The sequence below is a fragment of the Panthera onca genome, chromosome B4 (assembly GCF_046562875.1).
Source record: "Panthera onca isolate mPanOnc1 chromosome B4, mPanOnc1 haplotype 2, whole genome shotgun sequence".
Classification (NCBI taxonomy): Eukaryota; Metazoa; Chordata; class Mammalia; order Carnivora; family Felidae; genus Panthera; species Panthera onca.
The window spans coordinates 128,069,012-128,141,100 of record NC_138345.1 but is presented as its reverse complement, the minus strand read 5'-3'; the positions used below and the strand labels follow the sequence as shown (position 1 = coordinate 128,141,100).

General features: G+C 42.4%; 1 long non-coding RNA gene across 2 annotated transcripts; it reads right to left on the bottom strand.

The window, feature by feature from the left end:
- Positions 1-32,949: 32,949 nt before the first annotated feature.
- Positions 32,950-58,319, bottom strand: LOC132695451 (uncharacterized). Of its 2 annotated transcripts, none has more exons than XR_009617819.1 (3): positions 58,190-58,319; positions 56,648-56,733; positions 32,950-33,029 (listed from the first exon to the last, which is right to left on the bottom strand). It is a non-coding gene; the product is annotated as an uncharacterized LOC132695451 (long non-coding RNA). The 2 variants fall into 2 exon arrangements; XR_009617820.2 differs by lacking the exon at positions 32,950-33,029 and adding an exon at positions 56,065-56,136.
- Positions 58,320-72,089: the final 13,770 nt, after the last annotated feature.

Below are 72,089 nucleotides of genomic sequence, written 5' to 3'. Positions count from 1 at the left end.
TTTTAACTTCTGTTTGAGGGAAAAAATAAGGAAAAGGTTTAACAAGACTTTCTCGAAGAGACACAACACTTCTTTGGAAAGACCTTGTTCATTAAAGTTTTGGTTCATTAGAACCAAGGTGGCAGCATTTCTGGAAGGAAAGAACCATATCCGTCAACCCAACTACCACGACTCCAGGCAAGCATTCACTGGGAGCCTCGGGTGACCTAGACCTCCTGTCGTTCAAAACTAATAATCTGAGGTTTTCTTGGTTGATGGAGAGAATTCTTTATTTTTAACTCTTGCTGGCTAGCTATGTGTGTTCGCAAAGTGAGTTCCTGAGGACATTTCTCCAACCAAAAACTTCAAGACACAATCCCAAAGTAAAGGAAGTCAATGCCTGGATTTTTCTTTTAGCTTTATTGAGGTATAATTGGTAGACAAAAATCTGCATGTATGTAATGTGTACAGTTTGATGAGTTTGCACATAGCACCTGGATCTCGATGGCATTTTTCAATGACTTCTCTTTCTTTTATGTGCAATTCTTTCTGCCTTGTGTGCTCCCCCCACTTCCAGGTCAGTTCATTCCACTTGTTTTTTTAAAACTAACTTCAAATGTCACCTACTCTGGCAAGTTGTAGTAGGCAGAATTTTAATATGGCCCCCAAGATTCCCACCCCCTGGTGTATATAATATGTAGTCTCCTCCCACTGAGTGTGGGTGATATGTATGTACACATGGAATTTCTCTCCTGGGATTAGACTAATCAAAAGGGAGTTTATTCTGAGTGATCCTGGCATAATCAGGTGCACTCTTTAAAAAAGTCGATATGGGGGGTGTATGGGGGGGTGCCTGGGTGGCTAAGTTGATTAAGTATCTGACTTGATTTTGGCTCAAGTCATGATCTCATGGTTTGTAAGATTGAGCCTTGTGTCAGGATCTGCACTGATAGCACAAGCTGCCTGGGGTTCTCTCCTTCTCTCTCTGCCCACCCCTCCAAATAAATAAATAAACATTTTTTAAAGTCAATACAGGACTGTCAGTTTCAACTTGGACATGTAAAGAGCTTGGAAATTTTTATTCCCATCCTTACACCAAGAAAAAATTGGACGACGTGAAAAATCAATGAAGTTTTTTGACTCATGAGATGGCCGTAGATGTAAGAGAAACTGCCACCCTAAAATCCAGAGAGACACAGGTGAGATCTGCTTACCCAGAAGAGAAATTTTGGGGGTCATAAGCTGGTAGGAAGACTCAGAAAGCAATTTTGACAAATTGCTGGAGGCTCAGTGTGGATGACCATGAGAGTGAGAAACTCCTGGGGGCCACAGTCTTAGAAGGACCCACGCTTTTGTGAGTTTTACCTCCAGGAACCCTACCAGGTTCATATGCTGAAGATCCAAGAAAGATCCCTTCTTGGCTCTGCCAGCAGGAGGGAAATACACCAGGAGCCTTCTCCATTACAAAGGCCTGACCTTCAGAAGAGCTTTGCCAGAGCTATCCACCTGGAAGGATCGTCCCACTCCAGCCTGCTTCAACATTCCCAGATCACCTACAGGGAGGAAAAACATAGTCAATAAGGATAAGGCCTTCCAAGAAACAGATAAAAAAAACACTATAGCCAGGGAAGGAGGGAGGAGACAGGGAAAGGGGAAAAAACAGCTGTATCACTGGAGAAATAGTTATGAAGGTCACAGCCCCAAGACACAAATCCAGGGAAAGACTGTGATTTTTAATTAATTAATTAATTTTTTTAGAGAGAGAAGAGCATGCATGTGCACATGCAAGTTGGGGAGGGGCAGAGGGAGAGGGAAGGAGAGAATCCCAAGCAGGCTCCACATTTAGCACCAAGCCCACTGCAGGGCTTAATCTCACAACCATGAGATCATGACTTGAGCCCAAATCAAGAGCTGGATGCTCAATGGACTGAGCCACCCTGACACCCCTAAAAGACTTGAGATTTAACTGGAAGGTGTAGACTGTTCCCCATTCCTCATACCTTTCCACCACACCAATAGGGCTCCCATATAACGATAGTGGATTTGGGCCGAAACAGCAGCAAGGGACAGACTGTCTCTGGGGAGGGTACTGAAGGAAGCCCAGAGTCAAAAAGAGAGATACAAATAAGGGCATTGAGGAATGGGAAGCCTCTGGCACCTGCAGTTACAAAAAACATTAATACAGCACATTGTGTAGACAGAGAAACATAAATTCTCATGTTAAAGGCCTATTTACCTGATCCCCTATTACCTAATACAGCATGTCTGGCTTTTAACAAAAAATTACAAGGTTGGTCAAAAGGCAAGAAAAGCAGTCTGAAGAGACAAAATAATCATCAGAACCAGACTCAGATATGACACAGATGTCAGAATTATCTGACAGAATTTAAAATAGTTACAATTAATATATTAAGAGATCTAATGGAAAAAGTAGACAACCTTCAAGAACAGATGGGTGATGTAAGTGGAAAAGTGGAAACTCCAGGAAACCATCAAGTGAATGCTAAAAGTCAAAGCACAGTGGGGCGCCTGGGTGGCTCAGTTGGTTAAGCCTCTGACTTCAGCTCAGGTCATGACCGTTCATGGGTTCAAGCCTGCATCGGGCTCTGTGCTGACAGCTCAGAGCCTGGAGCCTGCTTCCAATTCTGTGTCTCCCTCTCTCTCTGCCCCTCTCCTCTCATGCTCTGTCTCTCTCTGTCTCTCAAAAATAAACATTGAAAAAAAATTTTTTTAATAAATAAAAAGTTCAAAAAAAAATCAAAACACAGCAACAGATATGAAGGACACCTTCAGTGGGCTTGACAACAGACTTGGCATAGCCAAGAAAAAGTCCAGTGAGCTTGAAGATAGGTCAACAGAAATACCCCAAAAAGAAAATTCAAAGGGAAAAAAAACAAAATAGAGCATCCAAAAATTGTGGGTCAACATCAGAAGAAATTACACATATAACTGAAACACTGTCAGAAGACAGAGTGAAGCAAAAGAAATATTTGAAGTGATAATGGCTGTGAATTTTCCAAAATCAATGACAACACCAAACCACAGATGTTCCAGAGAACACCAATGAGGATAAGTAAAAACAAAACCAAATGTATCAGGGCATTCATATTCAACCTGCAGAAAACCAAAGACAAAGAGAAAATCATAAAAGAAGCTACAAGAAAAAAAAACCTTAGCGATAGAAGAACAACGGTAAGAATCATGCGGAACTTTGTATCAGAAGCCATGCGAGAGAGAAGAGAGTAAAGTAAAATCTTTAAAGTTTTGAAAGAATAAAACCCTACCAACTTGGAAATCCATATCTAGCAAAATTCTCCAAAAGTGAAGGAAAAGTAAAGACTTCACAGACGAACAAAATTGGAGGGATTTTACTGCCAACAGACCAGCCCCGCGATAAATGTTCAAAGTTCTTCAGGATGAAGGAAAATTATATGGGACTGAAACTTGGAGGTGCGTAAAGAAAGGGAGGATGTTGTAGAAGGAATAAATGAAGGTAAAATAAAATAGTTTATTGTTGTCATTCTTTTTTTTTTATTTTAATTTTAATTTTTTTAATGTTTATTTTTTTTATTTTATTATTATTTTTTTTAATGTTTATTTATTTTTGAGACAGAGAGAGACAGAGCATGAACGGGGGAGGGTCAGAGAGAGAGGGAGACACAGAATCCGAAACAGGCTCCAGGCTCTGAGCCATCAGCACAGAGCCCGACACGGGGCTCGAACCCACGGACCGTGAGAACATGACCTGAGCCGAAGTCGGACGCTCAACCGACTGAGCCACCCAGGCGCCCCAATGTTTATTTATTTTTGAAAGAGAGAAAGATAGAGCATGAGTGATGGAGGGGCAGAGAGAGACGGAGACACAGAAATCCAAAGCAGGCTTCAGGCTCTGAGCTGTCAGCACAGAGCCCAATGCGGGGTTCAAACTCATGGACCATGGTATCGTGACTTGAGCCAAAGTCTGACGCTCAACCAACTGAGCTACCCAGGTGCCCCTGTTGCCTTTCTTAATTGACCTAAAATATGACATATTGTTTGAAGCAATAATGGTTACAGTGTGCCAGATGAGTGTACTTAGAGATAAGTAAATAACAGTGATATCCCTGTGGGCAGGAGGAAGAAGAGTGAGAAATACTCTTGAGGCACCTGTACAACCTCTGAAGTGACGTAGTTTTTTTTGAAACCAGACATAGATTGTTCGTAAATGGAGATTGCAAACTATAAATGGGATGTGGGATCCTGAGCGGGATCTTGGAATGGAAAACAATACTGGGAAAAACAAGAGGAAATCTGAATAAAATCAGAATTTGAGTTAATAATAATAATGGTTCATCACTGGTTCATTCATTGTGATAAATATACCACACTCACATGTGCTGTTAATGGTAGGACAAGGTGTGTGTGGGACCTATGGGAACTCTCTGTCCTATCTTGCGACTTTTTCATAAATCTGAAATTTTTCTCAAGTTAAAGGGAAACAAAGTGAGACTCACAGAGATGATCCTGCTGACATCAAGAAGGAAGCAAAACTGTCTTGGAGAAGGGCTGTTTCCTAGCTGCAAGGGCCTCAGCCCTACAACCACAAGTCAACCACAATGAGCTTGGAAGAGGACCCCAAGGTCCAGCCGAAAACCACAGAGTGGCCAAAGCCTTGACTGCAGTCTGGTGAGTCAGAGGATCTGTCTGAGCCGTGCCTGGAGCTGCTCTTTGGGGGGAAAATGATACTTCAAAACTCTATTTCCAACTGGAACGTGTTTGGCACACAGTCATGGTTTGCTGCACGAGCAAATGGAGTAAAGATGTAGGAGGGATTCAACGTTAACCACCGCCCCTCAGCACACAGCCCAAATGTGAAGAATAAACGGAAGTCCTCTGAAACATGAAAGTAAATGGCTTTACAGGCGGGAAGTGAAGTTCATGTTCTGTCCTCCAGGGCGGGACACCCTTGACCAAACCGAGAGCCAGTTCACAATTTTAAGGAATTGGAGTGATCTTGTTTCTTAGTCCAGAAGAGATTAAATGAAATTTATGGGAGTTGCCACCCTAACAATGAACCCAGAGTAGGAAAATAAAATGCATCTGACTGTTGAAATTGGAAAATGCACCTGACTGTTGAAATTGGGGTGTTTTGCTGCAAAAAAAAAATGCAGCAAGTGGGTGTCTAACCTCCAGTCTGTAGCCACATAATGATTTTGCAGATTTAAAAACAAGGCAGTTGTAATAATGGGCATCTGCATTGCGCTGTCCACAGACAAGGTTCACTCAATCTTCTTAGCAAATGTGTGAGAAGTTAAGATGCTTGCTTACAAGGAATAAAAAATGTAAAATCGAGGAAGTAATGGGTTTGGGGAGTGGTAGACAGTACAGAAGGGAGGAATATGAGACGAAAGAGGATTCGCTGGAGACTTCAGAGGTATTGGTGATGGTCTGGGTGTGGCAGGGATATCCAGGGAGAAGACAGAGCATCTTTCTTGGTTAGCACCACAAAGTTTAATAATATTAATGTCATTGTTATGATTATGCTTTAATCCTTGTGATGCATGCAATGTGCACTGGTCTACGCTGTGTCTGATTTTATATACAGAAAAACCACTCAAGTGCATCAGAACTGCCTGCAAGGCAAGTCGTAGTGTTCCCTGAAACAGCAAAAGAGATTCAGGTTAAGTAACTCATAACGGGAGCTGAATCCACTTTTGCCTGACTCAAAAAAAATTTTTTTAATGTTTTATTTATTTATTTTTTGGGAGACAGAGTGAGCACAGGGGGAGGGGCAAAGAGAGAGAGGGAGACAGAGGATCTGAAGCGGGCTCTGCGCTGACAGCAGAGAGCCCAGTGCGGGGCTTGAGCTCCCGAGCCTTGAGATCATGACCTGAGCTGAAGTCGGATGCTCACCCAGCTGAGCTCCCTAGGCGCCCCTCTGTCTGATTCGAAAATGTCATTCCAGCCACTAGCCTCTTCTTGTAAGTAGGCCCCCACTCTCCAACTCTTTTTCACGTTTCTTAGAAGTAAAGGATGAAGCAGGCAGGATCGCTGAGACCCTGACTCTCAAACCACCCTTCATGCTTAGACAAGGTGGTGGCCAAGGCTTCACTTCAGCCAGAGTTTCCCACAAGCCCACTTCTTCACCACAGAGTTCGGGTCAGATGCTGAGTGTGTGGTTCAGGCGTGAGGTATAAATGCCTTACTGCTTTCTGATGCTAGGGATGCACATGTTCAAGTAGGCACGCAGCAAGAATGACAGACAGACAGACAGACAGACAGAGACCTGGCTTCTCAAGAAGGCCCCAAGCCCACCTGCTCACACAGCCACCTAGATAAGAGATGGGATGTTAGAGTTTGTGTCTTTGTAATCAAATGACCTTGATTTTCTTTAAAAGCAAAGCCCAGTGGATGTCCTGGATCTTCAATGACTAGGTCAGTAAGTCCAAAGTGTTTTTCTTTCCTTATGGCAAGTTGGTGCCTAAAATGTGCTGCTTGGAAATAAGGTATTTATTCGAGACCCAAATGGTGCTTTCTGTCTGGCTTCCAGCACCAGCCTAAATAAGTCTGGTCCATTTGTAAACTCTTCTTAGCCATAGGGGAGCCTGGGTGGATCAGTCAGATAAGTAGCCAACTCTTGATCTTGGCTCTAGTCATGATCTCATGGCTCATGAGGTTGAGCCCTACATCAGGCTCTGTGCTGGCAGTGCAGAGCCTGCTTGGGATCCTCTCTCTCCCTCTCTCTGCCCCTTCCCTTTGTGTGCACACACACTCTCTCTCTCTCTCTCAAAATAAATTTAAAAAAAAAACATTAAAAACTAAGTAAACTATTCTTAACTATAAAATCCTCTTTTTGAATGAAATCTGTCATATACACATGATACAGCAGAGGGATACGTGTGAGAGAGTTGTGTTTTTGCTGAATTCAAATCCATATCATTGGACACAATTCTTACATAATTTATGGAACCCATAATAGCTCCTTTCTAGGCATGAAGTTTAAAAATCATGATCTAGATCTGTCTCCAAACCTCTAGACCAAAAAAGGGTCAAAATGATCCATAGGAATGTTGGAAAAAATTCTATACTTTTATTTTCTGTACCTTTTTATACCTTTATTTTCAGTTCATTTTAAATTTCTAGTTTGGGTGTCCTCTGATGAAAAATATCTATTAGAATGGTAGTACATTTAAATATTTTCTAAATAAACAAATACACCTATGTAGTTCAAAGGATGTGGGGGTGTGTGTGTCGTTTTACTAATAGGAGCACACGATCAAAATAGCTTGAAGGTCTCAGGTCTCTGAACTAGATGGGGGTCAGTAAACTTTTCCTGTAAAGAGCCAAACAGTAAAATATTTTAGGCTTTGGAGGCCATATGGTCTCTGTCAAAACTACTCAACTCAGCTTTTGTAGCACAGAAGCAGTCATAGACTATATGTAAATAAGTGAACATGAACGTGTTCCAACAGAATTTTATTTGCAAAAACAGGTGGTGGCTGGGTTTGGCCTACAAGCTGTAGTTCTCTGACCTAGGTGATCATGGCCTAGGTGATTTCTGGAGACAGTTTCAGCAGGAGCATCTTTTGGCTCAATTCCAATATTGACAAACTGTAGTGGGCCAGAGTGGAGGGTCTCCAATATCACCCATACCCACTCGATCCTAACTTTCCACATACGCAACCCCTTCTTTAACAGCATTGAAATATATAACAAAATCTCTTCAGAAATTACAAAGTGGTTAAATCTGAGGCACTGGAGTTGAACAGAAGTTAGAATGCAAATTCCACTGTGTAGAGCTGGGCTCAGTTTAATTACTTCTCCATCCCTGTCACGTGTAAAACCAGGACTCTAACAGCCACCCGGCAAGCATGCTGCACTGAGCGAGAGGGATAGTGGACCCAGAAGCATCCAGTGCGGAACCTGTCACGTAGCCTGCTATCCCGTAAGTGCTAGATTCCAACCCTGTCTTTGTTCTGGGCCTTTTTTTGCCTTCCAAAGCAAAAAGTAGAAAAAAAAAAAAACCAAAAAACTGAGTGAGAGCAAAAGGAAGAAGAGAGACAATGAGAGAGCAGAAAGAAGGTTTTGTCTTCCTATGCTCTTTCTCCCAAAGGTTTTGTTTCTTGTGTTGGGAAATCTGCAGCTCCTACTTGCTTTTGTCCCACACCCAGGAGCCTCCCTGAGGACAGGAGACAGGGATAGGAAGATGGGTGTGGCCAGCAGGATCTGTAATGCATCCTTTTGGTTATTGGTCCCCCAAAGGAGGGGTCTACACCAGGGGTCTTACAACATGATCCACTGGGGGCACAGGGAGGAAATGGTAGAACTTCTGTTCATATTTATTTATTTTTCTTTTTCAATGTTTATTTATTTACTCACAAATGGTGAGATCATGACCTGAGCCCAAACCAAGAATTGGACACTTAACTCGCTTCGCCCACTCAGGTGCCCATATTTATTTTTTATCTCATCTTTTTTTAAATTTCTATTTTTGAAATTGAGATGTTTTCTTAGGGATTTAATATATTACACTGTAGTTCATGCATCTAATTTATCAATAATTATACACACATTAAAGAATCAGCTCAAACAAATGTCCTCATTGTAGTACACGATCAAGGAGGTAAAAAGTCGGGGATGGGGTGCCTGGGTGGCTCGGTCACTTAAGTGTCCAACTTTGACTTACGTCACGATTTCACAGTTCATGAATTCGAGCCCCGTGTCAGGCTCTGTGCTGACAGTTCAGAGCCTGGAGCATGTTTCAGATTCTGCGTCTCCCTTTCTCTCTAACCCTCCCCGATTCATGATCTGTCTCAAAAATAAATAAACATTTAAAAAAATTGTTTAAAGTTGGGGAGACCTCTCCTTTAGGGTTTGACAGACACATTGATGTGTCAGGGGACTCCAGAGGCGGCAGGGTAAATTTGGTATGCCTTCTTGAAGTATCCGTGTTGTTTGCAGATGTTTCCATGATCGTTAAAGCAAATACAGATTTTGGAGTTAAATCCGAATCCTCATGATTTTTTTTTTTTTTAGTTTAAAGTTCAACATAAGACTTCTAAGAAATTTTTCAGTGCTTGGTTCCTTCAGGTATACTCCAGACCATTCAAGAATGTGTGTCTACATTCTTCCATCTGGAAGGGGAAAGTCTGAGAAACAGTGCTATTGACAAAGGATCTGCTTGAATGAAGTTGCTCTTGGCTGTCTGAATCTAACTTTTTCCCATGTACAGAGGTAGGGGATATTCTGGAGGCATGCCCTGGAGACTCACATGAGACGCCTATATCAATATAAATAATAGTTTATAATTTATTAAGCACTTATTCCATGACAGGCATTTCATCTATGTCATGTTGTACAATCCTCATAACAATATTACAGACTAGATGCTATTATTATTCTCCTTCTACAACTAAAGAACTGTGGTGGGTGGACTTCCAAAATGACCCTCCGTGACCCATGCTTTTGTATAACCCCTTGTCCTGGACTGTGGGCAAGACCAGTGGCTATGATAGGACGTCACTCCTGCGATGTCCTGTGGTTGTGTTACGTTATATGGCAAAACAGATTTTTGTAGATGTGATTGAGGTTGTTCATCAGCTGAGTCCATCAAAAGGGAGCTCATCCTGGGTGGGCCTGGCCTTATCAGGTGTGCTCTTAGAGGGTCCGGCAGTTACAAACAACAAAGATGAGAGAGATGTGTTTCTGCCGGCCTGGAAGAAAGCAGAGTTATGTCGTGAGCCACCTAGGGCAGTTATGTGTTAAGAAACTGCAGGCAGCATTTGGGATCTGAGAATGTTCCATGGCCAACAGCCAGGGGCAGAACAGGGACCTCGGTCCTACTACCACAGGGAAAGGAATTCTGCCAAAGATCTGTCATCTTGGAAGAGGAGCTCAAACCTCAGCTGAGAATTGCAGCCCCACCCAGAACTCTGATTTCAGCCCAGTGAGACCCTAAGTAGATTCCCAGGCCACAGAAACTGTGAGGTAATACATTTGTATTCTTTTAAGCCACTAAGTTTGTAGCAATTTGTCACACAGCATGGCAAACAAATACAGGAAAACTGATCCTGCTAACCAGAGGTGGTACCGGAATGCAAACCCAGGCACTCCTGGTACATTCATTTGCCCATTCATTCATTCATTCACTCATTCAACTCTGTTCCTGGCTCTGGAAGTACAACAGTGAATAACATGTGTTCCTGCTGTGATAGAGATACCATTCTAGAATCTCCAGAACCCTTGCTTTTAGTACCGGGCCACACTGCTCCCTTGTAAGCCAAAGTGGCCGTAATACAAAGGCTAGTCCCCAAGTTGGAAAGGGATTTCAGATCCCTGTTTTCAACTTCTCAGGAGAAGGTGCTTTTTCCCAAATACAAGAATGGGAACGCACAAGCCAAGATGAGATCACCACTTTGCTCTGGCTTTCTTCTTGGACTCAGAAGGTCTTTCCCACATAGACCAAAGAAGGTCGGTGTAGGGGGCTTCTGTCACAACATGCTTTGTCATATATTTAATCTTATTTAATCTGGTTTGTTTCCATGGGGTTTTTTCCTAATCCGTTTGTGATTCTTTTAAAGATATTCAGGATAACTAATAAATCTTCCAATATGGTTTTCTTTACTATTTTTTGTAGATTCAATACTTGGATGCCAATGCTTGGAGAGAAAGGACTGGAAAGTTGTCATTAGTCTGGGAGGGCTCTGGTTGAGCCATGTTTAGGTGTTTAGTATGCTTCTCCTGCACACCAGAACCTGGCAGTGTGGCAAATGAAAAGAAAGTCTATCTCATACCTATGTGCTCAGAGGCGGGACAGAAAACACACACACATGAACACCTAAGAGTATAAACCTTCAGAGATGCAGACATCAGGGCACACCTAGGAAAGTCCATGGGCTCTGGAGTCACCCTGACCAGGTTTGGATCCCTCCTCTGCCCCTCTCTGCCTTAGTAGAGTTAATCATAATGATAGCAATAGCCACCATTTTATTAAATGTCTCCTCTATGCCAGGCACAATGCTGAGCCCTATATACATAATTGCAGTGACTAATCCCCATGAACCTGGAAAGTACAGTATACTCCTCATTTTATAGATGAGGCCATAAAGCTCGGAAAAGTTAAGCAAGCTGCCCCACATCACCCACCTGAATAGTGGGGGAGGTGAGATTTCTGTTGAACTTCCTAACCTAAACTCTGGGCTTCAGTTTCCTCAATAATAAAATGGGCTTAATAATGCCCACTTCACAAGGTTGTGTGGAGGAATAAATGAGATCATGTCCTCACTGCCCCTGGCCGAAGGCAGTCACTCAGGACATGTTAGTTTCCCTGTGGAAAGAACTACTGGGCTGCAGAAGTACCAGCAGGCTTCCTGGAGGAGGTGTGGCCTGCGAAAGGTGCATTACACTCAGAGACCATTTTGAGTTCGAAGTCGTTGGAGTTACGTCCGGTTTGCCTTGGCAGTCAGGCTGCTGGGCACCACGCAGAAAAGAAAGAACTCTCCCTGATTTAATAACAGCGATTCATTCTCTCCTCTGCAGGTAAGTCTGGTGAAGGCACCTGGGATTCCGCTCTTGGTGCGCACGCCTCAGTGCTGGGCACACACACTCGGCTGCTTTGCAGATGAGAAGGAGCCCAACAGGTGACCCCACAATATGCCACTTTGGCATGTGGATTATTTTGAGCTGAAGGCAATCAAGACCCGGCAGATTCAAAGAAAAGTTTTTTCTCTCTCCCTTAGCTACGCTTAGATAGGGGGACTGGCCCAGAGAGAGAGCTATTACCAGTGATGACTTTCTATCTGAAATGACCTATCTGTGTGGCAGGGCAAACATCTAATTACCAAACATCTGGTCCTCTTTTGTTCTGTGAATCACCTTCCCCCACTTTGAAGCCCCAGGTCCCTAGCCGATTCCTTAGCTCAGGATGGCGTATCAACCACCATTGCCAGAATTGTCCTTGGGTGTCATATTTTTTTTATGGCACTCCAGGATGTACGTAATTAAATTTGTTTTTCTCCTGTTAAACCGTCTTATGTCAATTTAATTATTAGACTGGCCAAAGCACTGAAGGGGCAGAAGGGAAACGTTTCCCCCTCTGCCCTGGAGCACCGCACAAAGAGGAAAACGGTGCCCTTCTTGAGAAGGCATAAGCTCTTTTCCGTTTGAATTGACAGAGAAATATTTATCCAGGGTTGCAAAAATCCTCCAGGAGGGCATTGCGTTAAAAAAAGAAAAAGAAAGAAAGAAAGAAATTTCCCACTGTACTGGAGAAGCAGTGCCTCCCTTTTGACATTTCGTAAGGCATAAATCTGATAGCAACAGAGGCCCCAGAGACAGGGTGTTAGCTAAACTTCAGGTGAAGGCATATTGCGCAGGAAGTCGGGGAGCGCCGCGTCCTTGCCTTTGTTATCCCAAGCACACTCATCTAGGGTGTCTCTGGTGTCGTCTTTCTCCAAGGTTAGCTCGCCAGGGACTCCGGCTTCCATCGCAGCCTCTTCAAAACGCGTGTTTTAATCCACTCCCCCAACTCCCTTGCCCGGGTCCTGATAGGTCCTGATGGGCGACGACTCCAGGATCTGAATGTGAGAAATTTGGCAGAGCCGTCCGGGGCCTTGCGAGAGCCTGTTCCCGTTGTTTCTGGCTGGCTTCTTCAAGTCACCCCTTTGGTGAGGGGGCAGCAACGGTGACCGCCATTAGGACCAAGGGGAGGTTTTGGACCAGAATACCCACCAGTGCTCATGGTGGGGTTCAAGAAGACATTTGCTGCACCAGCTTTGAAAAACTATTTGTTTGTTTGTTTGTTTGTTTACCTATTCATTCATTCATTCATTCATTCATTCATTCATCTATTTATTTATTTCAAAATTTATTTACCTTTGAGAGAGCACAGGAGCAGGGGAGGTGCAGAGGATCCAAAGAGGGCTCCGCGCCAACAACGGCGAGCCTGATGCAGGGCTCAAACCTACAAACCCTTGAGATAGTGACCCGAGCCAAAGTCGGAGGCTCAACCGACTGAGCCACCTAGGCGCCCCACAATTTTGTTTTATAAATAACGACTGGGTAGGGCTGGGAATCTGATCCTCTATGGGATGAATTTAGGGATCTCCTTAGTTACGTAGAAGACATTGAGTTGCTGTGGTGCTTGAACTTTAGTGCAAATGTGATTTACCTGCTTAGGGTTGTTTGTTTTTTACAGAAATTGACCTTTATTTATTGTACTAAGGTCTGTTTGACTTTTGATCCAGAGTAAGTCTCGTTTTATGGAAACTATAGATTCCTGGCCTCCATTCCAGGAAGGTCTGATCCAACAAGGTGGGACCCTTGATTTGCATTTTGCAAGACTTAGGTGCCATTATATATATATATAATATATATATATATATATATTATATATATATATATATAAAGTATATATGTATAAAGTAATCTCTACATCCAACATGGGCTGGAATTTACAACCCCAAGGTCAAGAACCACGTGCTCCCCCAACTGAACCAGTCAGGTGTAATTTTGATGTAAATGTCTAGGGAGCCAACCTCTAGAAGCTTGAAGAAAGGACTCTGAAGTCAGGAACCAGCCTCTGGCTCAAATTCAAACCCACTAAGGCATTTACTTGCTGTGTGACTTTGGGCATGTGATTTAACCTCTCTGGGCTTTGGTTTCCACATCTATAAGTAAACCTCTGTCTCAAGATGTCTGTCACCTTTTGGAATCCTAGACTACTGAATCTTTGGATGGAAAAGGAAAGGGGACAGGAGCCAACATTTGGTGGAGCCCCTGAGGTATGCCAGGCTTGTGATCACACCCCCACTAGGTCTCCTTCAGCTAAGTTTTTCTCCTTCCCAAGTCAAAGAGCCTGTGCTACTCTGTTTGGGCTTCTGAAAAATGCCTTCAGGGCAGTGGTTTCTGACCCATGTTCTGACACAAAATGTGCATGGTGGATTAATTTTGTTCAACACACCTTGGTTGTTTTGTGAAAGGAAAGTCTATGCAACTGAGTTCACTCATTCCCAGCAAGCATTTTTTGAGCTCTACTGTGCTCCTGAGCCTGTGTGCAATGCTGGGGACCCCATGGTGGGCCATCTTTGTGGAGCTGGGCACACTGGCACTCCTCGCTGGCCGATCGTGTGAACTAATTCGCAAGCAGCTGGAACAGACACTGCCCCGCTCAGCCTGGGTTAGGAGAGGCTGAAGGGAAGCCATCAGAGTCTGCTCTGGGAGCTGAGCCGAACTCTGCATCCCAGCTTGGCTGCTGGGAAATGAGAGAGACTCAGGCCAGCTGAATTCAAAACACCTGCCTGAGATAAATAGCAAAATAATAATAATGTGATATTTAAACACTGGCGTCCAGACTTCTTAGCCCCTGTGCATGCTTGTAGGGAGAAGCCTGAAGCAATGGAAAGATCACGCACACCCCCTTAAACAGAAATACTGAGACATGAACAAGCAGGTTTCCTCAACATGTGGTCCCCAGGCCACTGGCCACACAACCATCTCAGGGAGCTTATTTTAATTTTGGGCTCCTGTTCCTTTTCCAAATTTACTGATTCAAAACCCTGAGGGGGCGTGCTTATAAACTGTGTATTTAACAAGATCTAGAAGCCTCCCCACTTCCCCTCACAGTGAGCCGACTCGAATCTGAGAATTTCTGGAATGTCGCTACAGCTAAATCTGTATAACTTACGCAGTAGATGTGTCTCCCTCCTTTCTGGTCTTAGTGGTAATAAAAATAATAATTGGCAATATTTACTGAGCACTCTCTATCTGCCAAGGAGTGGTAGATCAGGCATTTTACATACAACTCATTTTATCTTCACAAATACTCTATTTTGGTCCTATTGTCATCCCCATTTTCAAGATGGTGAAACTGAGGCACAGAGTTTGGTGACTTGCCCAAGGTCTTACTCATTAGGAATACAGCCAAGATTCAAACTCAGATCCACGGCTCATGCAAGAAAGGATCCGAATTCCCGTAAACACAAAACAAAATAAAAGCAACATGTTGGTGGCAGCTGCTTTGGGGTGCTGGGAACAAAAAGTTTAATTTTTGTCTATGTGCCCTTCTAATTCTCCCTACAATAAATATGTATTTGTTTTTAGTATGAAAACAGACCGGCGTTCATATCTGTTATTCTGCACTTATTTGCTGTACAAATTCAGGTAAATATATAATATCATTGAAGTTCAAGGTTCTCATCTGTAAAATGGGTATAATTTGTGTTATTGTCAGACTGAACTAAGATATTTTAAATTAGAGAGCTCAATGCAGTTACATAAAAACACATTAGGTCCCTTCCTTATTTATTTTCCTCTACTACTCTCCGACCCCCCAAAAAAGGCATCATTGTTTTCCACTAATGACTGGAGCTACAATTGTACCCTGAACCCCAGAGCCTTCCCACCCGGAGTGTGGTCCTGGACTAACAAACACCATGAGCATCCCAGAAAGTTTGTTAGACTCTCGGTCCCCCACCCAGGACCTACTGAAGCAGAATATGCATTTTAAGAACTGCACTGGTTCTCATGGAAGCATGGTCTAGCAGATTGTTCTCCAAAAAGGGGAGTGTCACACAGGGAGTTAAATCACTGATGTTCTGGGGAGCAGGAAGAAAATCCTAGAACTTCTACTTATGTTGATCTTCGATATCCTTTGTTAACATCTGGTATTTGTGTATGTTTTATGATGTATTCAATAGATTAGTAGTGAGTACACACATACACAGTTTATAAGTAAACATTGTCCTGAAGGAGGGGACCCTGAGGAGGGGATCCAGAGTTGTGCACACTCAGATAACATTGGCCTGCCATACTTCCCACAGCAACTTCCGGGAAGTTGGTTAGGAAGGGGGATGCACCTCCCATGCTCCGGCTGTTTCCTTAACCTTTTGGTGCTACTTCTAACCTTTATCCTCCCTGGGAAGGGAGGATATCCTACCCTGCTGGGTAAATTGGTAGCTCACCTTTTTTTCCCCTATCCCTCAGGGAGAGCACATTTCACTCCTTCTTCCCATGATGTGCACTTTAAAGGGGCTTCTCTGTCTCTATGGGGTACCCCATCCACCACCACGCCATCAAGTCTCCCACCTGCCCTGTCTCCATTGTCCTTGCTCAGCAAAATCCAAATCCCAGTGAACCCCAACCCTCAAGCCGGCTCGGTGCCTGCTCAGGAAGCAGGATGCAGCCGAGAAAACACATACCCAAGCTGACAGCACTCTCCTTAGATTCATGGCCGTGAAAGTCAGATGGACCCTAAATTCTGCCTGCCTCCCCCTACATCCCTACCAAGTTTCCCTCCTTCCATTACTCTCCTTTCCCTTGTTTCTCAACACCCCCCCCCCCAATCCACACCCCCCCATCCCCAACCTCAGATCGGGACCTTTGTCCCATGCTTCACGTGTTGAGAAGGGGCTGTCCTTTGCCAGGGCATGCCTGGCCTGGATGTTGCATTTAGATACTTCAGTCCTCTGGAATCAAATCAGCTCGTCTCTGGTGTTGTGTTCTTTCCAGCACATGCCGCTGCTGGCTCTCTGTCAATGTTGAATCCAAACACCACGGTTTTAGAAACTGCCCTTTTTCCAAGCACCTTATTAATCCTCAAAGCACTTGTGAGCTTTAAAAAATGGTGCTAGCAGCATGTGACATGTGTGACAGGCCACGGCTTGCACTCCCCATTTTCCACACCAGGAAAACTGGGACAGCCGGGCAGAGTTCCTGAGCCAGCGTCAAACAACGAGTCAAGCCAGAATTGGAGGGGCTTATCCCCTTCCTAAAACCCACTGCCTCTTTGGGACTGTATTATAATAAAAAGGAATTTAAAAAAATGCAAAATACAAAGACTTCTCCCCTGCCCGCCCCCCCAACATGAGTTTGAATGATGCGTTCTGGAAGATGTCTACTAACATAAGCTAGTTTCAAGGCCCAGAATCCAGGATGAGAGCTAGAGACACCAGGGACAAGTCAGTGTTTTTATCCAATGAGATCTTTTAAAATAACAAGAATGACTCCAATCTGGGCTGGCTGTTCTGTTCTCCCAGTGGCTGTCAAATGCCAGGGAAGCTGGGCTTTGCAGAATGGGCTTTGCAGAAACACCGAAGCCAATTTAAAATGCCTGTTTCTAGGTCCCCAACTAGACCTACAGAATCCAAATCTCTAGGGCTGGATCAGAAAATCTTGATTTTTTAAGACACCCCTTAGCTGCTTCTGATGCACACACAGGTTTAGGAGCCCTTGAGTCCTTATCATTATGAATCTATTTATATCCTAAAATGGCAAAGCTGTCAGGGACTTAGAGATGCTTTAGTCCAACCCCTCATTTTACAGATAAGAGAATGAAGTCTTGGAGAGATGTGGTCTGTCCAAGTTCCTAGACCCAGGCTGAGTTAACTGTGGCCCATTTAACTTTGGGTTCCAGTAGCAGGATCTAATTTCAGGATCAAATTGGCACCACAAAAATACACTTGAATATTAACTTTTTAATGGCTAAAAAGCAGAGCCGGGTTTTCTTATTTAGATTCTCCTATCCAGTAAAGTAGGTAATTTAAATCGTAAGAATAGTCATCCTCGCACCCCATAAAACTCAATCAAGTGATTTCCATCTTGAATGGGGGAATAATGCATTTTATTTTTCGGCATTGGCCTTTAAGTATTGAGCAGTATTGGTCCTGAAATCGGGTCTCTTCCTCCGTATACAGCTCCCAGGAATATTTGCTCACCGTCTTTCATTGGCCCGGTCAGTTAGAGGGATGCCTGTGGCTGGCTGGTGTCTTTCAAACACTGAATGATCAGGTGACCTCCTTAGTTGGACCTTGAAAGCCACTCACCTGAAACAAACAAAATGCAAATGCCTTCTGTGTGTGCTTTCTCCCTGTGGTAGGTTTGCAAACAGGGGTTGTACACCTGATGTAGAGAGAAAAAAAAAAAAAGCTCATGTCCCTTGGCCCAGGGAACAGAGTAGCTGACAGAATAAACATGCAATCTTAGGGAGTATAAGAAGTAGGAGGGCAGCAGCAGCAGTTACTACCTGAAGTCCCTACCCTACCGAGGTCTCTCCCTTTAGGGATTTGCTCCTACAGTCTTGGCTTGAGCTGTGTAGCCCAGGCCTGTGTATTTTGCTGCTGGCAAGCTGTGTGCTTTCCTGGGCATCTGCCTCCTTAAACCCACCAGAGCCCGCTGGGAGCCCTGAGCCCAGCACGGTGCCTGGAACTTTGTGGGCATTCACAAAAAATATTTGTTGTATTTTTGAACTAGACTTACCCTCCTCTCTGATATCCATGTTTCTTGAGCTGCTTCCAACTGAATAGCTGATGCCAAAGTGAAATCGATTGGATTTTTCTCCAACAAGCATTGAGTGCCTGCTGTTTGCTGTAGCTGTATTAAGATCAGTGAAATAGAGGCCCTCCGTGCCAAGAGGCTGTAATTGAGGGGGAAATGCACACAGACATTCACGTCATCCTTACATAAGGTAGCCTGTGATAAACGCAATTCAAAGAAGTGCAAAGAGGCAGGCCGCACAGTGGGAAGATTCCTGCCTGACTTCCTCCTCTTTATATAGATTTTTAACAGCTTTATTGAGGTACCACTGACATTAAAAATTGTATGTACTTCAGATGCGTGACCTGATGTTTTCATATGCACATACATTGTGAAATGATCACCACTATCAAGCTAATTAACATATTTATCACCTCTACACAGTTACCGTTTGCACGTGTCTATTGAGAAGATTTAAGATCTATCCTGTTAGCAAATATCAAGTATACAATACAGTATTGTTAACTCTCATCACCGTCTCCGTATTAGACCTCCAGAACTTACTTATCTTGCATAACTGCAACTTTGTGCCCTTGACCCATATCGTTCCATTTCCTCTCCCCGCACCCCAGCACCCCCACCGCCAGCATTCTTCACTCTGCTTCTATGAGTCTGACTATTTTGGATTCCACATATAAATGAGATCATACAGTATTTCTCGTTCTATGTTTTGCTTAGTTTGCCTAGCATAATGCCTTCAAGGTCCACCCATGTTGTCACAAAGGGCAGGATTTCTTTCTCTGTTAAAGGTTAAACAGTATTTCATTATATATATATATAATATATATATATATTTTATATAATAAGAATAGTCAGAATATATATATATTATATATATATAATATATATATATTTCATTATATATATACATATATATTACATTATTGTTATATTATTACATATTACGTATTACATCATTACATGTCCCTTTATCTGCCTGAGGACACTCAAGTTGTTTCCACATTTTGGTCATGGTGGATAACAATGCAGTGAACTTGGGGGTGCAGACACCCTCCTAACTCACTGCAGGTTGTTTATTGCCTGTTGCCCCTTCTCCAGACAGTAAACTCCTCAAGGGTAGGGATCTTTGTTACTGTTCACTGATCTTGCCAAGCACCGAAAACAGTAGCCGGAACATAGTAGGTGATTTAAAAATATTTCTAAATGATTTGGATTCAGATCCTCTTTCTGCTGGTTATCAACTACATGATCTAATCAATGCTTTTTTTTTTTTTTTTTGGCTTCAGTGTCCTGATCAATGAATCTAGAAAAATGATAGTTGAGAGGATCAAAGTTTTTAAAACAAGTGGTTTTCAACCAATGGCATTAATCTTACTATGATCATCATATCCTCTTAGTGATAATATTTTTAAAAGGCACATATCTCAGGAGAGATGATTAATTATAACTGACACACTGATTCTATCTTGTAACTATCCATTAGGTTACTTTCAGCCAGAAGTCACAGAAAGCCAAATTGCAATGGCTTGATCTTTTTTTTTTAACTCATATAATAAGAAGTCTGGAAGTGAATCTACAACATCAGAGCTGGCGTCTCTATAATTCTCTTGACCAGGGATTGACAAACGATGGCCCACAGGCCAAATCAGGCTTGCCAACTGTTTTTGCAAATAAAGTTTTATTGCAACACGGTTATGCTCATATGTTTACATATTATCTTCGGCCGCTTTTGTGCAACAATGGCAGAGTTGAGTAGTTGTAACAGAGACTATATGGCTTGAAAAACCTAAAATATCTGCTTGTTGGCCTTCACAGAAAAAGTTTCTGACCCCTCCCCTTACCATTTCTTAATGTGCTCTGGAAAGCACATTTGCTTTCAGGACAAGGTGGGAAAAGTGGTGTAAGCCCCACCCGGCCCCAGCTGACTTTCCTTTTCACCTCACGGGTCAGAACTGGGTCACATGGTGACCTTTTGCAGAAAAAGAGTCTTGGATACCAAGAGATGGATAAACCTGAGCTTTCCAATAATGGAGCCACTTAGCCAAGTGTAGCTATTAAGGACTTGACATGTGATTGGACTCAAGAGAGATGTGCTGTAAACATAAAACATACAGCAGATTTCAGTACCAAAAAGAAGGCAAACCGTCTCATTAATAATTTTGTATTGATTGCATGCTAAAATGCTAATATTTTAGATATATTGAGTTAAATATACTATCAAAATTAATTTTACAAAATTTAAATATACCATCAAAACCAGTTGTACAAAAATTAAAACATACTCTCGAAAGAAATCATACAAAAATTAAAACATACCCTCAAAATAACTTTCTGCTTTTTTAATGTGGTCGCCTCACAGTTGTGGCTCTCATTCTGTTTCTCTTGGACGGCGCTGTGCTGGGCTAATCATGACCCATTGCCTGAGGCTGGGAAAATTGTTACCTTAACCACAAAGGCATTCTGTCAGCAAGGAGAACGGGGGAGGAGTGGGGAGGCCGATTTGGACAGTAACTAACAGGGTTTGCCATATACTCATTTATTTAACCAAAAAAAGAAAAGAAATGAGTACCCAATCCATGGCAAGCACTGAGAGATGATAGCATACACACGGTCCAGCCATCATGGACCGGAAAATGTAACATTGGACCTGGGCCTTGTAGAATGGATTGGACTTCGAAAGGCAAGTGACAGGTAGTGTTGGGTAGGATGAGCTGGAGGGCATTCCAGATTCCAGTCTGAGGGTGGAGAATGTAAAGATGACTGGGGGGCAGGGAGGGGGCAGGTAAATAGGGAACAGGATGAGGAGGAAGGTTTTTACCTCCACCCATTCTCCTCTTCTCCCTGCTGTACCCTAATCTAGGCAAACTCACCTTCTCTCCATTTCCCAAACATACCATGCGCATTCCCACCCCTGAGACTAAGATGTCCTTCCTCATTTTCCTCTCCCCTGGGGTGGGGGGGGGGGGGGGTGCTCAGTCAAATCCCATTATATTTTCAGGCTCAGCACATGCATCCCCTGTCCAGGAAAACTTCCTTGACCCCTAACCCCAGAAGTTAAGCTCTACTTCCTTTGTGCTCTAATAAAAAAATAATAATAGTATTAAAGTAGTAATCATGAACATCTGTTGAACACTTATTACGTCTCTGGTGTCATGTTTATACTGTATATGAATTAGATTATTTAAGTTGCATGGCCACCTTATTTAAGTAAAAATTGCATCCCATTTTACAGATGAAGAGAATGAGGGTTAGAAAAATTGATGGGTCCATTTCACATGTCCTGAGCTAAGACTGAATGCTACAAAAAAAAAAAGTAGGAGGCTTCCAGGTGGATTAAGGGTAGAAAAAAGACATTTTAGAGAACATGGTGTTTCACCAAAGCAGGTGATTCCCTAATAGGAGAGGCAGACGTGGCAGGAATGAGACCCAGGGAAAGAGGAAGAAGCAAGTAAAGATCAGACAGGGAGGAGCCCACATGTCACACAAAGATGCATGAATTTTACCTTTTAGATGACTGGGAACCACCGAAGGAGTCTACACAAAGGGCATCACTCAGTTTGCATTCTGGAGACAGGAGAACTTTTAGAGGGGATCCCACCCATCCAGACGAAAGATGATGAGTTGTATCAGAAGGACAGTAGCAGCAGGGGTGCCTGGGTGGCTCAGTCGGTTAAGCATCTGACTTTGGCTCACATCATGATCTCACGGTTTGAGGGTTCGAGTCCCGCATCCGGCTCAGCACATTGATGGTGTGGAGCCTGCCTGGGATTCTCTCTCCATCTCTCTCTCTCTCTGCCCCTCCCCCCAATTCACACTTTCTCTCTCTCTCTCTCTCTCTCTCTCTCTCTCTCTGTCGAAATAAAATAAACTTAAGGGGTAAAAAAGGATTGTAGCAGCAGAAACAGACATTTGGGGGAGCTTTGAGAGGCATGACCCTGGTAATTTGTACCCTGGGTTAAGAAGATGAAGGTTGCAACCCCCACTTCGGGTGTGGCTATGTCACTCACCTCATCTAACCCTACATCCTTCTTCAAGTTAGGTGTCCACATTCAGATGAGGGCCCCGAGACCCAGGCAGATAAGCAGCTTGTTCAAGGTCACACCGAGTATATGATGGAGGCGAATAACCTGTCTGGCCTTTCCAAAGCCCAAGATCTTGTTGCGACCCCGCATCGCCTCTAACCTTAAACTAGGAAATTATTCTCTGTCCTCATCTCTCCTTGTTTGTCAAACATTAAATATGAGGGACTCATTCATTTACAGAGTGTTTAAATTCCTCACTAATCTGCAGAGTACCTTGCTATCTGGGTTCTTCACTTGATATGCATTTTGTGTCTTTTGGGTAAATACCATGTTTGCAAATGGATAGCAGTCCCCCTATTTTGTACATACTCGTGCCTTTAATGGTAAGAAATTAAGGGCCAGAGACGTCCAGTAACTTATTCAAGATCCTACCATCAGTAATGAGCAGAACTTGGGTTTGAACTCACATCTGTCTTATTCCATGTTCTTGCTCTTAAATACTACACTCTCCAACTTCCCGGATTAAAGGATTGGGTCCAGCCTACAGAGGGGAGAACCTGGGAAAAGACTGACAAGGAAGACACTAGTTTTTTGGTTCCCCATTACCTTTTTCACCTACCCGCCAGGCACTTTGCCCTTAATTCTGCAAAATGCAGAGATAAAAGTATTTGTTTCATAAGGATACTGTAATCCATGCAATTAGCTCATGCACACAGTAGGTGTTTGATGAAAGGAAACACTATCTTTTATAATTTAACCACTAGCTGCCCCTTCAGTTGTAGAGGCTGGCTTTGCTCTGGCTTTGAGCCAACCTTTCTGCAAAGGTTGACCCTTCACTGACTCCTACATGAAATTCAATTGTTCAATCATGGCTTTTGCAGTTTGGGTAAACTCTTTGTGAGGAGACAGTGGATAGGGCGTACTATTTCCAGGAAACAGCTTAGAAAGCCTCCCATAGATGTAGTGAAGATGCGTCCTAATCAGAGTGAGCCCAGAGAATCCATGTCTGCTTACAAACTAAAGCAGATACATACAATGGAACATTACTCAGCCTTAAGACAGAGGGAAATCTTGTCATGCTACAACAGAGATGAACCTTGAGGACATTGATAAGTGAAATAAGCCAGTCGGGGAAAGACAAATACTACAAGATTCCACTTATAGAAGGTATATAAAGTAGTCAAATTCAGGGACACAGAAAGTAAAATGATGGTTTCCAGGATCTGGGGCCCAGGGTAAATGGTTCAATGTGTATAGAGTTTTAGTCATGCAAGATGAAAAAGTTTTATCGATCTGCTATACAATGATGTGAATATAGTCAATGATACTGTATTGTACTTTTAACATTTTGTTAATAGGGTAAATTTTATGTTATGTATTTTTTTTACCATAATATAAGGAAAGAGGAAGGAAGGAAGGGAGGGAGGGAGGGAGGGAGGGAGGGAGGGAGAAAGGGAAAGAAGGAAGGGAATAAGGAAAAAGGGAACAAAGGAAGTATTCCTCCTTAGAGCCTTCAGAGGGGTCATGGCCCTGGCAACACCTTAATTTCAGACATCCAATCTCCAGAACAGCGAGAGAACACATTTCTGTTGTTTTGAGCTGCCTAATTTGTGGGCATTTGCTACAGTTGCCCTAGGAAACTAATCTAAGAAAAAATACTAAGTTCAACACATTGAAAAACTAATACCCAAGGAAATCAGAGGGCCAAAATAAGAAAGAAAGGAAGAAAGAAAGAAAGAAAGAAAGAAAGAGAAAGAAAGAAAAAGAAAAAAAGACTTTAAAAGAAAGAAAAGTTAAGTGTTTCTGCAGGGACAAGGAAGGATATCCATGAAGTAAGAATAAGACCAATTTGCCATCATAGATAATATAAGCCATAAAATCAAACCAAACGTGATAGTCTGAAGAACAGGATGGACATGTACACAGAGAACAATGTGAGAAATCGGTAGGCTGAACCTAGGAATTCTCTCAGAATGCTGTGCCAAAGAATAGAAAGGGAGAAAGTAAGAAAGAATATTAAGATAGAGAAAATAACAAGAAGCATGAACATCCTCCAGTCAGGATTCTAGAAGAGAGAACAAAGAGAATACAGCTGACCCTTGAACCAGCTATCAGTTAGGGGTACTGATGTATAGGTGTTGACTCCGCCAAAAACTTAACTAATGGGATACTGTTGACCGGAAGTCTTACCATTAACATAAACAGTTTTGTATGTTATGTGTATTATATACTGTATTCTTACAATAAAGGAAGCTAGAGAAGGGCGCCTGGCTGGCTCAGTCGGTTAAGCGTCCGACTTTGGCTCAGGTCATGATCTCATGGTTTGTGGTTTGAGCCCCACGTCGAGCTCTGTGCTGACAGCTCAGAGTCTGGAGCCTGCTTCGGATTCTGTGTCTCCCTCTCTCTCTGCCCCTCCCCTGCTCATGCTGTCTCTCTCTGTCTCTCAAAAATAAATAAATGTAAAAAAAAAAAAAAAAGGAAGCTAGAGAAAAGAAAATGGTATTAAGAAAATTACAAGGAAGAAAAATACATTTACAGGACTCTATTGTATTTATTGAAAAAAAATCTATGTGTAAGTGGACTGCACAGATCAAACCTGTGTTGTTAAAGGGTCAAATGTGCACAGGAAGTAATAATAAAATGAATGAGAAGACATTCCACAGAGTTAAGAAAGATACAAGACTAAAGACTTAAAGGGCACAAGGGCAGTTTGAATGAAAAGCATGTTGATGTTACAAATTTGGGTACCTAGCGCATGAGATGCTCAGAGGTAACTGGGTTCACCACCCTCTCCTTTGACATTTGTCCTAGGTCTGTCACTGTATAGAGGCTTTCTCTTTGCTCCCTCGTCTTCAATGGAACTTCTCCATTATATAAAATGCAATAAAAAGCATCATCTTTGATTCTGGGCCAATATTTGTGGTGGATGGAATTGGAAGTATCCATTTCAGAAGAAGCCTGTGGGATAATTAGAGTTTATTAGTCTCCGTAGCGTGTTATTCAGAAGTTCATCCCGTTTGACACAGTCTTGGCCTATGACAGACAACAGCTTTAACCCTGCCAAATTGGAGGGAAAATCAAAATAAGAAACCATCTCTGAGATCCTTTATTGCATATCAAATGTGCAAAATGCTAAAAAAAAAAATCTCATGTAACAATCTTCTTGGATAATATTTCAATATATTTGTGGGTGATGTCGACACTTAAGCAAGATAATTATTGTTCATCAGGTAAAGCAGACTGGGGATTATAAGAATCTCTGACCAAGTAACAAAAATGAAGAGCTACGTAAACCCGTCAGTTTTTAAAATTAAAACAGCATTAATCTCAGATGCGTGATATCACTTTTGTATGCACGGGCCAGGGCTGGCACTTGGTAAAGTCCAGTGTCTCCTGGGGAGTGAACAGTTCACAGGATTATTTTGTTAACCAACTCATGGGAGACAAAACTGAACAAAAACGTTTTACTAGTAAATGGAACATATTTAATTTGGTGTCTCATTCTGTACCACTGTCATTAGAGGGACCTACATCGAAACTTATAACAACAGCTTCCCATCAGTAATTGTTTGACAGTTACTATGCTACTGGGTGCACCTTTCAAATGTATAATTAGGAAGACCTGGCAGATGGGACATCTTGATCAATAACATAGTCAATTTCCTATTATGGAAATAAATTTTATTTCCACTATAAAAACATTTCTTTTAGTACCTCAGAACAACACGATTTATTTCCAGCAAGAAGGTAACTAAGAGGAAGTATAATGTTAAGACAAATACTAGTAGGCACTTACCAGTCCTTTGAACTGCACTTCATTTCCAACATCCCCAGGAGATGTCAGGTTTGCTTAGCAACTTCCTCGCAAGAGATTTGTTCTCAGAATCCTGCCTTCGGGCAGGAAAACTGGATCCAACGCTTATCTCACTGCTCATCCAACCAGGGCCACTGTTATTGGAGATGGAGTTAGCATTGGTGGGAGATGTGATACAGATGAATACAGATACCAAGCACAGGTGCAGGAATCACATCTGGATATAAATTTTAGCCTTGAACTTGAACACATTGCTGGCTCTCTCTGAAATTTATATGCCTCACCTATAAATTGGAATCAACTAGACCTAACTTCAAATTGTTTCTCTTCAGCTTACTAATTAGCTAAGAATCTTCAACAATTTACTGGACCTCTCTCAGCCTTGCTTTCCTCAATGGACCGTGTAGGAGTGAAATGACATGATATACCCAGGTATTACAGCACCAAGGGCATGACTCACAGATTTCAGTCACTCTGTCCTTCCCTGTGATATGGACAATGTACAAACAATGCACCAAAGTCTTGAAATGTGACTCTCAATGTGCAAATTGCTCAGTCCTTTTTTTTTTTTTTAAGAAAGGCAGGTTGCCACATGCAGTGCCCCATTGGATGTGTCTGGAGCCTTGGAAGCTTGACTATCCTTTGTTCTACAAATGGACCTCGAGAGCTTGTTTGGAGGTTCTAGCAGGGGAGCGCAGCTACTCCTATACCCTTCACCAAAGAACAGTCTTCCTGTATCAGGGAAGGTTGTCCACTTCAACTGAATATAAAGCTTTGAGAGGGACACACATGGAGCAGTGAGGGAGGAAGGGGACCCCACCTACTCAGCAAGATCCACAGAAATCAAGCCTGTCTGTCCATGAGGTGACAGATGTCACATCCAGATCGACCTCAAACATTCTGCCCAGTCCTTTTAGATGTTATTTTCCCTAAGAACCTGAGTGTATACTCAAATACATTTTATGTATTGCTTCATCAATTGTTGATGGCATCTGCTTGATCAGGTCAATCGCAGATGTTTGATGAGAAGCACTACACAGGCATGAGAGCTGATGAACAGAAGACCATGTCATGACCTCCGATATTAAGAGGGTTAAATCTAGTTGGGAAGTCCCCACACAAACTGAGATCACCTAGTCACAACAGTGACCCTAATGCCTTTTATGGGGTAAGGGGAGCCAGACTCTTAGAATGCCAGGAATTCTCACCAGTACCCAAGTTCTGCCAAAGTATCTCAGAGAACATTGTGCCTGAGTCTTCTTTCTTGCCGTCTCTCTTGCCCACTAGGAATCTAGCCAGCCTGAGGAGGAGGGAATAGTATATTCCTGCTTCAATTACTGACAGCCTCATCATCTCCATAGCCCACCTCAGGCTGAGATGCCATCTGTTCTCTCCATTATAGCCTCTTGATATTAAAGAATGCTCAGGATCAGAAGAAAGTTTGATTACTTCCTTGGGACTTGGTTCTTGGAAACCATCTCAAGATGGTCAAGGACAGTCAGTGGTATAAGGAAGACCAGCAAAAGAACAAGTGAACTTGTTTGGGAGGGGTGAGAGAATGGGGACTCAAGAGTTCTAATTCAGACATGTTAAATTTTCACTCCCAATCAACACTCATGGCAAGATGTCAAGTAGCGTTTCAGATATGCAAATCAGGAATTCAAAGGAGATGTCTGAAATGGTGAACTGATGTTATAAATTGAGAAATCATTATCACACAGAGGTGAGTAGAATCTTGGAGTTACCATACATTTCTGGGGGAGTGTAGAGACAGAAAAGTAACAAACCCAAAGGAAGGCCTCCAGGAGAGAGGCACTGAAGGATTAAGATTTAGATGGATGAAGAAAGAAGAGATGCCCCCAGGTAGGGTCAGGATTATGAGCAGAAACACTACAGGACAAATATAATGTCTTGTTTGGCAGCTAGTGAAGATACTACTAACTGGGTTTTCAAACAGTAGCCCATGGAACCCCTGGGTTCCCCAAACCCTTCAGGACTGTTACTTGGGGTCAAAAGGAAGTCCAGCCATGTGCATCTCAAATCTCCCAGCTCTGCCTCAACCATAACAGCTCCTTTAGAGTCTCTTTTATATTCTTTAAGTTAATATTTTCTGCAAAGACAGAACTTTAATGCCTTTTGAAGAAGTTGGTTTTGTGACAGACTCACAGGTCCTAGAGTCCCAAGAAATACCTTAAAATCTAGACTCTGGTCCTTAGATGCTATATGACCTCAATCAGTTTTCCTCTGGTATAAAAAGAGGCTACTAGCACTTGTAACTTGTGAGTTTATTGAAAGAATTAAATAAGAAAATGTATATAAAGTACCTAATGGAGTACCTGACACTTAGTAGGTCCTCCACCCTTATTGATTTCCTTCCATTTTCGAGGGAGTGCTGACCTAGGAGAATTCATTCCAGACACACTGTTCTCCAGGGTCCAGCATTGCTAGGCTGATCCAAATGCCTTTTCATCTCTTGGAGAGTTTCTGCTCTCTTACCCTCAACCTCAGCAACCCTGGCTTGTGCGCACACGTGCACGCACACACACACACACACACACACACACACACAAAACACACACCCTCTGTTTTATTTCCTTCTGGTTCCTGGAGTGTTAAGTCTCCGCTTTATTTCAGCCTCCCCCATGCAGACTCCCTCCCACTCTCACAAATTCCCAAAGGTCAACTGTGATGGATCAAGGCTTCCCCAGGACCCAGGGGGCTCCCTGGCACCAGACAAAGCCACTAGAGTCCCCTCTGGAAACCTGTCCCTCTTAGGAGGCAGGTTTGGATGGGAGGCTTCCAGCATTCATCAGCTCACTTCACACCTGTGAAGGCCAGCGCTGAAGGTGCCCAGAGAGGAAGCCAGGGCCTGGAGAATGAAAGAGAGACATTTTGAAGACTTAGTAGAAAAGCTATAAACTGCTGCTTTCCTCTCCTGGACAGACCGTATTTTCCAAAGATGGCTGCAACATTCTCTCCCATCCCACATGCTCTTCTACAAAGTAACCTGACCCTCCCCCTGAGATATGGGCTCTAATTCTCCTGCCCTTGAAATCTGAACTGATCTCGTGATTTGCTCATACCCAGTAGAAGGCCGCTGAAATGGATTCTCTGACCTCCAAGACTGGGTAAGAAAAGTACAGGTACCTCCCACGTGACTTGCATGGACTGCTCACTCTGGGCACACTCCCTCCTGGGAATCAGGCCCCATGCTGGGAGAAGGCTGAGCCACATGGAGACACTGCCTACCCATCATGCTCTGGGTGAGTCATCCCAGACCAGGTAGTAGGCAATATCTCTAAATGCTCCCAGCCTCAGACATCTGAGCCACCACCAGAATTTTCATTCTCCCCAAGTGAATCCCCAATATTATGGAACGGAGACAAACTATTGCCTTTGCTCCCTGTCTGAATTCTTGACCCTCATAATCTGTGACCTGAACAAAATGCCCATCACTCAGTTTTTACATCACTCAATGTGGGGTGGTTTATTATACAGCATTAGTGAAGGGAACACAACCCCAAAACATACAAGTAAGCACACACACACACACACACGTGCACGTGCTCACCCATGCTTAAAGAAGAAAGAACAACTCACTAACTCTATCTCCCAGTTTCCCAGTCTGTCAGGTGACAGGGAGGTACAGCTCTAGGCTCCCAAAGACCCTTCCCGCTCTGACATTCTGCTTCTGGGACCTTCTGGGATTTTCCCTCCCTTTCCTGTTCTCTTCTGTTCAAGCCCTGTCTGAAATCCTCAGCTTCTCTGAGGTATCCATGACTGAAGACTGCCCAGTTATAGTTGCATTTTATTTTATTTTATTAACATTTATTTTTGAGAGAGGGAGAGAGAGAGAGAATCCCAAGCAGGCTGTCAGCACAGAGCCGGATGCGGAGCTCGATCCCACAAACTGTGAGATCACGACTTGAACTGAAATTAAGAGTTGGTGACTTAACCAACTGAGCCACCCAGGCACCCGTGTAGTTCATTTTACACAGTGTGAAACCCTCCAGGGAAAGGAATCAAGCTTTGATGGTGGGATTTCAGAGCCAGAAGCTACTTTTGTTTTTTTAGGGGATGGGGGAAAGTGGTTATGGTAAGTCTTGAAATTATGAAAGTATTTGTATATCATTGTTCCATAATGCATTATTTATATGCAGTAACTGTTAATACATAAAGTGTAAGCTCATGCTAGTTCTGTGTGCTGAGCATCCTTCTAGGCACAGAACATGCTTTCTCCCGTTAGCCCCTCACAACGGGAGATCGAGTGCGCTACCTGTTAGGGAACACAAGGACACCTGCCACGGGTGGAGATCAACATACCCGAGAATTCTACACTAAATGTGGGTCTGTCCAGCCCAGGGGTTTTCAAAGCTTGCTGCAGTGAGACACATCTTATGCTCTGAATCATGGTGTTCCTCTGATAAAACAGAATGATGTTAATGTCTTCGTTTGCAGAGGAAGTATATTAATAAGAGGATTTTCTATTTTCCTCCCATAATTTCTTTTTTAATCTTTGGCATTCACCACCGCTTGCTGACTAGGAAAACCAGTTCTAGCTCAAAGAAGAGGAAGATATTGGAGTAAGTAAGAGGATGGGCTTTGGAGTTAGAAAAAAAATGAAGAGGGACACTTGGGTGGCTCAGTCGGTTAAGCATCCGACTTTGGCTCAGGTCATGATCTCACAGCTCATGGGTTCGAGCCCTGTGTCTGGCTCTGTGCTGACAGCTCAGAGCCTGGAGCCTGCTTCAAATTCTGTGTCTCCCTCTCTCTCTCTCTGCCCCTCCCCTGTTCATGCTCTATCTCTCTGTCTCTCAAAAATAATAAATCAAAAATTAAAAAAAAAAAAAAAAAAGAAAATGAAGAAAATAAAGCAGTCACATATTGCCATGTGACCTTGGCATGGTCACTGTTCTCATATTTAGTCCTGTCATCTGTTACAGTGATCATGATAGTTCCTCCCTCATAGAGTTGTGTTGGGATTAAAGGAGATTATGTATTAGGTACAGTGCCTGGCACATGTAAAGGCCTAATACAGATTCACCGCTTTTATTTACCAACCATTCCTGTATCATTGCAGGCAAATTCAAGATAGAAGGTGATTTTCAAGGTGATTTTGGCCCGCTAGAAAAAGTCTCAGGAATAAGGGAAGGTATGTGTGTACATGCATGCACATCTCACTTACGAATTAGATAATGTCTTATAATAAAAACGTCCAGATTAATTGTTGAATTTTCCACACTTCTGATACAAAAATGTCCTACTGAAAAATAATATACTGAAGCAGGAAATGCATGGCCATTGGAGCAGAACAGAAATAGATTCTAATCCCAGATTAGTTACTTATCTTCTCTGAATCTTGGTACAGACACGACGTATTAAGTGCTCAATAAATATTTGCATCACCAAATTCTAAAAATTACTATACTAATATATACCTTTTTCTTGTTTAGGATTAAGTGAGATATTAAATAAAAGTGCCTAGCTCACAGTCACTAGTTGGCAAATGTTCATGTTCTTTATCCTCCAACTATGTTTTAAGTGCCTGGCATATTTTATTAAGGAACTTCAAATTTGATCAGTTCTTTTCATTCTGATGAATTTTAATTCCTTTATCATGCAGATAACGACGTTTTAGCTACTGAGATAGTTTTACTGAATATACTCTATTCATTCTGGAGATTAATAACCATAGGCTCTATGGATAAAGGAATGGTGCTTCTCAGAGCAACTCAAGAAGCTGTATACGTATTAATCCTCATCCTTGTGAAGAAAGTAGGAAACACCTCATTTTTCATTAGCTTAAGAGATAGCTGAGTTTGCGTTTATCATGAACACACACACACACACACACACACACACACATGCACACCTTGAATACAGTGTCTCTTTATAACCATGAAGTCTGAGATGGTCATGGAATCATTAGACTCCCTTCCTCTGGAGATAAATTTAGATCTCTGCGACTTCCTGAAAGGAGATCATTTGTTTCATCTTTAAAATTAAGGAGTAGTGGGGGAAAGTTCCGGTGATTCTTTTTTAATGCTCAGCAATTTCTAGTCTTCCACTTAGAAGCAACTAAATTCACATCATGTGACTCACCTTCCTGCCATAAGTCTGGTGATCAATTTAAAAGCTCCAGTCTGCCAGCCATTTCCTAGGTAACCAACCCCAAGTGACTGTAATGGACAGCCCATAACAGACAGAAACCAGCAAGAGAAAGGAAAAACTTGTCAGTTTGTACTTTTTTCTCAATATGTTTAAATAATTAAAAACGCCATCAAGAAACTAATCCATAGACACAATGGTATGTAAAATATGCTTGCATAGTGCTTTGCTAGCATCATTGATTTCACTCGAGAAGGGAAAGAACATTTTACTCAAGACTTTGCTTGTCCCCAAAGGAGTTTCTTCCAACCCTTGAAATGAAGTTAGTTATCAGGTCAAATCTTGTGGAGTGGATGAGTGACAAAAGAGCTAAGTATTTACAGCATGACCTCGAAGTTTCCTTTCAGTCTGGAACTATCATAAACGGACTCCTGCTGGAACACACATTGGATTATATTTAGTGATTCAAGAAGCAAATCTTTCTCTCCTGGCCCAGCCTTTAGGTGATGGCAGACCTGTCTCCATCTTGACTGTCAAGATGCCCTGAGCCACAACCAGCTAAGCCATTCCTGGGGACCCTAACCCTTAGACTATGTGTGATGATAAATTTGTTGCTCTAAGTTGCTAAATTTGGAGTAATTTGTTACACAGCAATAGACATATTCTTAAGTGAAAAAGCAACTGGCACACACCATGAGGCACACTATGATTATTTTCGTTTGTTTGTTTAAAGCATACCTAGGCATATGTAGAAAAAAAAAGCACAGATATTGCTACCTCTAAGTGGAGAGATTATTTGCATTTTTCCTTCCAACGTCTCTTTATTTTCCTCGCTCTCCACAATGAATCTCTTGTTTCTGTAATAAAAAACAATTGAAGTTAACAATTTTTTAGTAATTCAACGAAGCTTAAAGGTTAAAGCATATCCATTTGGGAGTCAGTCCTCAGTGGATCCTGGATGCAACATACATCAGCGCATGACCTTTGGAGAAAATACATAATCTTTCTGAGCCCCTATTTTTTCATTTGTAAAATGTTGGTAATGAAAATAATTGTATCTCATTGGGTTTGGGGGACGCTTCAATCAGGTAATGCAGGCCAAGCACGTAGCACAACGCTGGTCACATTGTAAGCATTTAATAAAGGTTAGAAATAAATTTAGAAAGAATCACCTTCCTATATGTAAGTAGTTTCTGAGTGTCAGGCAGCAGGTTAAGGTAATTAAACACAGAAAATACCAGGGCAATAAAGAATTAAATGGCTCTTAAGTTGAAAGAAAGAAAACCATTAACTCTGGAATAGCAGCAGCAGCATCGTAAAAGGCAAACAAATATTGAGCACCCTCCCTGTACAAAAGAGAGCAGTGGATGGGAAGAACATGGGTTTTCGAATCAGAAGGAAGTATGTTCAAATCCTGTCTCTTCCTTATTAGCTGTGTGATGGTGGAAACACAGCCTGCCCTCTTATCTTCAAAATGTTCGAGTCCATTGGGGCCATGATTGCAATTGACATAAATGGACTGGGCAAACTTACCCCCGCCCCCCGCCCCCCCCCCCCAAAAAAAAAAAACACAAGTCATTGGAAGCATTCAGGTCTTCTACAGCCAATGAGACTAGAAGACCAATTTGGAACACTGGTAAGTTTGGGAAGGTTCCAGGTGACTGGGCAGAAACCACAGCAAGACCATGCAGCAGCAAGAAGGTGGTTAGTGACCATTAATGCTGCTGGCATGAATATGACCTCCAACTGGCCCCGTGTCCTTACATTGATCATTGGCTCAAGATTCAACGTCTTCATTTGTGACTGCCACATCACTCCCATGTTGTTGGCTCTGCCAGGATGGAAGAGATCTCTTCAGCCTCCATCACTGCAGGGGTTGCTGTGTCCACATGACCATGCATGTTGGGCTATTTCAGGAAAGGGAAACTGGGCACCAGAATGCCAAAAGCCCACCCTCATAGGGATAATGATACAAAACACTGCAAGCTCATTATGAGGATGAGGGCACTAAGTAGACTTTAACATGCATATCACAATGCCTAGGACATAATTGGTTCTCAAGAACTGGAAGCTATTATTATTAGACAATCAAAATCTAGCCTCTGGAACAGAGCAAAATTTAACTGGCCACCAATTCTGTGCCTGGCTCCATGCTAGGCTGAGGCTAGACTAGTTATAATATTGCGTAATATAGTGTTACATTGGCTTATAATGAGATTACAGGCTAATGGGACAGCAGAGAAATCAAAAACAATAATAGAAATCTGAAATCACCACGATGAGGATCAGATGCTCTAGGAAGGAGTAAAGTGTTCTGATTCTCAGAGGAGAGAGCTACTCATTCTGTCTTGGGTGGCTGGAGAATGTGGAAAGAGAATGTGGTCACTGAAATGGTGGCATTTGAGCCTGGAAGACATTCTCCTCTCATCTATCCTGATCCTGCACATTCTTCAAGGTGCTTCTGCAAATAAAACAGCCTTGCTTCTCAATCCAAAATACAGATTGAGGAATTTGAATAGAGAAAGTTTGGAGTGAAACCTTCCGGGTGAGCAAGGGGTTGCCAGTCAAAGGTATTCTTTTTTTTTTTTTTTTCCTTCATTACCTTCCATTGTCACCCCTACATCATGCCCAGGGGATACTTCTCCTTCTTAATTAATGGTCTGATTCAAAGCAAAAGTTTTTCTCTCATTTATTCATTTGTCATTTCAATAGATGGCCAACACTTATTGAGGAGGTAACCCATGCAGTAATTTCCAGTGTTTAAGCACCTGGGTTATAAAATCAAGCAGATCTGGTACAGATCCTACTTATTCCCTTACTCTCCAGGTAACCTTGGACAAGGAACTCACTGGAACTGTTTACGCATGTGTAAACCAGGATGAACACGGAAAACATGATTCTCAGAGCTGTGACACCACATGGGTACACCCTTGCAGGGTGATAGATGTCCAGTAAATGTTAGCTATGTTGTTACCATAGGTAGGATGTGTGTTAGCTATGCTACTATTCAAAGTGGATTGTGCATCATTAGCCAAGAGAAGACAGGCCGGAATTTTCAAAAGCCTTTGTTAAATACTAGCGGAGACGGGAAGGAAATAAAGAAGATTCAAGAAATACAATAGTTTGACATAATCGAGGACAGCTTTCTGACTCTTGGCTACCTATTCTGTTACTGTTTATTCATGTCTACAATGGTGGCCAGCCCCAGGAAGGTGCTCTACAGATATTTAGCGAATTATTTGATTGATAATGTATGCTTACTCAGTGAGGGTTAGCCCGGGACTGTTACCTTCGACAACTCCAGGGGGTACCATTTACATATGACACACGTAGATGACATCCTGCTTTAGCACAGTGGCTCTCAAGTTTAGCTGGACTTTAGAATTACTTGGAAACCTTTCGAAAAATACTGATGCCTGGGTCTCACCCCTAGAAATTCAGGTTTCATTGGTACAGGGTGTGGTCTGGGCATCGGGATTTTCTAAAGCTTCCAGGGATTTTCTAAAGCTTCCAGATGCAGCAAAGTGTGAGGACCAATTCTCCAAGTATTTTGTGTGAGTTTTGACCTCTGGATTGGGTGGCAGGGTCGTCCTGTTATTAATGGCTCAAAATGCCGAGTTCTCTAAGATGTACAGTGAGAGGCGAAAACAGCAGGTCTGCCTGCAGGGGTAATTTATTATGGTGGGAGAGTGCAGGATTGCGAACAGGTATGCCTGGATTGAAGTGTAGGCCACAGCTTATTACTAAATTGTGTAAACTTAAGCAGCTTGCATTGGTGGGGAGTGTCTTAAAAATTCAGGGAACTGTGACACAGAGTGCCTGGCGGAGGGTTGGCCCTGAATAACGGCTGGTTGTAACTAAGGCTTCTCTGACTGTTCAGAGCCGATCACTTCTGCAGTCTTCCCTCATGTCCAAGCAAAGCGAGAATTGGCAAAGTACAACCAGTGGATCAAAAGGATTCGCCCACCTGTGTTTTTAAATAAAGTTTTATTAGAACACAGGCATGCTCATTCCTTTAACAGCTACGGCTGCTTTCACACTTCAACAGCTGAAGAGACTCTTATGACCTGCAAGGCCTAAAATAGTTACCATCTGGCCCTTTACAGAAAAAGTTTGCCTGTCCCTGGTCTAATCACCAATGAAAGACATTTTCTGTGCTGTTTATGATAATGAGGATCTATTGTTATTCGAAACCCCCCTCCCCCACATTGTGATTTAGGTTCTTTGAAGCCAGACCAGCTCCTGTCATTTTTCTCTGATGATTCTATTTCATATTCCCTTCTTGCTTGCCAAAGAACTTTGATGTGTGAGCTGTCATTTCCCACAGAGTCTAGCATAGTGTTGAGCAAACAGAAGACACTTGAAAAATATTTGATTGATTGATTGCCTTTCTCTGATTTATTTCAAGCTTGAGCAATTGGGCCAATGGTTATTTTTGTCACTGACGTGATAGGTCACGAAGACCATCACAAATCCCTATATCAAATGGGGACGGGATATTTCAAACCATTGTGTGAAATGGCTTTTTTATAACATTTCTGATCATCACTAGTTTTTATCCATTCCTTTATAAGCATTATGTGATTCTTCCCACAAGAGACGGTGCTGTTTCTGTAGAAAAGAACAATGTTTGGGCTTGAGCTAAAACCCCAGCCTGGCCAGTTCCTAGCTTTGAGGCCTCAACCATATGGCTCATGATTCTGCATCATTTAGAACCTAGACAAGTCAGGTTGTCTCTTCTCTTGGTCTCTGTCCTCTACCAGTTCCTGGGAAATCATATTGGTGAATTGTCTTTTACAACTGTAGACAAGGGCACAGACCAATCTAAAGTCAGGTAAGTCTGCTGAGAAAAATGGCGATGAGAAGCAAATGTTCAAGGCAGAAGATAAGAGATGTCGTGAAATGCACACGCCTATCTGTGAGACTCTGGAGTGATGTGACATTTCTTGTCATTGATTTGATCTGCTTCCAGCTCTTCTATGTAATAAGTGGCAGGACATTCAATACGATTAACTATTCTATTTCTAAACAATGTAGAGTTCATTTCAATGGTGTTTTCCACTTATTTTGTGGTTGTTATCATACCAAGAAGACCACTTTTTTTTTAATAATTGAATTTACCAAGGAGATTGCATTACAAAAACAAGCTGAACATGGCCCAGTTACTTAACACTGTGGCTTAATGTGAACCTGATGTTGACGTTTTTAAATGGGAGACTTATGTAATTATTTTGAGCTAATTCTGTCTTTATTCCAGATATTGGATGATCCTTTGTCGGGATTTTGTATGTATTGGATGCTTTTGTCTGGGATAATTTATGAGGGCCTCTGAAAGAGATTATGTAGCTGGAAAACAAGACCAAGAGTGGAAGAGATATTTTTCAACTCTACAAGAAAACGGCATGGTCGCTAATGGTCTACCCACCATTGCAGGTAAGCCAAGGCACAAATTATCTTCCCCACAGTCATATATTTTGTAGCAAAATGGATTTTTAAATTTATATTTGAATATGGAAAGGTCTTATATTATGGGAATTCGCTTCAAATTAAATAATGAACCACGAAAAATTAAACCTGAGCACTCTTCAGAACTTTGATAATGTAAGTCTTAAGCTAATAAATAATAATAATCTTTCCATGATACATACTTGACAATCACAATGATCCTAGAAGGTAGGCATAGCAGATATTAAAGTTCCTATTAAGTACAGAAAGAAAGTCTTAGGGAAAGCAAAACCTATGCATATGACTGGGTTTTAAATCCATACTTGACTTCAAATTTGAGGTTTTCAGTCTTTTACAGATAAGTCATCTTCTGCTCCCCAGGAGTGGGGCAAGCCAGGTCTTAATCATTGTCCTGTGTTCTCCTTCCCTACAGCGTCTATCCAGCTTCTGACTTTTGCTTTGGTTTTGTCTCTTGGCTCTAATCTGCACCCTTCCCTTGGGAACCATTATAGAATTTAACTTCCCTCTTCGTGGCCACATTTTTGGCTCTTCATTATTTTAGGGTAACTGTCCAGCCCTTACCCAACTCTGCTGCAAGACCTGAATCTATTCTTTTCCACACTTGGCAGACAGGGTCTGCTCTAATGAGGTGTTTTGTCTGGCAATGAGGCCACGCACTCCATTTACTCCAGGAGCCTCTGTTCAGAGCCGAGTGGTGGGGACCAGAGCTCTGGCTGGAGGCTGGAGATACAAGAGGGGATGGAGATTATGAAGGGGATATTCTCCAGCTGGCAGGCTGTGGGAGCCAATTTTGGTCCTCGTGGATAGAGGAATAGAGGATTGTTTTCGTGAAAAACTTTGTGAGACTCGGAGCAAAAATCAAAGCTGCTTTGGAGCCTAGTATTGTCATTCGTTCAACAAATATTTAATAAACAACTACCGTGTGCCCCACGCTGTTAACAGACATTGAAGATACATCAGGGAACGAAATAGGAAAGAATTCCTGATCTCAAAGACCTTACATTCTAGCTGGGTAAGCAGACAATATACATGTAAACAAAAATATGCACATTTTAGTCTTTTAAACTTTGAACATGGTATATATTTCTATTTAGTTATTTTATTTCTCTCAGCAGTGTTTTATAATTTTTAGTGTTCAGACCTTGACTTTTGTTATATTTAGTTCCAAGTGTTTTATGTTTCTTGAAGCTATTATAAATAGAATTGTAACATTTCATTTTCTAATTGTTTACTGCCGACATATACCACACAGTTGATTTTTCATGTTAACCTTGAACTGTGCAAGCTTGTGAAATTCACTTATTTTTTCTAGTCATTTTGTGGATTTCTTAGACTTTTCTATGTAAATAATCATGGCATTTCCAAGTAGAGACAGTTTTACTTCCTCCTTTCTGATCCCTATGTCTTTTCATTTCTTTATCTTGCCTTATTGCAAAAACTAAGATGTGTCCTGTGCAACATTAAAAAGTGTGGTGACAGTGGACATCCTTGCCTTATTCTTACTCTTGGGTGAAATAATTCAGTATCTCACTATTAATTATGATGTTATTTGTAAGTTTTTTAAAAATGTCCTTTAACAGGTTGAAGAAGTTCCTTTTATTCCTTCGTGGTTTGCAGAGAGACTTTATCATGACTAGGTATTGACTTTTGTCAGATGCACTTCTGCATCACATGGCTTTTCTTATTTATTCTGTTAATGTTATGAATTATATAAAATATAATATGAATATTATGTATAACATTATATATGAAATAGTTAATATAGAATATGTATAAGATATAATAATATTAGGGGCGCTTGGGTGGCTCAGTCGGTTAAGCGTCCGACTTCGGCTCAGGTCACGATCTCGCGGTATGTGAGTTCGAGCCGCGCGTCAGGCTCTGTGCTGACTGCTCAGAGCCTGGAGCCTGTTTCAGATTCTGTGTCTCCCTCTCTCTCTGACCCTCCCCCATTCATGCTCTGTCTCTCTCTGTCTCAAAAATAAATAAAAAAAAAAAAGTTAAAAAAAAAGATATAATATTATGAATTACATAAAAATTATAGTAAAAAGTTGAAGTATACATGCTATAAAAAATAAACAAGTTCTATTCCACATAGGAGTGAAATCACATGGTATTTGTCTTCTCTGACTTATTTTGCTTAGCATTATACTCTCTAGCTCCATCTATGTTGTTACAAATGGTAAGATTTCATTCTTTTTTATGGCTCAAAAAATATTCCACATCTTCTTTATCTATTCATCATGTGGAATTTAAAAAACAAAACAAAAAAGGCAAAGGAAACAGAGAGAGAGTGAGAGAGAGAGACAAACCAAGAAACAGACTCTTAACTATCTAGAACAAAGTGATGGTTACAACAGGGGAGGTTGGGAGTGGGGGGCAATGGGTGAAGAAAGTAATGGGGATTAAGAATGCATTTGCCATGATGAGCACCAGCTAATATGAATCACTATATTGTACTAACATAATGCTGTATGTTCAATGCTGTATGTTAAAATTAAAAACTTAATAAAAAAATAACAAAATAATAAATAATTTAAAGGGAAAGAGAAGAATGGGATGACTGTTTCAACAGTGGGCAAAGAAGGCCTCTCTGAAGAGATCACATTTGGATAAAGACTTAAATAGGAGCAAACTGTTCAAAAGTTTGAGGAAATATCATTCCAGGCACCAAGTGGTAGAAGATGGGTTTGACGCGATAACCAGAAGTTGACTATGTAAGGCCTTAGACACCATTGTAAAGAGTTTGGGATTTATTCTGAGTGCCCCAGGGAATCATTAGATTTTTTTTTAGCAAAACAAAACAAAACAAAACAAAACAAAACAAAACACCATGAACTGATTTATGGCTTTTAAAGATCTTTCTGGGTGTCATATGGAGAATTGGATGCTAGTGTCAAAAGTGGGTGGGGAGTCAATCAGAGCTGTTTTATCAGGCCACCAGGGACACCGGCACCCTGGATTAGAAAGGTAACAGATGAGGTGGTGGAAAGGGACCTGTCTGAGGTTTGCTGTTGGATTGGATCTGGGGTAAGGGGAAAGTAAGGATTCAAGGAGTCTCCTAGGGTTTGGAGCCTGAGAAGCTAGGTGCTCAGTGGTGCCACTTACTGATGGGAGAGAATATTGGGAAATAGAATAAAGAAGCCTGTTTGGCCATGTAGACACTCACCTCTTTGAGTGAATCCAAAATAAACAACCAGACACACAGTTCTGGAGCTCAGGGAAGAGGTGGGTAGAGAAAAAAAAAAAAGGGAAGCCTTAAGAATATAGATAATATTTAATCCCACTGGGGTGAGGTGAGTTCACAGAGGAAAGAGAGTAAGTAGAACTGTGTGCTGGAGAATTCTAACACATGTTGAGTCCGGAGGAGGGGAGAAGTCCCAGAAAGGAGGAGGAGAAGGAGCAGCCAGTGAGGTAAGAGGAAAACAGGAGGAGGGGGGTAGCTCAGAAGCCACAAAAGGCTTTGAGAGAAAGGGAGTGGTCCACTGTGTCCAGTGCTTCTGAGACGTCAAGTGAGATACAGATCAAAAATTGACCATGGACTTTGGTAAGCTGGAAAAGAACAGTGGGAATGGAGGAGGCAACCTAAATAGGATAGGTTGAATAACAAAGAGATTTACAGTGACTTGGTTGAGTGGTTTGGAGACAGCAAGTATATACACAGTCTTTAGAAGTTTTACCTTAAAGGCGAGCAAAGAAATTACTTAGGTTTGAGATGGGAAACGGAGGTTAAAAATGGCTTGTTCAGTTTTGCTTAAACATCACAGCTATTTCTCATGTGCTCATATACTTATGGGAGTAGGTCCTACAAAGAGAGAAGCTGTCCATACAAGAAATAGGTGGGATAATCCAAAGAGCTGCAAAGCTCATGACTAATAGGGCAGGATGAGAGCCAATGGCAACCCCGGGGAACCGGACCCATTCTCCACAGAGAAGACAAAAAGAGGAAAAGCGATGAAGTAGGAAGAAGCTGGCTGAGGCAGCCCTCTCCCTCCAGATTCCATCATCAATGGCAGTGAAGAAAGAGATGGAGTGAGTGACAAGGCCAGAGCAGCACTGGAATTGTGGGGAGGGAGGAGACATGATGAATTAGTAGCCCAAAGGGTAAGAGAATGAGGGGATCAGGGCATCCAGTAGAATAGCCAGGCAGCCCTAACATCTGCATATGACTTACCATAATTTGAAGTGAGGTTCATCAGCGGGGATGTGTGTTTTTCTGCTATAGAACGTTTTTCCACGTTCAGCTACTTGGGCTGAGAAGCAGATGGTGAGCAGTGTTGGGGACTAGCATGTGGGCTCGGTGGTAGTGACATGTACAAGCTGTGTTGATTGCAGTGGTGGTCTGTGTTTTATAAGCTGAGTTCAAAAGCAATTGATAAATAGTAAAACAGTGTTAGGGTTGGTGCAGGTCTGAATGAGGTGGGAGAGACCTGTTTGGGAGTGGAGGAGGGGGCTGTCGTCACATAAATGAGCTGGAAAAACAGAATCCGCTTGTCAAAGAGTAAGATGCTTCAAGCAAGAACTGGAAGATAGTTCAGCTATTGCCAATGACAAAGTCGAGGGGGGAGTCATGTGACAAGATGCTTGGATTTAGTGAGAAGGACATGGGAACGCAGGACAGAGGCCTGGATGTTGGATGGATCGGTTACCTCGATGTTCTCCTTGAAGGCTTCGCACATTGTTTCTTTCTCAGATACATGCCTGGTTCACTGCCCATCGGGTGTGCTTTCTCCTAGATCCTAGCATCCCTGTTTTTCCCTCTTCCTCTCCTTTTTTTTACCCTCTGCTTTATTTTTTACATGTTTCATAGGTATTTGTTATTTGTTGCCACCCCCGTCTCCTTCATGAAGGCAAGGATTTTATCTGCTTTGGTTCACAGCTGTAGCTTCAGCCTAGAGGGAACGTGGGCGGGTCTGGATGAGAAGCCCTTAGGACACGTATCTTGTCCCCTAGTCTGCTAATCCTTGGGGGTGAAAATAACAACCAGCACTTGAGAGGGCCACCTGGGAGGTGGTTTTCTCAGGGGAGTAACAGCAACGAGAGAACGGGGACACACAGACAGAGATGGGGTGATGGGTGTAGATTTTTTTCTTTTTCCTTTTTTTGGAATACAGAGAAGAGTGAAAGGGACCAGGAAGGGAGTGTGAGATCAGGCCAAGCAAGTGATGTGCTGGACAATTTGGGGATGTGTCCAGGGGACCAGGGATGGTCAGACAGGCTTGCCAATGTGACAGGGACTGAGGTAACAAGGCATGGAAGGCATAATAGGATCAGTGCTGGGACCTTACAGGAGAAGGTAAGCTATCGATTTTCATTATGGACTCCCTTTACGGATTAGCCTTGAGAATAGTTAGCTAGGGGGAGCAGATTGTAATGGTCTTCCCAAGAGCCCATACATTTCTGGTGGCTTCGTTAAATACTCTGGTGGGTCACATCATGAGATGTCTCTCCCACCTCTGCATAGAAGCCCGCACCCCAAGTCTTCGCAGTTTGGAGAGGATTGGGTCACTCTGCCCTGCATGGACCTTGGTATCCTTGCGATAAGCACGTGGAACAGGGGTAACTGTAGGAAACCTTTCAGCAGATTCCAGATTCCAAGTGGCACAGCAGACTGATGAGAGCCGGAGCGGAAGAGGGTTCCCCAAAATGACCTCCATTCCTGCATCAGAAGATGTGGGCTGGAGAGTTGCCCAAGTCACTGTAATTTGGGCTTAAGTATGAAGAACCCCCAGGTAGAGGGTCACAGGTAGAGGAGGCCAGGTCACAGGTAGAGGAGGCCAGTGGCCAAAGAAATCACACGCAACAGTTCCCATATCTAGCCTCTTTGCCACACCTTTCCCTAATAACTCACTTCTTGCTCCCTCTCTTAAAAAAAAATAATAAAGAGGGGCGCCCGGGTGGCTCAGTCGGTTAAGCGTCCGACTTCAGCTCAGGTCACGATCTCACGGTCTGTGAGTCCGTGAGTTCGAGCCCCGCGTCGGGCTCTGGGCTGATGGCTCAGAGACTGGAGCCTGCTTCCGATTCTGTGTCTCCCTCTCTCTCTGACCCTCCCCCGTTCATGCTCTGTCTCTCTCTGTCTCAAAAATAAATAAACGTTAAAAAAAATAATAATAATAATAAAGAAAAATCTGCCTTTTTAAAAAGCTTCCCTAGAGCAGAGGTGGTTCTTAAGGACTCACTTCTGAAAGGACATCTCAGTCTGCAGAGCCCTCCAGAATTGAGATGTCAATAGAGGAAGTTAGAAAGTGGAGAGCCGCGTGCTGCCACACAACGCCGTGAAAGTTCTGCACCAGGACACCCAGAACAAAGATCGCCATTTACTAATTTGAACAAAGGCACCTTGTGGGCAAATGGCAGTCCTGGGTCGATAAACTTGAAAGCAAAACCAGAGCATATGTCCACAAGAAAACAAGAGTGCTCTTCATCCCTACGAAGTGGGAAGGCAGAGACCTCATTTATGGGATGAGAGAGAATCAGGTGAAAGGTGGAGAGAGACACAGGTATGTGAGTGGTTCTAAGGAGTCTTAGAAAACAGCCCTTCTAGCAAGACTTCTCCAAAAAGGCAATTTACAATATTTTATCTTCAATTCTGCATGGAGGGGAGGGAGGGTCTCCCAGCGTCTCTTTTAGCTCTCAGAATATGTTTGCTTGTGTTTTCTTTCCCTTTCCAGGGGTTAGGGTTCTCGTCTAACTGATCTTTGCATTCCCAGGACTTGGCCAAGACTGGACACTCAGAATATGTTCGTTGAGCAAAACTGTATGACATGCTATAGGTCATAATGTGAAGTTTCAGTTCTAAGAGAATCCTGAACTCAAGATTTTAATATTACAAAATCAGAATGGGTACTAAAAATAACTCGCTTTTATTGAGAGAGCTGTATGAAATCTATGCTTTAATCCTCACAGCATAGTCTGTAAGGTGGGTATTGTTATTACTTCCCTTTTGCAAAGAAGAAGAAAAAGGAGGAGGAGGAGGAGGAAGTAGAAGAAATACATACATAGTGTTTAATATGTGACAGGCATTGCTCTAAGCACTTTTACTTATATAAACCAATTAAACCCTGCTAATAAAACTTTGTGGAAGCTACTATCATCATCTTCATGGTACTGATAGCAAAACTAAGCTGTGGTAGCACATTTAGTAGGTAACAGAGCTTGGAAACCTCCTGGGCTCCAGGATACATGTGATTAACCAATATCATCCCCAAATATATCCCCAAATTCCCTGTCTAAAATAAAAACATTCCAAGACGTTCCAAAGCATCCATACCCATCTCATCCAAATATCAATGTTATTCTGAACTCCGAATCCAAAAGATTCTGTCTTCTTAGGAGAGGGGAGAGTAACAGGTAACGGGAACACGTTAATGGGAGGGAAAAAAAATCAAGAGTTTAGAACTGTTATTTCAAAGCCTGCCAGCACCCTTTCAACGATCCATGTGCCACCCTCACAGTAAGTGGCTCAAGTATAGATTTCCCATTTGGTCATTAACACCCATTATCTCACTCCCCCCACAGACTTGCCAAATTTACTTTTAACTGCTCTCAGCACTGAGACAGAGGGGGGCAGGATAATGAGTCTCCACAATGTATAATTATTATAAATGAGCAGAGATAAACTACACCTGTCAAAATAAATGATCAGCATCCTAAAACTGCTGGTTTCTCCATTCACTGTTTTGTAAACTGGGAGTTACCCGCCCTTGCTAATTTCTCCTACTGCTGTTGCCAGGACTTTTTTTTTCTCCTAATTTGAGCCCCTAGAGTTAGCTCAGAAGGTGCTTGTCACCCCTAAATTCTTCTGGGGATAAGAGAAAAGCTCGAAGTAAATTGTTCCACAGGAAATGAATTACTACATAACTAGAGCTCCCTGAAAGGATGTCAGACATGGGCTGGCTCATTGTGACTCCGTCTATCAATGTTCAGTTTTTCAATAATACCCCATTTTTGTTCTTTTCCTAAGGTTCTGCCAAAGTGACAAAAAAGGCAATGGAAACACAGTATAAAAGTCAAGCTAATTTTAAGTATAACTGTATTTGAGGAATGTTCAGCCAACGGTATTTAGGATGCAGAAACACATATTTCCATGATCTCTGAAGTGCAAACCCAACTAACAGGACTCCTGACTGGTCTATACCAATGTAAAGTAGTTGTCTATGTGGTTTTTAATGATAGTACGCTTATATCTTTTTCCTGCAAAATATTTTCCTTACTATCTTGGGTGTATTAGGATTCTCAGAATGTGAACAACAGAAATAAGGAAGGGAGCTTTATTAGAAGGACAATGAAGTCACTTGGCAGATCAGAGAGAGAACTGAATGACTATCGGACAGGAAGAAGAGCAACTCTGAGCATGTCAGGAATAGGGACGAGGTACGTCCTAGGGAGACCAAATCAGATTAATTCCAGCACCACCCATTCCATTGAAAGAAGATCCGATTGACCTTGATAGAGCCATGTGTCCAGCTGCAAGGGTGGATGAGCAAGACATTGTGAAAAGTGAGCCTATAACCAGAAGAAGGGAAAATAAAACCAAAACCAAAACAAAAACAGATGGAGCTCCTATCCTGTGTCTGGTTTGTTCCTCCATACAGGAAACTCTCGGCTTTCCAAAATGTAGTCCCTGTTCTGATTCTCTGGTCCGAGATACAAATCTGTTTCTCTTTGAGTTCTCAGGTAACAAGAAGCTCTAAGAAATGACAGGGCCAGTGGTGGTCAGTACATGAGACTTTTCAGACAACTCCGAGTCTACAGATTTGCTCTTTGTTGTACAGGTATGGAGATTAAGAGTGTCAGGAGAATAAAGACTGGGTAGCTGGTCTCTATTTACCAAACACCCCAATTACACTTCTTAAAAATCTCTCTCACATACCCTCAATCCACTGCTGATCCTGTGGTTAGCTTTACCCTGGGGATGAATACATGCAAGGATGATATTCCAAGCCTATAATAACCTCCATTAGCACAGCCTCCCCTACCCCCTAGAACAGATCCAGACCCTGCCGTAGTGGGAATAACCCCTTCAGTTGCTGGATCATGGGAGGTCCATAGGCAGATATATTCCAGCACCAGTCAGAAGCTTCCCTCTCCTCCCAGGTGAGGGTCCACCCAGCCTCAAGGACCCTGCCCTCTTTCGCATGGCTGTAGCCTCTTGAGGTGCACCTGCAACCTGGGAGCATTCTGAGAGCTCTAGTCAGAGACTTGGTGCCAAGCCATTTTGCTGGACATCTGAATCTGAGTTTCTTCTGTTGGATATCTGGGTTCCAGTCCTATTTTTAAGCTATGGTCCCCACGGAGTGACCTGAAATTGAGTACAACAGCCACCCTTTGTCCCTTGTAACCAGCTTCTGTTCTAATAATATGCTTAGTATCTCATTCCCTACCCATGACTGGGGCATGGCCTGCTATGGACCATGTCCCTTTCCATTCATCCATTTTTCCATTCATGAACATTCCTTAGGGATTCTGAGATTAAATAAACACCATCTTTGCCCTTGAAGAACAAACAGGGCCCCACCTTGCACCAGGGGGCTGACTACAAGCTCTTGGACTTCTTAGAAAGCAACAGCCTACTTGGACATCTGGGTATTGCTGCATCTAAAATTGCTGAAGCTACACTCCATCCATTCGTTGGGAAATCTGACTACTGGTCACTGTGGGCTGGAGAACTTGGATATTAGGACCAGTCCTTGCTTCAGCATCAGGAGCTTCTCCACCCCTCCCACTCCCACGCCCCACGCCTGCCAAACGAACCCCCTCTCACCTTCCTTGGTCTTACTAAGTAACCAGGCACATCTAGTCACACCCCCACATATAGCACCCTTGAACTCTCTCTAAATTCATGCTCCATTGTCATCATGGGAGCTCTTGTGTTTTCCCTGTTCCTTGGGAACTTTGAGGCTAAGGACTGTATTGGTAGGCACAAACTGTGAATGTTCAGCTTTTCCCAAAGACTCTGCTTTAATATAAAAAGTATGATATTAGCTTAGAGATGTCACCATAAAAAATCATCGCCAAAAATAGGTTATTAATTCAGAAGATGCCTGATTTTGAGATGTCCTACTTTGTTACCCTAAATTTCAGACTTTGCTATATCTATGTCTGGCTCTGCTGCAAAGCTATCCCAATGTTTACAGAATACAGAAAATTGGAAGAATTGGCCAAAATATATTCAAGGGTGTATTTGTCCTTCAGGAGAAAGTAACCCCCTAAAAAGCAAAATGTAACTTGTGAGTATCAGGCAAATTTTGGGTTTTATTCCAAAGGCAACCAGGACACATAACTGGGAAGGCACTAGATTGTCTACCTCAGTGTGTTCTGTAGCAAAGGCAAACCTGCAGAGGTGAGTGGGCAATGCTGGATTGGCTGCATCTTGTGAATGCATTTGGTTAGTGTCCAACGATGTGAAGAAAAAGCATTTGTAGGAGCAAGGGGACATTGGCATTCAGTCCTGCAAGAGTCTATCTCCTTGATTCATCAACCTGGACCTTCAATACCCAGTGTCACCTGTTTCTGCCCCCTCTTCCTCACCCCCCAGCCTCCCGCCAGGTGCATTCAGCACAGAGCATTCCAACCAGGTTCCAATTGCCCAGACTTCCAACTTTGTCACTCTTTTTCCTGTTGATGGCCATGGTTCATCCTGAAGGCCTAATGTTCAGTCTCTCTTTCCAAACTATGACCTTGACTGACATTCAGAAGCCATCTCCAGTTATTTTGCTCTGGATTCTCTGAGTAACTGTGTATCCCAATTTGTTGTGTTCACTGGGCACTAGAATGGTGCCTCCTAGAAAGAGGATTGATAGTCAAGCATAGTCATTCTCTAAAATGAGCTAACATCTATCTTTCCCATAAAGAATGGCAATGGCATCAGGCCATTCCCTTCAAAAGAAGCTATGAAGTCTATTGCCTTGGTTTCCATCTGACATTTCATGAGGATTTGTGTGAAAAACAACAACAACAACCAACAATAGCAACAGCAAAAACCTGATATGCTGCCTAACTGGTGAATTTGGAAGGTAAGTGGACATTGCAGCTTACCTTTGGTTAGAGCAGCAGGGCCTCCCAGCTGGGTCTTTTGGCCCAGTTCCTGGCTGTGTAAGCCAGCTCTACAAAAGATATTTGCTGCTTTTGGCTATTTGGTACATTGTAATAATTAGTTGGCAGTTTATGTGATTGATAATGGAGCTTTTAAAACAGATTTTTTCCCCCAGCCCCTCGTAAAAAATTCAGGGCTTAATTGTTCTTTCAGAGTGCTATTGGAAGAATTGGGGTTGGGTGTGGAACTCAAAACAAAACTGATGCCTGCGTGAGAGCTTTTCTGAAAACATTCCACCATGCACCTGCTTGCAAGGCAATGGAATTTTGAGAGAAGAATGTTTGAAAAGGAAAAGTGACTCTAGATTCAGTGTGCTCTTGGACTTAGTTGTTTTTCAAAGCAAAGAAGTAAAAGTGGCTTTTGGTTCCTTCTTTAGAAAATGTAAACATGCTGTATCTCAGTCTCACCATGTAAAGCTCTATCAGAGTATGTTTTAGTAGCAAGAACTCTGGACTCTGAATTCTAGACCTGATTGCCCCTAAGACATCATGTGACATAAGACGTGTATTCATTCACTCATTCACAATTGTCTATTGAGCACCTACTGTGAGCCAGACTCTACTGGGCACCAAGAACACTTCAGCAAGTAGACACCATCCCTACTGGTAAGAGGTCACATAAAATGAGAATTGGATCTAGCAAGATAGAAGCCAATGGGGACCTTAGCAAGCACCATTTTCCATGAAGTAACAACATCAGAAGCTTTACTGGGAGGTGGGGAAGGATGGTGTTGAAGAGTGGCTGGTGGGACATGAACTGCACAGCAAGGGCCAACACATGTTTCTAAACTCTCAAGAAGGCAAAACTATTTGAATTGCTCACTTTTAGAGAAGAGATGTGAAGCGTAGGTCAATCCCCCCGCCCCATATACAGCAATCAGATGATGCCAAAATTAACAGCTTGATGGGAAATTTCTCTCAATGGAGTTTAAATTCAGGATGATATAGATTACATTCTCCTGGAACAGAATGATTGTCATCCTAACGAGGCTTAACAAAGGAAGATTTTCTCTCCAATGTCTATGCTTTGGCCCTCAGATACCACTGATTCTACAATGGCCTTTGGTAACTCTAACATGAGTTCAGACTAAGGGGTGGGTTCTTAAACACAATTTTGCATGGAGTAGATACTCCCAGGGCTGAGGATTAACAGTTTAAAAATTATGTGGATGTGTTTGGGAAAATCTTATGAGTACTATTGATAAAATCTTCCCTTGACTCTCAAGCTACTGCTCTATTTATCTCTTTTTTTTAATTTTTTTTTTTAACATTTACTTATTTTTGAGACAGAGAGAGACAGAGCATGAACAGGGGAGGGTCAGAGAGAGAGGGAGACACAGAATCTGAAACAGGCTCCAGGCTCTGAGCTGTCAGCACAGAGCCCGACACGGGGCTCGAACTCATGGACTGCAAGATCATGACCTGAGCCGAAGTCAGACGCTCAACCGACCAAGCCACCCAGGCGCCCCTCTATTTATCTCTTTCTTAACGGCAAAACTTCTCAAAACACATGATACAAAGCACCCAGAACAGTACCTGGAACATAGCAGACATATATATGTATTTTTTTGGTTTTGTTAGTATTATTTTTGTTTCCATGATTTAATCCCCCTGTATCTCTAGTTAGGACTTCGGTGATGGGTGTCCACATATCACTGGTAATTTTGAGTACCAGGCAGGTGTTCACTGGCAGCTACTAAACAGAAACATTTTTATACACAGTAAAATTTGAAGAACCATAAAGTTGATCATTACAGCTCAATTTTGGTGGGGGGAAGAGGGGCATGAGTGAATGGTTCTCAAGATACACGTGTTGGGATGCATTCAGCTTCAAGTAACAGGTAACATTGACTCAACCAATCTAAACAGTGAGGAAATTTAAAATTTTCAAATTGCAAGGATTCTAAGATTAGGTGGTTTCAGAATTAATTAATTCAAGATGCAGTGATATTAAGGACCCACAATTCTTCTAGTTTTCAACTGTGCCATGGTGCTAGCTTTGTCTTTGGTGAGATCATGGTCACGGGATATGGCTGCCACCATTTTGAGCATTACAATGCGAACACAGTGATGTGCAAAGGAAGGAAAGTGACCACTGTGTCCCTTTTTATCAGTGATGAAACCCACCTCCCAAACCTTCAGCATACTCCTCACATCTCGTTGGCCAGAACTACTTTAAGGTATATCTCTAAATCAACTTCTGGCAAGAGGACTGTGGCTCAGTGGTAGATATAGACTAATTAGGATCTGCCCCTGGAGCTTGGGGCAAGAAAGAAGGGAGGATGACTTTGTCAGTAGGCACTGTGCACCATCTCAGAATTACTGCAGGACCATCTTTGAGCAGTTCCCAGAATGGTTGCTTTGCATTAGGGAATCAAAGAATAATCAGGCCTCCCAGGGTTCCCTTTCAGCAGAAGGGTACACAGAGTAGCCTAGGAGTGTTTTATAAATAAATATTTAATAAAAAGCTACTGTTGTGGGCTAGGGGGTGATAAGGGAGCAGGCTTGGAAACACAGCCTCAGGCTATTTCCTGTGGACAAGCCTTTATGGCCATTGACCAAAAGCTTTCCGTAGACAATGGACACTCCCTTACGACCCTTAATGACCTTAAGACCCCCTGGCTGGAAGAGTCAGTTATACTATAAATTTATTGAGGTTGGACAGTGTGATATTGTGATTTACAAAAAGAAATATATGATCTTTGACCCTGTTTCTGGCACAGACCTCCTAAAACCCTTGGAATTGCCCAAGAGATGACTGAAGTGTTTTTTGATGTGTTAAATACATGACTTTGGGGACTTACCTAAGGATGGTGCTAGTTGCCAGGAGAACCAATCACCTGGTTAGAGGGCTATAACTTTCAGACCAATGTGCTACTCCCACCCCAAAACCTCCAGGGAGGGCAGAGGAGCTGGAGACTGAACCTATAACCAATGGCTAGTGATTTCACCAATCATGCCTATGTAATAAGCCTTCATCAAAACCCAAAAGCTACATGTTTGGAGAGTTTCAGGTTTGGCAAAGAAGTGGAGATTCCAGCGGTAGTGGTGTGACCAGGGAGCATGGAAGTTCCAAGCCTGTTCCCCACACCTGGTCCTATGTATTTCTTCCCTCTGGCTGTTCCTAAGTTGTATCTTTTCACAGTAAACCAGTGATCTAGAAAGTAAACTGTTTCTCTGAGACCTGTGAGCCACTGAAGAAAATTAATCAAACATAAAGAGGGTTCATGGGGACCTCTGATCTGTATCAGGTTGGTCAGAAGCACAGAAGACAACCTGAACTTGCAACTGGCTTCTGAAATGGAAGTGGGGGGAGGGGCAATCTTGTCAGACTGAGCCCTTCACGTCAGATTTGATGTTGTCCCTGGATAGACTGTGTTGCAATTGAGTTGAGTTCTCAGAAACCTCAGGCACCACTCTCCCCCTCTGCTCCCCAGTTGAAACTGGGTGTAGGAATCCAAAGCAAGCAGTAAAACATTCAAGTCTTTTGTGAAAATAAACCCCAAACAAATGAAACTGTTACCCAACACTGGGTTTGCCTCTTGGTGGGTGTCAAGCCACAATGCATTTGCAACAAATGAAGGAGAACATCAGGCACATTTCCCAAAATAGTGTCTCCCCCAACAACAAAACTGGGGAGGTTTGAAGCTAACGGCACACACATTCACAAAGGGGCTCGTGCAGTGGGGAATTCGGCATGGAAGTGAGGCAAAAGTCGTCTTAAGGAAACAGATTCTAGGTCTTAGTTGATGGAAGAAGTCACCAGGGCTGGCAAGGGTGAGTATCATCGATTCTCTTGCTCCACTTGGCCCACTATTTGATTGCTCACAGGGGTTTCAATCTTGCAAAGACAACTCAGGAATCTCCATCTTCAGGTCAAGTCTTTACTTTTGAATCAGCACTGGGAGTTTTACCACTGATTTATTGCCCCTGATGTGATTGGATTATCTCCTGCCCTGACAGTGGCAGTTTGTCCTTACACTCTTACCTCGCTTAAAATCATAACCACATAGGTCTATCCTTCTGCAATTCATCATATCCCAGGAAGTTCTGTAAGGAATGTGCTTTGGGCAAGTAGTGCCGGTCAGGGATAGATGGCAAGATGGCGGGGCCCCTTCAATGACGTCTCTTATGTCGAGAAAGCTACTACTTTTTCTGGAGACTCCTAACCTTTACTGCTTGCAAAATCACCTCAACAGTGAGGCCCCCTGCTTTTCTTCTCCCTAACTGATCCCCTGGGAAGTGGAGTGGGAAGAGATTGCATGGGGGAGGGGACAGGATAAATAGTGAAGGCTTTTCCAAGATGCAGAAAGGACTAGAAGAGAGAATGGGAAAGCTAGAGACATAACTGAAAATCTGTGTGATGCTTTTAAGAACCCAAGAAAGGATGAATTTCCTGCTCAGAGCAACTCTGCAAATGTACAATAGTAGCATGCCTGTTGGCAGCTAGACTCTAGTTTTTTTAGGGAGCTTATCACTGGATTAGGCACTTGGCTCAACATCGATTTCTCCATGAATGATCACTAAAGTTTTTAAGTCTGGTTTTATTCACAGAATTTAAGTAGTATCTCTCCCTTAAACAAGGATTTTTTTTATACCTTTAGGCCAATCACTATTTTTCTGAGTTAGTTTTCATAAATTAACTAATTAAGCAACTATGCTCACATCTTTAACACAGAAAATAAGACATAATGTGATTTTTTTACATTTATTTATTTTGAGAAAGAGAGAGAGAGTGCACATGAGTGGGGGAGGGGAGAGAAAGAGGGCGAGAATCCCAAACGGGCTCCACGCTGTCAGCACAGAGCCTGACTCAGGGCTTGATCACGTAATGATGCGGCATCCCATATGTAATGTGATTAAAACAAAACAAAACAAAACCATTGTTACTCTTTAGTGTCTTAATCCAAATGATTTAAACAAAGTTGGGGGTGGGGGGATGCCTGGGTGGCTCAGTCGGTTAAGCTTCCGATTCCTGATATCAGCTCAGGTCATGATCTCACATGGGCCCTGTGTCAGGCTCCATGCTGAGTGTGGAGGCTGCTTGGGTCCTCTCTCTCTCTCTCTCTCTCTGACCCTCCCCTACTTGTGTTCTCTCTCTCACAAAGAAAGAAAGAAAGAAAGAAAGAAAGAAAGAAAGAAAGAAAGAAAGAAGAAAAGAAATTTTTAATGATTTTTAAAATTTTAAGTAGAATTTCTGGATGTTAGAGCTACAGGCAGATCAGTTCACACCATCCAACCAAAGATCTCTAATCAAAATATCAAGGATATCAGTAGCAATTTCTGGTTAGTCCTGAAATCTCAGGTTTCACTAGGGAGAATGACCGTGTAATTTTGCTAATATCACACACTGACAGGGAGGAGCAAGAAAGCTTCTAGACAGAAACAACCAGAATGTCTAAGTAAATGAAGGGATTATTCCAGAACAGACTAAATACAATAGTACTTGATTAAAAGAGCCTCAGAGGATTTTTGATATCAATCAATGAAATCATAAAAGTTGTTAAAACAACAGTCCCTACCATTTATTGGTCATCTCATGTGTCAAGCATCCTGCTGTGTGTGAGCACTTACAACCAGGCAGGGTGTAGGCTGCAAACAACAGAAACCATGTCTGGTTAAGATAAGCAGAAATGGATATTTTTGGAAGGAACCAAAGTGGTCCATAGTGGAATTGAGAAGGTTGGTGAGGCAGGGAAACTGAAAGGACTCCATTTTAGAAAGGCTCCATGTTTGCTATTTCTCTGCTACACCTTATTTATTTATGTTCTGTATTTCACCTGGCATCCGAGTAAACCAAAGAAGCAAAGTTCCCACTCCAAGGGGGAGGCAGGAAAGCTAATTATTCTCCGAGTTTCGTCCTAGGCCCCCGTACACCTGATAATGTCTAAGAAGAATTGGATCCTTAACGTGTTCTAGGACATTAGTTTCAAACAAACCTCAGTCAACACTGGCATCAATATTGCCTACTTTCTGTGATTTATGGTGTAATATCTGTTGTTCACCTGACACTTGTCTTTGATGGGACCCTATCCTACCTTGGACTCTTGGAGGAACATGTACCTTGAACCTCTTTCCAATATAAACCCCTGACCCCAAATGACGGGGAGACTTACCTTTCCTTTCCGAGTCTCCCAGACACTCTGCCTGCTGTGTTCTCTCACTTACGCTATTTGATAAACTCCGCTCTCACTTCCTCTTTCCTCATGTTTGATTTCTATCCTCCACGAAGCCAAGGATCCCCTTGGCTGGTCCTGTCAGACCCCCTCTGGGTCCTTGGATTCAGCCCATTTACGCCACGGGTGAGTTCAAACTAAAAACTGGTAGGAAAGAAAGGGGACAAGGGAGCTGAGGCCGCAGGCAAGGATACATTTCAGAGTGAGTCCGACAACTTAATATCTAAACAACTGCATCTGCCTCCTTTGAACTCTGAAGCTTCTATTTGGTCAACCAGGATCAGGTGGCCACATCTTAGCTGCCAGAGGGAGGAAACACCTGCTCCTATCAGTTTCCTTATTGGGGGTGGGGCCGTATCCAACCAAGGTCCTTATAAAGAGGAATTTCACCTTAATAGGAAGGATATTCAGGTTCCAGGCAACCACAAAGGATAAGATAAAAGATATGATAAAAAGATCTCCTTGAAGTCTGCCCCCTCTAGCACACAGTAACTTCAGAACACTTCTTCCTACGTAAAAAAAAAAAAAAAAAAAAAAAAAGACTGCTTCCCACTAAAATAGTACTAATTCAACTATTCCTCATACAACTGAGAATGATCTATGAATGTTCTACTCAAAGCCCTGTTCACGGCAAGGCCACTCCAGCCCTATTCTACAAGACCACCCATAAGTATCACCACAGGGTATGTTAAAAAAAAGAAAGAAGCCCAAATTGGAGTCATTTGCTCCCCTCCCCAAGCCAGCAAACCAAGACTTAATGACAGTTTCAACCTATTCTAGGAATGTGACCTTTTAACTGTCAACCTGAAATTTCCAGATCAGCATTAGTGAGGTAATCTGTGTGATAAAAACCCTGATTTTGCTCCTCTCCAAAAAAAAAAAAAAAAAAAAGCCCTGCCTGAAACAATCCTTTCTTTTGTTTTGCTAATAATGTCTTTGTCCTGCCTATTAAAAACAAAAACAAACAAACAAACAAAAAAACCTGCCTATAAAAACCTTCCATTTTGTGCAGCCCCTCAGAGCATCTTGCTACTTGCTACTTGGGGTGCAGCTGGATTCATGGGTCGCTTAATAAAGCCAATTAGACCTTCAAATTTACTCAATTAAATTTTGTTCTTTAACAGGCACGATTCTGGCTTACGCACACAGTGAAGACCCAGCATATGCCAAACTCAAATTGTTTCCTCCTCAGCCACTGGAAAATCCCATGATTTCATAGATGTGGGGCCTAGATGAGTAGCAAAGTAAAAGGGGTAAGTACACCTGGAGTTTGGGCAGTGTTACTATAATGCATTTGTGCTTTCAAGACCATTGGGGGCTTGTCTTTGCGCCTGCGCGCCCGCGTGGGTTTCGGCCAACCACCCAAACTATCCATTAGAACTAATTCCAGTTGTTTGAGCTAACACACTGAATTCAGCATCTCCAGCATGTAAACCCATATCAAAATTATTTTGTGACTCATCCTTTCCCCCCAAGGCTTAACTTTTAAATTGACTTCCAGCTCAAGGAATACTGGGACCTGAGTATTCATAGGTATGGAGGTCAGGCAGAGAAGTAACTGTGTCTTCAAAGAGAATGCCCTTAGGCCTTTGAGCGAGAGAAAACAGCCTCAACACACGTGGGTAGAGAGGGCTGCTTTTCCTGCGGTTTAGTGGGAGAATGGGGAGTTCCCATGCTCTAAATTCTCTCACATATCCCCCCTTCTAACTCTTGAGGGCCCACTCTTAACAATTACCTACCTTACACAAAAGACACTAGGTGGGACTGAATTCAACAGGCATTGCTTTGGTAATCCACAGGATCAAAATTCGCTTTTGATTTTCAGCTGCAATAGATAACATTATTTAGCTGCAGTCGTTGAAAGTCCTCCATTTTTGAGTTTTGAGCCCAAATGGGAGGATTTGAAGACGTCGTTCTATTTCTTTGTTACCACCCATCGTCCACGAATCCCTCATGCTCTCGTAAATACAAAATTTGACGTGTTCGCACATTAATTGTTAAACATTTCCTTCGAGATGTTTTCTCTTCCATACTGTTAGCTTTTAAGCTTCTTGGCCTATTTCCGCCCCCTCACTGCTAACTGGTGTGATTTCATTGCTTAGCTTGAAGCTATGGGCCCTTCTACTTCTGATGAAAGGAATCTCAAGAAAAATAAGGAGATAATGTTCACCTTTCTGCTTCAGCAATAGAAAAGCAGATTCGATTTTGTACAGGGATGCTGTTTGTGCAAATGTATTTTCTTAACAGAGGAGTCCTTACAACTCTCAGACTCGAGATGGCCTCAGCAGGTTGGGTGTTACCTTTTACTTCTAAAGCTGCTGCAATTGTCTTTGTTACTTTTTTTTTTTTTTTTTTAAATGTTTATTTATTTTTGAGACAGAGAGAGACAGAGTGCAAGTGGGGGAGGGGCAGAGAGAGAGGGAGACACAGAATCTGAAACAGGCTCCAGGCTCTGAGCGGTCAGCACAGAGCCCGACGCGGGGCTCGAACCCACGGACTGTGAGATCATGACCTGAGCCGAAGTCGGACGCTCAACCGACTGAGCCACCCAGGCGCCCCTGTCTTTGTTACTTTTAATGATTTGCTGCCTGAATATAATATATAGAGCGGCATCCTCACAAAGGCTACAAATACTTGTGAAGTTTCTTTGATAAACCAAAAGTCTTCTTGGTACTTCTTTCTTTATCCTACATGCATGGATGCTAAACAATTAATAAATAAAGCTTTTGACTCTGTTGGAGTTCTTACTGAAACAAAGTATCTCGGATGATTTCAATAGAAGCCTGTTATTTGCCCTGTAGCGAGGAACACTCACTGGTCCTTCAATGGGCACAGAATTCGAGGTAAGCCAATGCACTGATTTAATTAATTAAATGACTGTAACACTGTAATGTATGGCATATATATATATATATATATATATATATATATATATATATATATATATATATATTTGGTCTTCACCCCGTTTGGGTCACAGAGGTCCTAAAACCCCTGGAATTTCCTGAGTGCTGAGAGAAAGCAAGGTGTCCTTCGTTATGTTAATGAGGTGACTCTTGGATTGCCCTTAGAAATGCCATTGGAACTTACAGGGAAGGGGAGAGGGGCTGGAGGGCGAATCCTTTGCCAACGGCCAATGATTTAATCAATTGTGCCTTTAGAGTGACACCTCTATAAAAATCCAAAAAGATGGAGTTCAGTGAATGAGCACCTGGACGTATGGGGAGAGCAGCGCCCCTGGAGAGGCCATGGAAACTTCATGCCCTTTTCCCAGACCTCACCCTCTGTATCTCTTCCATGTGACTGTTCCTGAGTGTTATATCCTTTGATAATAAACTGATGATCAAGTGGGTGAAGTGTTTCTCTAAGTTGTGTGAGCCAGTCTAGCAAATTAATCAAACCTGAGGAGGAGGTCCTGGAACCTCATTTACAGTTGGTCAGAAGCACAGGTAACAATGGGAGCCTGTGATGGGCATCTGAAGTGGGGGAGGGGCAGTCTTGTGGGACCCAGTCCCTAACCTTGTGGGGACACCCATTTCAGAGACTTGCTGGGTGGTGTGGGGGAGCCAAGTGTAGGGGCCAAGGGCAGGCTGCCCCTAAATATACCACTTTAGCCATATTGATTACGTTAAATTAAAAGTTACTCAAGAAACGGCCAGTGAAAGAAGAATACTCTGACCTTCCTTTGTCCCCCTGAAAGCTGGAAATAAATCTCCCACGTGAGAGGTACCCTCCTGTGCCAGGAGGTAAAGAGACATCCCAATCACCAAAGAGAGACCATTTAGAGTCAAAGGCTGTATAAATAAACCTTGTTACTTTTTACTAATTTACTGCCCCAGCCCAAATGCTGTTTAGAATTCCTTACTAATTAAAACTCCCAAATGTAAGTTTACTTTGTCCATCAGTTCCTCACAAATTTGCTGTCTCTTTGTCTAAAAAGTATAAAGACAACCTGTCTTGGTCATTTTTTTAGGTCATAATTTCATTATGGGGCCTCTGTGCACATGTAAGTAAACTTTTTTCTCCCTTCTGTTAATCTGTCTCATGTCAATTTAATCCTTAAACCAGCTAGAAGACCTAGAAAGATAGAATAAAATTTTTCCTCTCCAACACCCTCACATGTTGGAATCAGGTCCAGGAACCTATAAAACTACCATATACCATAATCTGCCACATTGCTACAGCCCCGATTAGTCCAAAAACAATCACAGATTATTCCCTTTTCTCTTTGGTCTACTATTGTCCATCACCTACTCCCTACTACCAGTTTCTATACCAACGAGTATTGCAAACATTAGATAAATTATTTTACTGGAAGGTTATGACAAAGCTTGTAGAACTGAAGGAAATGACGGAAAAGCAGGCTCAAAACAAATGTGGAGATTAAAGGAAGCCACCATAATCGAGTCTATGTCTTAGAAAGAATCGGGTTAGGATGCCACTGTGGGTACCGTCACCCCTGGAAAGCCACTGCAGCAGCCCCCAATTTTCAATTCTGCCACGGCCACCAGGAGCAATCTCCAACTGACCTGGGTGTCTGCTTTGCTCTCTCAGATGGCAAAGTCCTTGACGGGGACATTTGGTTAGCTCAGCCTTGATCATACGCCCTTGCCTTAGCTGCCAGAGAGTATTGAGAGGGAATATCTTCCCTGTGATAGATACTTGGATATTTCTTGTGTTTTCTGTCTGCCTAGGAAACCTTTTGATTACCCTGTAATCTCTGGGCAATCCACTCCCTCCCCCATGGGTCCTATCTTCCCAAGGTAGAAATCAGAAAAATTATTTCTCCGAACTCGTTTGCAGCCTTGACCCAGAGATGCGACCTCAGCTCCACCCATCCATAGAGGACAACAAGAGGAAGCAGGTTTTGGGTGGAGTGTCTATTTTGTGGGGTTGCTGGTTGCAAGGTCAAGTTCCCCATGCATAAATGGCATACTAGACAGGGCAAAAAGTTGAGTCCCTAATGGGGTGCAAGCGCTAACATCTAGAACTCAATGAGAGCACAGCAATTTCCTCATGGGGCCAACTCCCCAGCACGGTTTCCACATCCTTCCTAATCGAACCCCTTTCCTCAGCCCTCCAATAATCTGTAAATTGTCTGTCCTCTGCTTCATCATCCAGGGTCACTTAGTGTTGATCATAATCAGGATCCCTAGCTGATAATATATCCCTTTTCAGTTTCCACGTTGAAAAGTTGGGACCTCACTCCTACCAAGACTAAAATAATAAGAATGTCTCCCCAATTAAGAATGGTATTTGGGGGCACCTGGTTGGCTTATTTGACAGAACAAGTGACTCTTGATCTCAGGGTTGTGAGTTCCAGCCCTATACTGGGTGTAGAGATCACTAAAAAAAAAAAAATAATAATAAAATAAAATAAAAAATTAAAATAAAAGAAGAGTGGTATTCTGACCCTGGGAAGCAAAAGAGAAAAACAAGACACATTAGGGGCACCTGGATGGCTCAGTCGGTTGAGCTTCTGACTTTGGCTCAGGTGGTGATCTCACAGTTTGTGAGTTTGAGCCCCACATGAGGCTCACTGCTGTCAGCATGGAGCCCCCTTCGGATCCTCTGTTCCTCTCTCTCTGTGTCTGCTCATGTTCTCTCTCTCTCAAAAATTAAAAGGAAAATGTATTTTTAAAAAAAGACACATTAATACTACAACAGCACTGTTACATATATCTTCTCCAACACTCACAATGATCCCTAAATTATCTATTACTACCATAATCATTTTACGATTTTAGAAATGAAATGGGGGCAGCTGGGGGCTTAGTCAGTTAAGCGTCCAACTTCATCTCAGGTCATGATCTCGCAGTTTGTGGGTTTGAGCCCCCTTGTCGGGCTCTGTGCTGACAGCTCGGAGCCTGGAGCCTGCTTTGGATTCTGTGTCTCCCTCTCTCTCTCTGCCCCTCCCCTGCTCATGCTCTGTGTGACTCTCTCTCACAAATAAATAAACATTAAAAAAATGAAATAAACGAAGGCTCAAAAAGATAAAGTGACTCGTATGAAGTCCACAGACAACTACGTGGCAAAGTTGCAGCTGAATCCATCGAGCTCTGATGGCCACTAAGCATCGTGAGCCAGGTCTTTCTAATTCCTATTATTTTCCACTGTGACACACCTTTTTGTTAACAGTAAAAACACAACACAAAACACAAAAGTCAGCAAAAACCCTCTCTTCCAGAGAAAGTACATTATGCCTGGCGGTAAATTTTGTGAATTTTCTAAAAAGGTGGGCATTTCTGTTGGAACGTTCCGGAAAGTGACCAGACTCTACCCTCCCCAAGAGTTTCACAGCACATACAGAAGTGGGCTTTCCTTGGCTTATTTACCAGGCAGCACAGCATCATAGTAGCATCCTGGGCAAGTCCCTTAACTTCATCTGAGCAGTGGGGATAATAGAACCACCCCCTTTGTTCTGAGGTTTGAAAGATAAAATGCATCTAGAGCACTCACGGAACGCAGTGTCTGATATATATTAAGTACTCAACAAGTGTTGGCTATTATCCTCAGGTGATTTTGATAAAAGGCGAAGGCATTGCACAAAGAGGAATAGGTCAGCTAAGGGTTGGGAGGGAGACTCCAGGGATGTGGTCAGAACCTCGTGTTGGTCTAACCTGCTTCTGAATATCTATCAGAGTGAATCAAGGCTGAGTTTTGTTTTATTTTTTCCCCTGGGAGATAGTAACATCCACCCTCCCTAATTCACAGAGTCATTAAGCGGACAAAATAAGATAATGTATGTATAAAAAAAGCACTGGGAAAAAAGTTAAGTGCCATAAAGTTGCAAGGTATTGTTGGCCTTGTGGCTGTTATTGTTTTTGGAAAGCTCTTACCCTGGTAAATAATAAGACTTGCCCTTGAAAGCCCTTTAAATATGTAAGGTCTAAATATGTAACCAAGAAAAAAAAAAGTTTAAGGGATTTAAATTAGTCTGGGGAAAGGAAAGCTGAACAGGGTGATTTAATCATTTTTGTAACTTGAATATTGTCTCCACAGAGAGAGCTGTGACCAAATCATCTGGTTTCTACCAAGGTCTACACAATAGGAAATTAGTTTCAAGCGCTACTGAAAGAGACCAGGTTTTAACTCCAAGAAACACTTCCAGAGATTGTATTGGGAAGATTAAAGATGTCTTATGTAAATACTGTCAGTGTAAGAGTTGGGGCTTTCTAGAAGGAGGAGGCCAGTTGGATGCTTTGAACAAAAAAGGCCCGGTGCTTTATAAAATAAGGTCACGGCTTTTAGTCCAAAGGTAAGGTGTGAGGGATATGAGTTCCTCAAAATGGGATCCAGAGACAAGCAACTGATTGGAGGTGGTCCCAGGAAAGCCACAATTACTGAAAGCCATCCCATTCCCACTGGGAAGGAGATGGGAATGTGATGGGATGGGAGGGGATATCGCAAACCTACTCAACGTAGTCAAAGAAAAGTTGACAGTTTCCAAATAATCTCCCTGCTTAGGATAAGGTGTTTCCAGAATACAGTTAAAGACAAGGCTACATAAGAAGGTTAAGTAGGCCTTGTAGCATGGATTAGCAAATGCAGAGGCTAAGGGACCAGGCAGACCATCACAAAAGGTGAAGCTGGGTTATCCTGCATCTCTTTAACCCAGGCAAAAGTAGAAGACAGACAGAGTGAGAGAATGTTGCTGGAGAAAGTCCCAGAACGGGGTGAGATGGATCAGCACTAATTTCTGCTAAGTTCAAGGGGCAATGCTGCTCCTCCATATGTTCATCTCTTGTTGATTCCCTTAAATGCCCTCAACAGCTGCTCATGTCTTGTTCTTCTCTTCAGGACTGTCCTTCCTGCTCACCAAGCAGCAGCCACACTGGCCTTTCCGTCCTTAAACATGCCAAGACTTCCTGCCTCATTGCTTTGCACATGCTGTTCCTTCTACCTGGAATATTCTTTTTTTTTTTTTTTTTTTTTAATGTGGAATACTCTCTGTCCTCACTGATTGCCTGGATTATTTCTACTTCAGATCCCAGCCTGAGTGTCCCTTCCTTGGAAAGACCAACCTGAACTCCAGCTTTTGTCCTTTTCCCACTGTACCCCTAACATGTATATTGTAGCATTTCCCCCAGTTAACAGTTATATAGATATTTGTGTTTGGTTGCTTAATTATTTGTCTCTCCAACTAGATCGTAGCCTCCACGAGAGAAGGAACATGTCTATTCTGCCCACTTTTGGCACCAGGCTAGAAAAGCAGGCCCTCAAAAAATCCTGGTTGAACATATGAGTGTTAGAATCAACCCAAATGGGGGTGCCCAGGTGGCTCAGTCAGTGAAGCGTCCAGACTTCGGCTCAGGTCATGATCCCTTGGTTCATGGGTTCAAGCCCCATGTCTGGCTCTGTGCTGACAGCTCAGAGCCTAGAGCCTGCTTGGGATTCTATGTTTCCCCCTCTCTCCATCTGCTTGTGTTCTGTTTCTCTCTCTCTCAAAAATGAATAAACATTAACAACAAGAACAACAAAAAAGAATTCTTTAGAATCAACCAAAATGTCTCTCCACTGAAGACATTTTCCACCAGCTTTCAGCATGTAATTTATTTATGTTGGACAAGAAAGAGTTAACTCAACTTTTCATTAGCATCAATGGGAGCGTGAAGTAGCAACTTGGTTAGGTTAATCTGGCTAGCTCTGGTTTGGCTAACCTGCCCAACAAGTATGTCTTCTTATGCTGGGTTGAAGTGGACAGCTGTTCCCCAGAGAAGCAGTATCTGACTTCCCCACTCTCCTTCAACCTCAGCCTGCTTTCACTGGGAAACTGAAGTATATACCTTTCACTAAAATTGTAACATTAAGAAATCCTTCAGAAGGTGGTGCTCATAAACAAAGGCCCTATAACCAGACACAAGAAAACGGTAAGTTGTGATCCTCTCCCTCCTGAGCATGAAAAAGCTTTGGCTGATCACACATCGCCTTTCACAACTTTTTACAACACAATAACATGGAAAAGTGGGCCTATCGATTGAGTAATTATACCAACCACATGGCTGCTGGTGGGGATGAAGAAGCTCACAGTCATGGACCACCTTCATTGGGCCAATAGAAGTAACGGGAGCTTGAAATTGATGGATAGACCCTTCGGCACAACCCTCAGCCCCCGCCTTCTGATTGAGAAACTCTAGGTCTCAACTAACCAGAGTCTGAAAGGTAGAGTCTTCACAGGCAAAGCAAGATAGGGAAGCACAGTGAGAGGAAGAACTGGGAATTCTAGATTTGCACAGTCCACTTGTTCAGAGTATCAGAGAGCCACATGGCAGGGAGAGAGAAGATTCATTCTCAAATGAGCAAGCCACAGAAGACAGAGTGGGCTGTGGGGTAGGTGGGGATGAGACATTGGGCCAGGAATTGCTTATGCATATCAGTGTCCAGCCAGGTGTAGATCTGGAAAACAGTTCAAAACTACCACTCTGAGAATTGAGCTAAGGGAAATCCATCACCAGTATATTGGTAAACACTGGGTATCGATGGATTTGTTCTTATTTGAGGATAAATGAGCAGGGAACCACAACCGTATGAAGCCAGTGAAAAACACTGCAGAATAAGGGAAAGGGAAGACCGTCCTGAAGATCTAAGGAGAGAAGAATTCTCTCACAATGATTTACTCTAGGAAATAAAGTGATACTTCAGAATCTGCTTAACATCTATAAAACTGGAGCAGAAAGGCCAAGATGTCAAGACAAAGAAAATGAAATTAAAAGAGAGACAGGTGGTATAAATAAGAATTGTAAGGAGAACAAAAAATGAAATACAAACAGAGAATTGAAATCTACAATGAATCAGTAGAGAGCGGGACTGAGCATATGGAAATGTGGATCAATGCCAGAGAGGATGAACTAGGGTAGCCTTTTCAGAAGGCATATATGAACCCTCAGGGGTTAAAAACAATGAGACGGTGAATGGCATCTCTATCAGATGACACCTACAGACAAAAAGAACTACAGGGAACTAACCTGCATCTTTGTCTACTCCCTCCCCAGCCCTTAGCCAAGGTTGTGAACAATCTTTAAAAAGCCCCTACAGTTTTGTTCTGGGGGCTCAGAGCTGTATCTCCACAGTCATCTCTTAGACTTTGTTATGATCTCCTTAATTTGTTCTACGCTCACACTTTGCGGAGGCAATATGGCATAGTGATTAAGAGCTCAGACTCTAATTTTTTTAACATTTATTTATTTTTGAGAGACAGAGACTGAGCAGGGGAGGGGCAGAGAGAGGGAGACACAGAATCTGAAGCAGGCTCCAGGCTCTGAGCTGTCAGCACAGAGCTGGACGTGGGGCTCCAACCCACGAACTATGAGATCATGACCTGAGCCGAAGTCAGACGCTTAACTGACTGAGCCACCCAGGCATCCTAAGAGCTCAGACTCTGGAAATAAACTGCCTGTGTCTGGAATCCAGTCCTACTGTTACTGTGTGAACTTTGTAAGTCATCTGATTTCTTTATGCCCTCATGATCTCATCTGTAAAATGACCACAATGATGACAATAATAGTAATTACCTCAGAGGGTTTAATATAACTAAATGAGCTAATGTACGAAAGCGTTCTGAACAGTGCTAAGTGGATTGCAAATCCGTGGTAAAGCATTATTTAAATCTTTTGCATTGTCCCTGGTTTCTTCCTCTCTACTGAAATGGGTTGATACTTGAGGACTGATACTTCATTTGAGAATTTCAGGTGATGTTCTGGACTTTGGGTTTTCCCTTGGCTCTCCTCTCTGGAGACCAGGGAGCTTTTGGATACTCTCTAAACCCCAGTCTGGGGCTAGTATCTCAGATCCTCACATAGGGGAGTCAAACTAGAATTATAGATATTTGGGGGAAGGACCTAGAATAAATAAGACAGAAGTAAAGTTAGTAAGTTAGTAAGAAATATGCTCAGATTTACTTTGTAGAGTTCCTTTGGTTAGCATGTAGGAATGGGAAAAGGCTAGTTTAAGGAAGTTGAAGGTAAGTTGGGTGGGTTCTACAATTTTTCAGGTGAGAGATAAAGATCTGAGCTAAAAGGGGCACATGGGTGGTTCAGTCAGTTAAGTGTCCACCTCTTGATTTCAGTTCAGGTCATGATCTCACGGTCATGAGATCAAGACCCATGTTGGGCTCCATGCTGGGTATGGATCCTGCTTAAGATTCTCTCTCTCTCTCTCTCTCTCTCTCTCTCTCTCTCTGCCCCTTCCCCACTTGCACTCTCGCTCTCTCTCTAAAAAAAATAAAGAAAGAAAAACCAAAAAAAAGGATCTGAGCTAAGGTAGTAACAGTTTGGATGAAGCATTTGAAGGATGTTCTGAGGGTAGGATGAACAACAGTTGGTGACTGAGGATAAACTGTGGATGGAGTCAAAGTTAAGAATTTAACCCATCACATTTTAATATTTTTCTTTCCTCTGTCCACTGGCTGTGAGCCACTGAAAAAGTAAGAACTGTCTTTATTTTTATTAAAACCCTCAATAGTCAGCATAGTAACTGACACTCAGCAGGGATTCAGACACTATTTGTCAAATAACTCTAGATTGAAATTAGCTTTCCAGTCTCTGATCCTTCAAATAATTGTGTCACTTTAACCAATCACACCTTCTATTTAACGCCTTAGTTGTTTCTCAAAGCTTGAAACCTTTTCTCTTTGCATACGGTCAAATCTTGCCAAACCGTCCATGTCCAACAAGAAACTCCTGCTTTCAGAAGTCTTCCAAAGACCGGATGGAGCATGGTGATCTCTCTCTTCGGATTCATAGTATTTCTTGTTCTTACGGCATCTTTTAAGAATACTTAAGGACAAGTCTTTGGATTTATCTCATATTTGCAAAGTCATTTAACTCTTCAAAGTAAATGCTTTGTCCCCTGATTTGGATTTGGAGATTCTCAAGTGTAGGAACACATCCACATCTCCTTTGGCTTGCTGTCCCCACGATGCCCACGCCACAGAATGCATAGCACAGTAGTGATGTGCCTCACAGTAAACCATGAGGCCCACAATTCTAAACACTCAGGTTACGTTTTTTAATCTTCTTAATGGAGTAATTTTTAAAACTGTTTAAGATGAGAAATCCATGACTTTCTAGCAGGACTGGGTAAGACACTCAGAAACAGCTCTTCCCTGGCCTCCAGACCTGCTCTATTCTGCCCTAAAAGAGACCAATTTGAGGCTTGGGTTTGGGAGTTTAACTAGGACACCATGACTTGCCCTGTCAACACAGAGGTCATTGATTCAAATTCCCTAGTTCTGTAACTACAGCACACTCAAACTCAAACATATGGGATTAAAAGCCAAAGGTCCAATTGCCCTGGTGGAGAATGGAGCTATCAGAAGAACTGTCAGCCATCATCAGTTCTCAAGTCAGGTTCTTGCTGGAATGTAGATCTTCTAAAGTCAAAGCAAAGGTTCTAGAGGTAGGCTCCAGCTCCCATGATAGAGATGCTGGCAGGAACTGTGGGGTAGGAGAGAGGGTGGTGAAAGAGGTAACCAAGCAGGCTGGGTCTTCATGCCAGACTCAGCAGGAGATTGGAACGGTAAATGGATCCTTGTGCAAAGGCAAGTTGTAGTTGGGGAGACCAACCACATGTGATAGGTGGTGGGTAGAGTGTGGGAACCACAGGTTCTAAGTCTGTTCACACTAAGCATAAAATAGCAAATGATTTCCAAACAGAATTTCAGTCTTTGGAGGAGGGGGAGCCCCTCGTACCCTTCCAGGATCAACTGTCATCCCATCCAGGAATAGGGAAGGTGAGAATTGCTAAGTCTGAGTCTTTGGGCAGCAAGCCCTCTTACCTATATTGGTTAAGATATTTTTGGATGCAAATAAGAGAAATCTCAACTAAAACTTATGCAATAGGTATATTTATTGGTTCATGTAAATGGGGAATTCATAGGGTAAGTTCCAGGGTTGCTCTATTCAGTGTCCTCAAGGGTCCTAGAGAAGGCACTGTTAGCTGGTCACTTCCAGGAGTCACTTCCTCCCCTTCTTATTTGTTAACAAAACCCAACAGTGCTCCATCTCCAGAAGAGGAATCATAGCCCAAGTCAATCCTAAGGGAGAAATCTAACAAAAGACAAAGCACATTCTGCCTGGCTTTTTCTTTCTGCTTTGGATGCTGGTTTGAGAACATGATGCTTACAGCAACCACAGCCAACTTGTGACCATGAAGCAACACATAAAGCAATACATGGAGGATGGGAGAATGGCGGGCTAGAGAGAAAGATCTTAGCTCCTTGATGAAAGCATCGAGCTGTTGTACCAAACATGGACATGCCTACTCTGAGATTTATCATTTGGGAGATTATTATTTAAGGACCTATTACCTGGATATTTTGTTACTTGTAGCTCAAAGCAATCTTAGTTGATACAGATAGATTTTTCCCTCTCTCTGCGCTCTGCTATTCTCAGTGTCACTTTAATCTGTCATGGCATTAAAATGGCTCCAGCAGTGCTAACATTTGTATCAGCAGAACACTGATAGGACACTGAAAGAACAGTGGTAGACCAGCATCCCAAATAAGACTCCTGAGAGTCACCTTGATTGGACTGCCTTAGGTTATCTACTGAGCCTTGAACCAATGATGGTGTCTAGGATATGGAATGCTTTGATTACCTTATGTCTACTCATGTATGCTCCTGGAACTGGGGATAGTTCAGGTTCAAAATAAAATCTGGATTCATTTAGCAAATGTTGCAAGTGCCTTGCTCGTATCCCCCAGACCCACCTTGGTGATCACCTCCACCTTTGATGGATAGATTCCACATAAACTGAAGGTTTCCTATCTTAAGCACCTGTACCTCTCTGCTGTGGGTATTCTCTGGCCTTGGGAGCATGGGAGAAGTGCTAGAAGTGACCAATTCCCAGGAGCAATGCTCAACAGATGAAGGGATTTGATGGATAATTACTTCCCTAGGTTTCCTGTCCCTTAATGGGACAATTCTGAGTTATGTTCTACATCTGTGCTGTCCAACACGGTAGTTAATAGCCATGTGTGGCTATTTATATTTAAATCAATTAACATTAGATAAAATTAAAAATTCATTTCCTAAGTCTGACCAGCCTCATTTCAAGTACATAATAGCCACTAGTGGCTACTATATTGGACAGTGCAAACATATAACATTTCCATCACGCAGGTTGTTTGGACAATGCCTTTCTACACAGTCTCTCAGAGCATCCTTTTTGTTAGTAAGCACCCATTGACCACTTATTAATATACCTCTTATTAGCTTCTTGCCCTTTCTGGTTTTATTTCTTTGCATCTTCACTATGCTTCTTGGAATCTCCTTCCAAATAAGCTTCTTGCTCCCAAATCTTTGTCTCAGCATTTACTTTCTGGGGAACCCTACTAACACCATACTCTCAGGAATAGGAACGCAAGGGTAGGATATTGTTGACTACCAACAAGTGTCCTCTATATCCTGGCTACTCAAAGTGTAGCCCCTGGACAGGAATTTGTTTGAAAAGCAGAATCTCATGCTCTGCCCCAACTCTCCCGAATCAGTTTCTGCATTTTCAGAAGGCTCCTAGGTGCTTTATATGCACATTGAGGTTTGAGATGTCCTGCTGTATGGGTCTCTTAGATAAAGAGGGGAGAAATAAGCAGAACTGATAAAATATACCTACACAACTATGATTGCCATTTAAACAGCATTTTGTTTTGTTTTGCCTAAAAGCTTCAAAAAGTAGATTTCATCATTTTGATTCAATGCTTTGCTGCTTTTACCAATGTTCAAATATGTACACATATATATGTACATATATGTATGTATATATACACATACGTGTATATATAGGTGTGTGTATATATATATATATATATATATTCATTTTTTTGTCTTGGTCTTTTGAGGTCCCCTTTTCTTCCGGGGGGGCCAAGACCTCAGGACAAAACCTGGCTCTGGCCTTTAAAGTGACCTCTTCAGCACTGAGTTTTCCTTCCTATCTCCAAAAGGCCTTTGCATTCCCAGTTAAGCACTTTATCATAAGGTGATCAGGGAGCTATATACCTGACAAGGTTTTTACTCTGATGGATTTTCGCATTCAGTGAGTGGATAAACCTTCTTTCTTCTAAAGACAATGGGATTCTCTATCTAGAGCCAAATTTGTTATAATTAGCTGCCTCTGAGGTTTTCAGTGGCAAGTCTTCCAGAAGTTAATAATGCTATTTTGAGAATACCTGTATGTTGCCTGCTTAATGAACATGATGATGGGAACATAAACTATTTTTCATTCCACCAAGAAAGACTTTATCCTTATTCCCCATCTCACATCTCAATTCTAGACTTGCTTTGTTTTTAGTTAAATTATGTTCAAATCACACTTTCATTAGTGTTAATTCTGTGGCGTTTGCAATGTTCTTTAATTCTTCAGCTAGCAAGTGGCTGGTATCCTGCTTAGAGCTGATGGAGGCATTTTGTTTTGCTCAGAAATGTCTTTTGATTATTGGCCTGAATGACAGAGGAATGTTTCATGCCCCACACATACATTTTCCCTTGAAATGTGTCTGGGTAGACTATCTTTTCTAGATACTTCTCCAGCATCAGCTGAAAGATAACTAGTCTTCTCTGTATCTGTGCAGTCTGAGTGCTGTTTGATTCTTGACTCTTGGAAGGGCATTGTAACCTAATTTACTGGTAAGATGTGGGAAAAATATTATGTGACTGCTAAGTATTTGAAACCTTGAAGATTTGATTGCTAGATATTGAAGTCTACAAAAAAAATTTGAGCAACTTTACATATAATCAGGCCTGATATTCAATTGTTTTGACAAATATAACATTACCATTTAAAATATTGAAATCCTTCCAGCCCCCATCCCCTGTCTGTCTACCCCAGCTGCCATTGTCCTCTGCCCAAACCATTACTTCCTCCCACCACCGTTTCACCAAACCCAGCACCAAAGAACTAATACTGGGCCTACCAGACACCTCCAGACTCTGTTCTAGTGCTGGTGCCCCATGGCTGACTTGACTTCCCATAAGTTGCCTGGTAGGTGCCCTGCTGTTACAGGTTATATAATTTTCATATCACCCCTGTGAGCATTCATTAGTTTCCCTACCTAGCACTTGAACAATGTTCAAAACATTCAGAAAACAGCTCTAAAATTTTAGAAATGAGATTCCATTTGGAATAGTAAAAGTAATTGGGTTGATTTTAAGATGGTAAGAGTATCAGGCCACCTTCATCTGGATGAGTGCAATATTCTTTATTATTAGTAGTAGTAGTATTGGGAGGAAAGACAGAATTGGGAAAAAGGAACTCTCTTCTTTAAAAACATAAAACCAATCTGCCTCCAGACTTTGCATCATGTTCTTATTCCATTCCAGTTCCTTGGGGTGCACAAAATATGAGACCAGGAAAAGCGGAGGGGAGAGCGGGGTTCCAGGCTTCCTCTTTGAGATGCTTTAGGGCCCCCTAGTGGCTGACTTAAGACAATTTTTATTTATTTTATTTATTTATTTTTTTAGGATTAGGTCCCCTTGACCCTGACTAAAAAAAGAGAGAGAGACCTTTCTGAATCTCTCCTGTGACAGGTGCAATAACTGTGTGGAGAAAAAATAGATAACAGTTGGTTTAGAGGGCTCAGTATTTTTTCACTTCTCAGTTCTTAGCGAAAGCAGTGCAGATTCTTTAGAAGTAACAGATATATCACCTTACATATTTTATTCTGCATTCCTCATACTATATTATGTCATAGCGAACTCCTTTTAAGACATTTATATCCTGGTTTGTGTCAAAGGGCTATAATTCATAGGTAAGTACATCCTATCTTAGGTTTTACACACACACACACACACACACACACACAGACACACACACACAGACACACACACACACACACACACACCTATCCATACCATTGGTGGGGCAAAGGAATTCTTTTAATGTGGGGCTTCACGTGATATTAACAGAAGGGCTCAGTTTCTGGAATATTTCACCCTGACAACATTCCTACCGTTTAGAATCTTAGGCTACTGAGTTCAAAACTGCAACATTACATTGAGAAAGCAAAGCTTCTACCCGTTTAGGGTGCCTATTGACTGATGCAAGTAATTTTTGTGAAATCCCCTAATAATGAAATATATCTTTAATGTATCTTATTGACCAGAGTGAGTATTGCTCTGTCCCTCACTATGGTCATATTTTTCTCTCTAAAATCCAATCTAGAGAATGCAATATACTGGGTAATTATAA